The 60,948-nt window shown below is 40.3% G+C and overlaps 2 protein-coding genes across 2 annotated transcripts in view; one reads left to right on the top strand and one right to left on the bottom strand.

The window, feature by feature from the left end:
• Positions 1-5,372: 5,372 nt before the first annotated feature.
• On the bottom strand, positions 5,373-54,923 carry itprid2 (ITPR interacting domain containing 2). The gene is made up of 22 exons (XM_015965952.3): positions 54,795-54,923; positions 39,202-39,298; positions 38,803-38,964; positions 38,111-38,153; positions 32,881-32,930; positions 32,677-32,730; positions 26,103-26,142; positions 25,886-25,981; positions 22,985-23,132; positions 22,387-22,447; positions 15,971-16,078; positions 13,816-14,170; positions 13,337-13,529; positions 12,946-12,997; positions 12,370-12,452; positions 9,536-11,116; positions 9,260-9,316; positions 7,046-7,170; positions 6,853-6,967; positions 6,670-6,735; positions 6,265-6,579; positions 5,373-5,644 (listed from the first exon to the last, which is right to left on the bottom strand). Exons 2-22 carry the CDS (start codon positions 39,242-39,244, stop codon positions 5,537-5,539), a joined length of 3,855 nt encoding a protein of 1,284 aa, XP_015821438.1. The 5' UTR covers positions 39,245-39,298; positions 54,795-54,923; the 3' UTR covers positions 5,373-5,536.
• Positions 54,924-58,972: 4,049 nt separating this feature from the next.
• Positions 58,973-60,948, top strand: part of neurod1 (neuronal differentiation 1) — a 4,057-nt gene continuing 2,081 nt past the window's right edge. The window contains exons 1-2 of the mRNA XM_015965953.3: positions 58,973-59,150; positions 60,419-60,690. Of these exons, the coding sequence (XP_015821439.1) occupies positions 59,004-59,150; positions 60,419-60,690 (419 nt within the window). The 5' untranslated portion in view covers positions 58,973-59,003. The remainder of the gene's footprint in view (positions 59,151-60,418; positions 60,691-60,948) is intronic.

Raw genomic sequence — 60,948 nt, 5'->3', positions numbered from 1 at the left:
TCCTTTAACTTTAACAAAATGCTGGAAAAGCTAAGATTTTTCATTTGGTGTTTTCTTAATCTGCCAACTTGGTGAGTTTTGAACAAACTGTGAGACTCCAGTAGGGAGGCGAGCTGCAGCTCCTTAACAGGGACATTTTATTGGAAAATTAACCCTTTAGGCGCCATAGTTTTTTCAGTAAAATATGAATTTTTTACATCACTATTTAAAGAGCTTGTAGCTTAAATCTGGTTAGAGATAGAGGAAAATCTTCAGTATAGAGCTCCGGACCCCACGTGACTCTCAGTTAGTAGATGCCATATTGGCAGGTAACAGAAGCTAAACAAACACAGATCTTAACCATGAACGTGAACGGGATCGGCTTGGATTTTACTTCGTCTGAGTTTACTTCACACTCTCGGGAGACCGATGTTTTCCACCCGGTTCTCCCCTCCCCGCAGCTCGGCGCATCTCTGTCTGATTGCGGCTTCTGTCTTCTGCGCGGGCTGCCGGCTTGTGGAGCTCGGGGATGGAAACCTTTCCACCCGGTTCTCCCCAGCGGCAGCTCTGCGCATCTCAGACCGCAGCAGCGCTTGTCTGCTGTGCGGCTTCCAGCTTGTGGAGGTCTCGGAGACCTCTGTGTTCCACCCGGTTTTACCCAGCGGTCAGCCCGGCGTATCTCTGACTCAGAAGCTCTGGTGTTGTGCAAAGTTAAATCCGGTTGTGGCTAGGTTGCTACCTCCATTAGCTTAGCTCCCACCTCCGCGTTCGCTTTGGGTTAGCCAGGGTTAGCTTCAGATTAGCTTGTAGCTAGTTCGACCGGGTGTCGTCAGTTGATCCCAGCCTTACAGCCCCACCCTCAGCTCCTCCTCTCTTCCCTTTTATGGAATTGTCTGGGCTTGACGGAACCTGTGACACGGTCAAAATGGCGGTGGTGGCCACTTCCCATTTGGCCTCAAAAAGTGATATTGGAGCCTATGGAAACCCACTGTCCATATATTAATGTCGATGGTTCACACGTACCCGGATAAATACGTTGTTAAGGACATGCCAGACCTGTAGGCGGCAGTACTTCCCCCGTTCTTAACCTCGTCCTTCGTCTGTGGTCTTCCGCAATGAGCAGTAATTCCGCTTGCAAAAACAAACAAGCAAAAAGCGAGCGCAGCTCTGAGGGCATCCATGCTGTCGGCTGGTGTAAACACAGGTCGCACACATGATGTCAGCATTTTTTTGTCGCGGTAAGCGACGTTGCGGACCTTAAAACTCCGGTTTTGTCTGTCCACACGCAGACACCCAAAACTGAGAAAACGCCGATCTTCACTTTGGCCGGAGTTTTTAAAAAGATCAGTTTTCATGTGAAAAAACTCCATTTTCATGTGGATGGCAGGCCAAAACGTAGAAAATATCTACGTTTTGGCAGATCCCCCGGCTACGTGTGGACAGGGCCTTACTTTTTCACCTCATCAGTTACTTTTGAGCAGATCAAAGGGATCTCCTGACCGCAAAGCAGTGAGCGTGGTTCGATGCTGCGTCAGTGAGGTGAAATCACCGCAGCACAGGTGATGAGCTCCGCAGTAGCAGAGTGCTTCAGGCACAAATAAGACAGAAAGTAGAGAACATGTGTGGACATGAACGATCGTGTGTTATAGTTTTTGGTTGCGCCACTTTGAGAATGGACCGTGCGCTGGACACAGCAACCTGGAGTGCTGAACACCAACGATCATCGCTCTGCCGCTCTCTGCTCAAAAGAGTCCATGAACGATGTAATATAGGTAGAAAACGTTTTTCCGTCTCCCCTGGATGTGTAGGATATCCAGCTCCCCCATAATTCGATCCCTGCTCCTAGATGAAAAACCGGACATTTTCATCAAGAACCTCCAGTCTGGACGCCCCGGACAGTGAAAAGCGGACATGTCCGGGGAAAAGAGGACATATGGTCACCCTAGTTTAATATAAAGCGGGAGATTACAGATACAGCATTTTGCTCGTGCCCTTGCTGCCCTGGGCCCTTTAGAGTTCGTGGGCCCCTGGGCAATTGCCCAGTTGCCCTTATGATTAATCCAGCCTTCGGTGAGAGCCAGGCGTTTCCCGTCATCTCCTAGGTTTAGCAGCCGAGGGAGAGCAACTGCAGCGCCTTGCTTTAAAATCTGCGGCCGCCTTGTTCTCACAAGGTTATCGTTGCCTACGTAGGCATGACGTCAGAGCAAGTCGGCGTCAAGTCGGACACAAATCTAACCGGCAAGCACTACTCGCTGATCACCGCTGGTCTAATCTGCGCAGAACTGGCTCAACTCGAACACAGCCATAGTCGTTGTGAGCCTGTGTGTGTATTTGTTAGCGGCTTCGCCCTCTCTGTCTGCTAGGCAACAGCATTTGTTGCATTTTTCAAACAGGAAGTGGGAGTTGAGTAAGAATCTGGTAGAGGGCGAGTTGCTCTTTAAAGAGCAAGTCACCCCCAAATCAACTTTTTTTTTGCTGATAAATTACATAAATGCGTGTCTAATTGTGCTCCAGACATGTGTGGTCAATAATTTGGTACTTCAGTGCATCTTAGTTAAAATTTAAATATTCTGCCTAAAACTGTCAGTGTCCGCCGTAGTCAGGTAAAACCTCTGCACTGCATTTGAATTTAAATCTGCCATTGCTATTGGCTAAGAGGTATGCTATGATGTAAACTGGTCCTTATGTCACAATGTCGTTGTGAGCCTGTGTGTGTGTGTGTATTGGTTTGCGGCTCCGCCCTCTCGGTCTGCAAGGCAACAGCATTTGTTGCATTTTTCAAACATGAAGAGGGAGTTGAGTAAGAATCTGGCAGGAGTTGACTTGCTCTTTAAAGAGCAAGTCACCCTAAAAATAAACTTTTTTTTTGTTGATAAACTATATAAATGAGTGTCTAGTTGTTCTGTAGACAAATGTAGTCAATAATTTGGCACTTTAGTAAATCTTAGTTAAAATTTAAATAATCTGCCTTAATCTGTCAGCGATGAACCGTTGTCAGGCAAAAACTTAGCACTGCATTTGAATTTAAATCTGCCATCGCTATTGGCTGAGGTACACTATGATGTTAGATGGTACATTATGATGTCACAATGTCGTGAGTATGTGTATTTGTTAGTGGCTCTGCCCTCTTGGTCTGCTAAGCAAAAGCATCTGTTGCATTTTTCAAACAGGAAGTGGGAGTTGAGTAAGAATCTGGCAGGGGGTGACTTGCTCTTTAAGCTACATTATTTCTACCAATATTCTTTATTCTACATATTTCAGGTTTTTCCATAATTATAATAAAACAATTATATCATTATTGTCCATTTCCACAGAATACGAGTTATCCTGTGATGTTTTAATGAATAAAGTACTTAAACTTACAGCTCCATATATGGGAGGTGTTTTTGAAGTTTTTAGAGAAAACCTGAATCTTTTTACAGCATTTAAATTTCTCTCAATTTTTAGTCAAAATATAAACATGGGATATTATTCAGTATATAAATTAATAATGGTTAAATAATAAAAGTGGACTTATCAGCTCAGTGTTTAACACAAACACACACTCGCCACTACTGAAAATAAATATATCTTTATTATTCTCATCTCTAAAGTGACCCCTCCCCACATCTGACTTCAGACCCATCAGTACAAAATACACATTATTATTATTAGACAGAAACAGACAACCACCAACATTCAGACAGGAGAGTGGAATTAGTAGAGCATTCCTGATCTACGAAAAGAAAACAAATCAGTGAGTATTCATCAGGGAGAGTGGTAATAACAATCCGTCAACACGATAAAGAGACTGAGCTCTAAAGTTTTTAAGATTACATTTAGGTCTTAAAGCTCCATTTTGTATTAGTGAGTCAAAATTTGAGCTTCAGCTAAAAGTTTATCAACATTCTCTCACACACACACACACACACACACACGCACACGCATGCACGCTCCCAACAAACAATTTAATTTTAACAAGAGTTTGTGCTACAGAAGAATCCCAAAAGAACAATAAAAAAAAAATAAAAAACGAAGTCATAGGGAAGCTTTGACTCACACGTCTCTCAGCTAATCACATTCAACCTACACGTTTACAGTTCGGTCACTGATGACTGATAAAACAAATAAACTACAATCAAGTTTTAATGATTATAAAGAGTAACAGGAAGCAATTAGGGAAAGTAAATATCTTGCTGGCTGATGCAATAAAAGCCTCAGAGTTTCCTGTGTCAGAAGTTCATCACAATGTTAGCAGTGAGCGATTAACGATCTCTATCACATGATCCATTTGTGTTCACAGTATTGCACACAGATTAATCGCTAATTAAACTGAAGCTAACATGCCAACACAGCTGAAGCTCACCAAGCTCCTCTGTCCAACCGCTTGACATGTCACCATCCTCATCACAGTCGCTATGACAACTTACTGAAACCTCATTCAGGTCTCAGCCCCACATGAGATCACGGCTCTCTACACTTCTGACACGACGCAACCTTTGTCAGATATTTTTAGGAGTTTATAAACTACGCGTTGTGTAACGTGGCTTTTTATTTGCTTAAGATACAGATATATAAATAAAAACAGCACGCTTCGAGGAAGATGCTTCCAGAATTTAGATCTCAGATACTTGCTCCAGGAACTTTTGCCTCAAGAGGATTAACTTTATGAATTTAAATTTGGATTGCTTCCTAAAGTGCTCAACAGGAAGTGAAAGGAACAGAAGCATGATGATGAGGATGATGAAGCTGATGGTGCATCGCAATCACACACATAAATATATTTGTTTGTAATAAAACTCTCTTTAGACATTCTAGAGTGAGGTGAAATGTGCATGAAAAGAATAAAAATAAATGCTGATGTCCACCAAGTAGGCCAAGGTGATTAAGGCATTTCAGCTGTACAGAACAGAGATGATCAGACATGGAAAAGGCCAGGTCCACGCCTGACAAAAACAAAGTTCTCATGATTTGGCTGGGATGTTTTTGAAGATATTTCTTGGCCTGATTTCTGCCTCATCAGCTTCCAAAACATTAAAACCAGTTAGTTGAGCTCACAGCTTTAACCAGCGAAATCATATCAAATAGCAATTGAAGGCAAAAGGGGAAATTACATTTTCCAGCTATTTCTTGTAAAACAATACATTTTTTTCCTGTTGCTGATGGGAGCAAAAATGCGAGTCGGGTCTAAAAGTCCCAAAGCAACAGCAGAATAACATTACTGTGTTCTGTGAATGGCTTTATTGCCAAAAATTTAAATTCTGGCTAAATCAACATAGTCATTTTTGTAAATTGATATTGTCCTAATTAGAATGAACTAACTTCTTGTATGAAAGCAGGACGCTGTCAGCAGCGGTTATACTAGTCGTAGTCGAAACATTTGGGCGGTGGGAGTGGGTGGAGCCACAGGTGTAGTGGGCAGGGTTTATCACATGTAGATGATGGCTCATCAACAGTGCCTGCAGACATACAGTGTTATAAAAGCACATGGTGTTCCACAGTGTTGCTCATACAGTGTTTAAGACAGACAGTGGTTTGTTCAGGCTGTGGTTTACGAAAAGCTCTGCTGTTGTCATGGTTACTGAGGGTGTCGCCTGGTGGGTAAGGGTGAGCGCTGTGGTGATGCAGCTGCCAGCAGCTCCTGATAGATCTCCCGTCGGACCTCTTGTGCAACACTATTTCGAATCTGGAAAAAGAAAATAAGGAGAGGAATGGGCTAAGTAGTGAGAAGAACAAAGACCAATATTAAAACTTTTGAGTACAATTATATTGCCCCATTTTAGGGTAAAGTCTGAGGTCTTTATGTTCTGATTTTTTGTGCCATCAAACCTGAAAATCTAGGAATTGAGAGCAAAATAACCTTCCAACTGCATTCATTTCTAAATATGGCAGAAGATGGACAATTATCTCCATCTGTAAGTAATTTTTATTTCACTTTATAGTGTTTTGGAACATTTCCGCCATTCCAGTTGAGCCTGTTAGGCAAGGAGTGCAGGAGAATGGCTGCGCAAGAAGCTGGGATGCATACGAGTTGTAAAGCAGCTTGAAGGGAAGATGAGAGAGGAGGAAAACAGTTCAAAGGTCGACTCTTCTGTCAGATCTGATGGTAAATTTAACTACATTTAGAAGAAAAGTGAAAGACAGTTTGGCACAAATGTAAAGCCATCATCTTTTGCTGACTGGATGGTCCAAATGAAAGATTCTTTAGATTTGCAACCTGTGTCTGATGAAGACCTGTCTTCATACAGCTCAGGAAAATTCTGCATGAAAAACAAATCCACCAGTTCCAGTTTCTATAAAAACTACCTCTCTAATGAGATGTTGAAGGTTGTCAGCTCCGATTAATCCTGCTGCACCTTCCGTCTCTGATGCTTCTTCCTGTCCTTCCTCGTTTTCTCCCTCTGCTTCTTCACCATGTCTCTGTCCTTCCTCCTGCTGCCCAGTGGGTGCGTTGGGTCGAGGAGGAGGAGCAGGGGTTATGCTGACCGATGCCCGATACACTTCTTGCCTCTGCCTGCCATCGTCCCTTCTGGCTGGACTCGGTGAGCGGCTGGAGGGGCCGTGGCCGTCGTAACCAAGCTCTGATTGGAGGAAGAACTGCTCTCTGAGGAGGTCCGACACCTGGAAGTTGACAGAAAAAAGGAATTCAGATAGGATCTTATGATTTTTGGACAAACTGCTTAGAGTGCGTGCGTGAGTGTGTGTGCTGACCGGCTCCATAGCTCTCAGTGCTGATGCAGTGGACAGGTTCTCAACACTAGTGTCTCTATGAACATCCTGAGGAAACACCAGGACTGATTACTGCCCGCCCACATATTTATTTGTAGTTTTACAGCAAAAACATCCAGACTGTCTGTCTGTCATTTAGTTGCAGATGCAGCCATGTGTTCTTACAGCATGATGTGAGTAAGGAGTCAGATCCAAGAGTCGGTCTTCCAGCTGTTGTTCCAGCTCCCGGAGTTCCTCTCGGACCGCTGACCTTAGAGCCCGAAGTTGTTCCACCTCCAGTCTGCAAGAAAAAAAAAACACGTTTACTTTACTTCAGATTGCTGCAGGGCATAAGCCTGTTTGGTGTTCTGTGTATCACCTGTCGGCGGGACTCAGGTGTCTGTAGAAGAGAGCCTGCTGTTGCATGATTGACAGCTCCAGGTCTGTCATCTGACTGCGGAAGATGTTCAGGCTCCGCCTCCTCTGCTGATACTCTGCCAAAGACTGAAAATAGAGATGTAAACTTTATTGATAAAAGTAGCAATAACAATCAACCCTGGACTCAATTCAATTCAATTCAAAGATACTTTATTAATTCCAGAGTGAAATTAGAAATCAGAGTTAGGATATCGACAATACATAATTTATTTTTTATTTTGAATGATCATTTAAATTTTTGGAAAAAATCAATTTATCATTATACCATCAACTGTAATTCTTTACTTTTCCCTTTTCCTATTTTAAAGCGTGTTTCTGAGTAAAAGTTCCTTCAGCACTGATCAGTTAAAGGTTGGTCTGATTGCAGCCACCACCAAAGCACATAACTGATATTTTCCTTTTTTTTTTCCATTTCCATTTATTTGATAGAGCACATTTAAAAACAGCATGTGAGCTGAACAAAGTGCTGTACAGGGATAATAACATACAAGGTTTCATATAAAAAAATAAAACAGCTAGAGCATAGCACAAAGAACCAAACAAGAGAAGTCAATAAAATAGGTAAAAGAATAGAGTAAATAAACCTAGATAAAATAGCTAGGCAGTAAAAAAAAGCAAGGGAATAAAAGACTTAAAAACCCCAATGGAGGGGGAGAGTCTGATATCCAACGGGAGATCATTCCAGAGTTTAGGAGCGCAGACAGAGAAAGCTCGTTCACCACGGGTTTTGCAGCGTAGACGGGGAATCTGTAGTAGGTGTAGGTCACCTGAATGGAGAGTCCTACCCGGCATATAAGGAGTGAGTAACTCGGCTATGTAAGGTGGTGCTAAACCATTCAAGGCCTTAAAAACAAACAATAAAATTTTAAAACGTTTGCGATAGTGCACAGGAAGCCAGTGAAGTCTTGCTAAAATTGGAGTGATGTGTTGCCCACGGCCCGTATTAGTCAGAAATCTTGCGGTCACATTCTGTATCAGCTGAAAGCGGGATAATGCGGCTTTTGACATACCAAACAGAATTGCATTGGAGTAATCCAACCTTGAGGTTATGAAAGCGTGAATGGTTGTCTCGAGGTGGCACCGATTCAGAATGGGTTTTAGTTTGGAAAGACGTCTCAGCTGATAAAAACATGATTTAACCACGTGATTAACGTGAGGGTCCATTTTTAGAGCTGCATCCATTTTAATTCCAAGATTAACAATTGTTTGACTAATTTTAAAAGGAAGAGCAGAAAAATCAGGAGCGGAGGAAGACGAGCCATTAGGAGTAAAAACAATAAACTCGGTCTTAAAATCATTCAGCAGCAGAAAAGTTCAGCCAGCCAGTCTTTAACCTCACTCGGGCAATCAAGGAGCAGCTGGATGGAGGTAAAAGTCTTCAAGGGAACATAAATCTGGCAGTCGTCCACATAAAGATGAAAGTTAATGTTGAACTTCCTAAAGATCAGTCCCAGTGGAAGAATATAAATGCTAAATAAAAAGGGGGCCGAGAATAGACCCCTGTGGCACACCCCAAGGAAGAGCAGCAGAGGGAGATGAACAATCGTCCATCCTAACTCTTATAGACCTGTTGTAGAAATAGGAGCGGAACCAGTCAAGTGCAGATCCCTTAATGCCGACCAAATTCTCAAGGCGAGACAATAAAATGTCATGGTCAGCCGTGTCCAATGCAGCTGAGAGGTCCAACATCACCAAGGCAACATGGGAACCGGAATCAGTGGCTAAAATAATATAATTAAAAACCCTGAAGTGAGCAGATTCTGTGCTGTGATATTGTCTAAAACCAGACTGAAATTTATCCAAGACACCAAAATTGTTCAGATGGGGCATAATGGGCCTTTTCCAACACTTTTGACAAGAAGGGAGCTTTGAAATTGGGAGAAAGTTCCCGAGGACAGTTGGGTCTAGGCCAGATTTTTTCAGTAGTGGTTGAAGCACAGCATGTTTTAAAAAGGAGGGTATAATTCCTGAAACAAGGCTAGAGTTAATAATGTTGAGCACATAAGGGGCTACCACTGGAAGAACCTCCCTGATATCTTAAACTTTCTTACAAAAGATATCTTGAAAATGTTTCGAACATCTCCCAGTCTGAAGGACAAAATGCTGCTGGATTTGTATTGTTTTTATGAAGAAAAGAAAATGTTTTTAGATGTACCTGCTGACTAGAAGCAGCTCTGAGCTCACCGTATGGATCCGGAGAGTTGGCTCGAGTCTAGAGGATAAAAAAAATGTTGCAAGAAGAACAGAGAAACGAGAGCCGTCATGGAGGAAAACAAGAGAAACATCTACAGCTAGAACAGACACTGCTGACTTGGACAACAGTTTCACAACTTCTTTAAAATATAAGAAAAGTGATAAAAACTAAATCAGAATCATCTTAAAGGCATAAATCTAACATAGGTTTAAAATCTAAACCAAAAGAAGGACCGACCTGATTCAGACTCTGGACTGTTCCCCTGATGTCATGCAGGACCTTCCTCAGCTGCATCTCTGTACTGGATGGGCTGCGTCCCGGTGCCAAGCCTGGGGGAGCAGAATAAGCGAGTCCTGGGTGAAGGTGGGGGTTCAAACTATACCCTGGAGGGGTGTAGTACGGTGAGGCATACTGGGAGCCATGTAGTGTAGGGTAGGGTAACTGGTGAGGGTACGGAGGGTTGTAGATCTGATGGTGCATTGGAGGAGTTCCAGGACCCAACCCGAATGGGTGAGGAACTGTGGAAGTTGGAGGTTGATGCAAGTTGGTGAGGCTGCCATGAGGGGGCCCTGGGGAGGTGAAAGGTTGGTGGAGGTTGGTTAGACTGAAGTAGTGATTTAAGGGAGGGTTGTGCTGATTGTGGAGGTAAGGAGAGTTAGCGTAGGGGTGCACAGAGAAGGGAAAAGGGCTGGTGTTAGATCCAGGACTGGGATGGGAGTTGGGATCAGAGAACACCACTGAAGGGCTTTGAGTAGGAAACATCAACTGCCCTGAAGTCCAGCTCTGCTGGTTGTGACTGGTGCCCATGCTCTGCTGGAATGGCTGATGATGACTGGAAGTGAGATCAGGAACGCTCTGTGTGCTCCAAGAGTGTGGGTGGCATACTGGTGACCAGTTAGGGGGAGGGCTGGCACTATGTGGAGAACCGTGTGAGCCTCGCAGGTAGGGAGGGATGGGCTTAGGGGGAACGGCAGCAGTTCTTTCTTGAACACCAGGGTTGATAATCAGAGTAGACAGACAGTTGCTTTGCTCCTTCTCCTCCTCTTCCAGCACCTCCTCTTCTCCATTATCCTCTCCATCTTCTGCAGTGTATTTAAAGGAGTACCTAGGTGGCGTGCAGGATGTCTGGCCCTGTCTAAACTGGATTTTGACTGAGGACACAACTCTGGGGGGTGAGACAAGGCAGGACGGCAGGGAGGAGGACCTCTGCATGGGAATGAACCCACGCCTTCTTCCTTCTTTTGGGGTTTGGGACAGATCGTCACCCTGGATGCTGTTGTGCTGACCTAACCGACACTGATGTTTCCGTTTGGCTCGATTTAGTGCACTGAGAACTGAAAATGATGAAGCAGAATCATCGCGGGGCGTCGCCTCCACTTGGGCATCAGCTCCTTCTGAGGGAGTATCTGCTGTTGTCTCTGTCGGCTGCTCAGCGTGTTGTGGTTCTATTTCTGAATCAGACCGACTCTGGGTTTGCTCCAGTTCTGGTTCTTGCTCAGACTGGTTCTGCGAGGGTTGTGGTTCTGTATCGTGATCAGTTCTGGCTCTGCCTTCGACTTGCTCTTCTTTAGGTCTGCTCCTGGGAAGAGAATGAACCGTGTACTGTAGAAACTGCTCTGAACTCAGATTGTGTGCATCTTCTTCACTGGAGTAGCTTCTCCCATCAGCCTGAAGTGCATCACCAGGCCCCGCCTCTTCCGTTTTGCCGTCTGGCAGGTCAAATGCTGGTTGGTCCAGTGCATGGGGAGTGGCTATATCTTGTGAAGGATGCGAAGTCACAGTGGTCTCGCTGTCACAGCTGTCACTACTCTCCTGCACCTACAAACCAGCACAGAGAAAAATATTTCATTTAATACATGAAGTTCAATAAAGAGGGAAAAATACAAAGTTACCATTTTAATTAATGCAATTGTTGTTTGATAATCTCTCAAATGAACGAGACATTTAGAAAACTGCAAAAACGTCTGCATTAATTTCATCACTATTGAAAATTTTGCATTCAAACAATATGAACAAAACTTCAAAACGCTTGTACAATACAGTATAAAAGTGAAATTTTCTATATTTGTAGCATCAGATGTACAATATTTACACATTTTCATAAGCAAGACCTTTTGTATTTATATTGTCTTTTTGTGGTCTCGTTATGATTTCTGTCTCTAATCTGGAGTTGAATTCACCTTCTAATCTCGTTATTCGTTTAAAAAAAGTGACCATGACATTAAAGAGCAAGTCAACCCCTACCAGAGTATTACTCCACTCCCACTTCCTGTTTGAAAAATGCAACAAATGCTGTTGCCTAGCAGACCGAGAGGGCGGAGCCGCTAACAAATGCACACACAGGCTCACAACGACATTGTGACATCATATGTATCAGCTAACGTTCTATGGTACCTCTTAGCCAATAGCGATGGCGGATGAAATTTAACTGCAGTGCAGAGTTTTTACCTGACAACGACACAACACTAACAGTTTTAGGCAGAAAATTTAAATTTGAACTAAAATGCACTAAAGTGCAAAATTATTGACGACACGTGTCTGCAGCACGATTAGACACGCATTTATATAGTTTATCAGAAGAAAAAAAGTGATTTGGGGGTGACTTACTCTTCAAAGGTCGATTGATCAATCTCCACAAACCACATATGAAACAGCTTGTTTACTTGGTAAACAAAAGGAAACACATTTTCTTCCTGTTTGCAGTGTATTCATAAACTGTAAATAAATAGATAAATGGGTCACAGCCGAACACAGCTAACTCCAGGTGAGATCACGTGTTGGTCACATACTAAACAAGTTGCCCAGTGCCTGAAGGTGTATAAAATAACCTAAGTCAGAGGTCACTTGGGGTCATTTAACAGCTACTAAAAGAGTATTGTGGAAAAAGTTTGTTTTTTGTCACAGATTTATCAAAGTGAAATTCATATTATATAGATCAACATTGACAACATATTCCAGAAAATCTGGCTCTGATCTGGCGCTACCTTAAACTGGCAACGTTTAGTTTCCACTGAGGCTTGCAGTAGCTCCTGATCTACTTCTATCACTATTCCTGAAGTCCAACCACCAACCTTGAGGTTGCTGTTGGAGTAAACAGAAGGTTCCTCAGCAAAACCGCTGCTGTCTGACTGCTGACTCACAGTCCTGGACAAGTCTGACGGAGAGAAGAGAACATATATTTATGTAGAACTCCATCTGCCCTGCAGGTGGCAGTGCAGACTCTTTTCTGTGATGAAGACAAACTTCATTGAGGACTCCTCCTCTTCTCTTCCAAAGTAGTAAATTAATAAAGAAATGAGGAAATAAAACTATAAATAAATGCTGAAATACATACAAAACATGTTTTATATATAAATATATTTAATAATTTATTTCCTCCTTCATTCATAATTTTTTTTATTAATTGTCTTAATTTGCCAGGAAGACGCCTCCTCTGACTATGTATGGATGGCTGAGTTAGTGGCCAATTTAAGCATTTTTTTCTTTATCAGAACCTCTCCAGCCATGAAAGGATGGATGCTGAGAAAGTACATTCACCCTTCAAAAACAGGGAGTATTAATAAAGATTAATAGGAGTTCAGAGACCAAAAACAAATATGACTAATATGGGAATCATATGATCACAAATCAATTAAATCAGATCTCACCTGTGGCTCTGGAAGTTCTGCACGGCAGAGCCTCATCTTCATTAGTTTGAATCTAACAATTAAAAGCAGAAAAGTTTACAGACTACACAGAACTGGATGATTTTACTTTATTCGCAGTACTGTTGCCTCTCTGCAGCTGAGCAGTGACTCTGTGTGGGTCATTACCATGTCACTTCTGGTATATTAGGTAAGACGATGACTCTGCCTTTATTTGCATTAATTTGACTGACAGAGTGGCTTTGCAGGCTGTGTCTACGACCGCAGGAAGAGCAGATGGAAATAAACAGCGTGCGTGTTAATGTGAGCTGGTTTGGTGAAAAGCATCCGTGATTTCTCTGAAACACCTGCACGAGGAAAAGGTCACAAGAGAACGAAAACCAGTATGAGGTACCTCCTCCATATCAAAGGAGTCCGTGTTTTCCTTGCAAAGCTGAGCTAGCTTCAGTGGACTGAGGGTGGAGGCCGCTCTCTCTGGGGTGGAGGTAATTATCGTGTCCTCTTTGGTCAAATGAGCTCCTTCTTCTTCTGGCTGGAGGTCTGCTGACTCTGGTCGAAGCTCTGGTCCAGAGATGCTCTGTTCAGGACTGAGGAGAAGAAGAGTGATTAAAACTCATTATGATTATAGTCTTTAAAATGTGTTTTGATTCAAGTTTCTGTAGCCTTTTTTGACACAATGCGTGAACCAGACTTGGTTTTTGTCACTTTCTATGACCGAGTCATCGCACACCCACTTATTGTTTTGTGACCTTTAAGAGGAAACTTGACCTTTATGCAGAAAACCAAACAGCTTTTGTCGCACCCAGCAGTAAATTAACGGAACAGACACAAGACTGCTCAGAGAAACTAAATATAGAAATAAATGTTAAATACCTGCTGTTTAGTAGCAGATCCATCTGTTCACCTCTGCTGGTTTCCTCGGTTACCGTCTCTAAAGAAGACCGCTCTTTCCTCCCATTTGGTTTGAGGGTGACAGTCTGTGCCAGGTGGTCAGCGTTGGACCTGTCCTGCTCTGGACCAGCGTGGCCGTTGATGCGAGCGTGATCAGGTGTGGCTACGTTCGGCTCCTCCTGGATAGGGGAGTTCTCTTCAGGCAACTCGGAGGCAGAGCTGAGCAGGTTGCGTTTGCTTATGCTTGTCTTTAGACGTTTAGCAAAATTCAGAACAGAGTTATTCCTCTTTAGATTAGGAACATGACTGTCACCATCTTCTCCATCTCCTCCTCCTCCTGGGGGACAAAAACACCATCAACCTGCAGGTGATTTATGTCAGCTGATTTCAACCTTGAATAAACTACAGAAGTGATTTAATTTTTGACACATTTATTTAAATTTTTACATTCAGAGCTTAATAAACAGGATCTCTTTAAGCAGTCATTTTCTTTTTTTATTATTTTTTTTGTGTCCTGTCTGTGAAGCAAACAGAATTGATGTCTGGATGCTGGTGACAAGCCTTACAGATTTACTCTCAGGCGGAGCATCATATCGTCTGCTTTTAATGTCACGCCTGATACTTAAAACTTTATTGTTATTGTTTTTGAATGCTTTGTAATTCTGACCAGACACAGAGACAGAGGTGAAAGAGAAAGGAAGAGACAAAAGATGGGGGGGGGGGTCCACAAAAATAAACAATAATGAACAAGAGTCTGCTTCTAGACCTGCAGAAAGAGAGAAGAAAAAAAGGGACACAACAACAATACAACAAGATCAAGCTATCACTGCGTCAACTTGATGAATATATAATCAACATTGTTTCACTGAACAATCACACAATAATAAATCACAGTGCATTAAGTGCCCACCATAGTCTTAAGGCCTGTGTTTAACGTGCCCAAGTCCATGCTTATGAGAGCACCCTGTGAGCACCTGTGTGTGTACACGCGCTTGTTTATGTAAGGTTTCTCTAGAGGAGCGTCCAATAGAGAATGTGAGGGACCACAGATCCGCCCCCCAAAGATGTGTAGGAGACAGAGGGAGCTCCAAGTCCCCGAGATCCAGGAGCTGCCCCAGAGCACAGGAACTCCAGGGAGACTGCAACCAGAAAAGCCCCCGCTCCCCTCGAGAGGCACAGAGGATCGCCCCGGGGGGCCACAACCAGCAGCCGGCAGAGTCCCGGGAGATATCGGCGGCAAGCCCACAGGCCCGCCTGCAGCCTCCCACCCCCTAGCCGGCCGAGCCCGGGACCGAGCGACCCTGGACCCAGGGGCGACCACCCCCGCCGGGGACCCAGCAGAGCCCAGGGACCCAGATCCCACCAGACAGCCACCGGGATTGATCAGGCAGATGCCAAAAATCTTAAACCCCCAGACCCGGGAGCCACAACCTAGGCAGACCAAGGCACCACACTCCCCACCAGGTGTGGCAGGGGGAGGGGGGACAGAGATCTATATCATCAAAAGAAGTCCCAGGAGAAGAGAGGAGTCAAAGGCCCCACCTGACATATACAGTCATACACAAACACAGTCACACACTCCCTCCCTCATGCTCACACATACACATACAACCAAAGACTTACAAAAATGCACGCCGGACATCCACTCATGCTCCCCATACACACCCTATTCACTCTGGTCCCGGTACTGCTGCACATGGGGTACAACCATTACCGGTTACCAGAGTTTGACCCTTTCTGCTGGGGTGCTGATGAGCAGGCTCCCCCGCCCAAAGCTGAGCACAGCAACCCGCCACCCCAAACCCCAACCAGACGGCCAGATCCCCCTCCTAGCCTCCAGCCCCAGGAAGCCAAGCAACAACAGAGGTGTGCTAAGACCCCTAGTCTCCCTCCACCTGCACGCAATAATGTGTTGTGTGTTAATGAGGTGTATTCCATGGCTGTGGCGAGCGGGCAGTGTGGGCATTGTCTGACCTATGCCAGCTGATGCCACCGCACCACCCCACTTGCACCCACAGCCCAGAGCAGTCATTTTCAAACATTTTTAAGATCAGATTTCCTAAACATCACTCATCTTCTACAGATGGAGACTCCTGAACTATATTACATGGTCCTTATGTGTGGTTGCCATGGTTACCTTGCTCCTTGACGTTGATTTGCTGGACTTGCTGTCCTGAGATGTTACTGTAGAGCTGAAAGAACTCGTTAGCGACCGTTGTTAGGACCTCCATCTGACGGAAACGACCTGAGAAAGGGTGTCAAAGGGCTTCAATAAAATACAATCTAAAAAGGTTGAGCTCATTTAAAACATCTGGATTCACAACAGCACTGTAGCAAGACCAGAAACTTAAAAGGGCGTTCTGAGTAAAGTGAAATTCTTTAAATATTTCATCAAAATGGTCAATCTGGCTCTGGGTCAATGACAGAAACCTAGACCATGACAAATGACAACTCCAGCAAAGAACAATAAAAATTCATCTTGTGTTGTTAAAATGTGTTTTTTGCTTGTAACAATAAATAAAGTGTGTGTATGTGTGTGAGCCTCTTTTCCTGCCTAAGGGGATTTTTCACACACCTTTTATGTGTAAATAACAAAAAGATCTTCAGTTCTTCCTGTTTTTAGCCCAGATTTAAGGTAGTGTACATTTTTAACATTTCTCTTGGATATCAGCGGCCATCAGAAAAAACCTAAACTCTTCAGCAAAAAAAGAAGAGACCGATTTCAGACTAAACTAAAATGGAGAAATTACATTTTTTCTATGGAAGTGGATAATCATGATGTAAACCCGAGTCCCTTCATGGGTTTATTTTTACACTTGACTAAACAACGAGTGTAGGATTTATTGGCGTTAGGACTGAACCCAGACGTCAGCGCCGCTCCGCCCTCCCTCACCTCTGTTTGTGTAAAATGTGCAGACGGTGTCTTCTCTGACAGGATAATGACTTTCATGCTTTCCTGCCTTCCTCCTCTCCTCCCTTCATACCTCACTGTTTTAAATACATGTCAGCCACTTATGAAACACAGACGTCGGTCTTCAGTAAACCCTGCATGACCGCTCTTCATGTCCTGGCTGAGAAACAGCACCGCGGTGCTCTCGTATATCTAGGCCCTCTGACCTCAACCTTTATTGACAACCTTTGATCAATTTAATAAACGAACATCTGAAACACCAGAAAAAACACAAAGTATTTGTGATCAAACATTTATTAAAAGCTCATGTCAGTTTAATCATTCAACATGTTTGTGGTATCCTTATTTTATACATTTGTACAGTAATTGTAGTAGAAAGCTGTGTAGTGTATCATTTTAATGGTGCAATAATTTAAAGAATAAAAAAGGTTGAATTAAACTCAGATTTGAAAGTGGCTAGTTTTATTTATGTTGCTCTAAATACTTCAGTTCAACCACTTTTATTCAGCCATCAGCTGTAAAGTGTTTTAATTGGAGCTCAATCCAGAGTTAAAAACATGTTTTTACAAGATTTCAAAGGCAAGAGAAAAGTAACTCCAATTAGATTTATTTTTTTTGTCAAAATTGATCAATGAAGTAGACACTTTTACTTTCTTCCCTGCTTGCTAATTCCTCGTTATTCCATGCAACTGCAGAACACTGTGTGTGTGTGTGTGTGTGTGTGTGTGTGTGTGTGTGTGTGTGTGTGTGTGTGTGTGTGTGTGTGTGTGTGTGTGTGTGTGTGTGTGAGTTCCATAAGGACTGCTGACTCCACATTAATGCTCGTTCTGGGGATCATATAACAGGAAATGAGGAATAAGCCACAAAAACTTGTATTGTGGGTCTTTCTCCTAGAAGATATTTTTTCAAATGCAAGAACAGAGCTTACGTAACAAACAACAACACAGATGTGTGTGTGTGTGTGTGTGTGTGTGTGTGTGTGTGTGTGTGTGCGTGCATGCGAGCGTGCGTGAACGCGTGTGAGAGAATCTGGGTTCCAGGGAACCGATGGGACAAGAAAGAGAATGTTCTGGAAAAGAAGAAAGCTTCCTGAAACCACAAATGGATCAGACTCCATTAAGAAGCAGCTCTGTCCCAGCAAACGTTCTTCGAATGAAAACAACCTTTAACAGAACCAGTTGTGAGGGAAAATTGTGTCATTTCTCCAGCTTAAGTGTTAGTATGATGTTCCCTGTTGCCACAAACCCTGTCAGTGTTAGAAATGCGATTAAAACACACAAATCTTTACAGACACGCCATCTCTATTAAACTACATGTCCTTCTCAAAAAAATAGCATATTGTGATAAAGTTCATTATTGTCTGTAATGTACTGATAAACATTAGACTTTCATATATATTAGATTCATTACACACAACTGAAGAAGTTATTGTTTCTAATATTGATGATTTTGGCATACAGCTCATGAAAACCCAAAATTCCTATTTAAAAAAATTTGCATATCATGAAAAGATTTTCTAAACGAGCTATTAACCTAATCATCTGAATCAACTAATTAACTCTAAACACCTGCAAAATATTCCTGAGGCTTTAAAAAACTCCCAGCCTGGGTCATTACTAAAAACCACAATCATGGTAAGACTGCCGACCTGACTGCTGTCCAGAAGGCCATCATTGACACCCTCAAGCAAGAGGGTAAGACACAGAAAGAAATTTTTGAATAAATAGGCTGTTCCCAGAGGGCTGTATCAAGGCACCTCAGTGGGAAGTCTGTGGGAAGGAGAAAGTGTGGCAGAAAACGCTGCACAACCAGAAGAGGTGACCGGACCCTGAGGAAGATTGTGGAGAAGGACTGATTCCAGACCTTGGGGGACCTGCGGAAGCAGTGGACCGAGTCTGGAGTAGAAACATCCAGAGCCACCGTGTACAGGCGTGTGCAGGAAATGGGCTACAGGTGCCGCATTCCCCAGGTCAAGCCACTTTTGAACCAGAAACAGCGGCAGAAGCGCCTGACCTGGGCTACAGAGAAGCAGCACTGGACTGTTGCTCAGTGGTCCAAAGTACTTTTTTCGGATGAAAGCAAACTTTGCATGTCATTCGGAAATCAAGGTGCCAGAGTCTGGAGGAAGACTGGGCAGAGGGAAATGCCAAAATGCATGAAGTCCAGTGTCAAGTACCCACAGTCAGTGATGGTCTAGGGTGCCATGTCAGCTGCTGGTGTTGGTCCACTGTGTTTTATCAAGGGCAGGGTCAATGCAGCTAGCTATCAGGAGATTTTGGAGCACTTCATGCTTCCATTTGCTGAAAAGCTTTATGGAGATGAAGATTTCATTTTTCAGCACGACCTGGCACCTGCTCAAAGTGCCAAAACCACTGGTAAATGGTTTACTGACCATGGTATTACTGTGCTCAATTGGCCTGCCAACTCTCCTGACCTGAACCCCATAGAGAATCTGTGGGATATTGTGAAGAGAAAGTTGAGTGATGGAAGACCCAACACTCTGGATGAGCTTAAGGCCGCTATCGAAGCATCTGGGCCTCCATAACACCTCAGCAGTGCCACAGGCTGATCTCCACACAAACCTTTAAATTTGTTCAGGAACACAGAATCTGAAATCTCTTTAGACTAGGGCTGCAGCTATTGAATATTTTTTGTAATCGAGTACTCTATCGAATCTTTTATCGATTAATCGAGTACTCTAATAAATTACTCTTTTGCGTTTTTAAACCATTATATTAAATAGCATGTTATAAAATATGAAAGACCTCTTGAAATGAGAAAGCAATTGCCAGTTATTCTTCAAGTTTTATTCAAAATTAGTTTTCAAAACTTCAGCACTTCAACTTTACTTCACAGTAAACAAATGCGAGCGGCTGCGGCCCAAACAGCACCAGAACCGCTCACGGCGCATGCGCAAACATGGCTCGCCAGCTGTTTCCCTATTAACACGTTCGTTTTAATTTCTACACTTTTTTTTGTCTCACACTAACAAGGATTGTCGAAAGCATGTTTGCCGTGGTTATGTCAAATTATACTGATGTAGCATTATGAAGTTTATAATGGTCTGCCCTTAACAGCTGCCCCTTCACACAGTACCATCGCCAAGGTCGGACGCTTGGTTCAGTATGTTTACATTCCAGGAGAAGAGACAGAAGAACAGAAGAAGAACGCTCTTCATTGTTTAATCAAAGTACTTTATTTGTGATAAGCTAATCAAAGCATTTGTTGATCATTAATAATCAGGTGAATGATCTGTGAAATAAAGATGTCATGAGTTATGTGTTTAAATGAATAAACAGGGCTGCACCAGACACACTGATATGCATTACCATGGAAACGCATGACACATTGTTTTCAACCAATCAGAACTTTCGTCTGTGGTAGGGCAGAATCTGGTTTGTTTATGAAAGTAGTCCAATCCGGTTTACTAAGATTCTCAAACAACTGGGAGATATAAAAAGAAGGCAACGCCATTTTAAGTCAGTTCCATGTTAAGTTCCACTTTAAGCAGTTACATGTTAAACTCAGCTTAGCCTGATATCTGCAGCTGATGTAAAGCATCCAAATCATTGGAAACCTTTAAAACCAGACTAAAAACACATCTGTTCTCGCTGGCGTTTGGCCATTGAAGTTGGGGGAAGTAGGCCGGATATGGATTGCAAACTTGCACTCAGGTTTTCGTATTGTATTTTACTTGGATTTCTTATTGTATTTCTAATGGATTTCTTATTGTATTTTTAATGGTTATATGTCTGTCCTATTGTGGTGCTTTTTATTGGTTGTACAGCACTTTGTTGGTCCATTTTGGCCATGTGAAAGCGCTTTATAAATAGTTGATTTGATTTGATTTAAGTACCTTCCTCAGTTGAAATGAATGCACTGGGGGCTAATCTATGTAAAATGGCGGTCAGCTATTACGGCATCTCCAATAGACAGCGCCAGTCCACGGGGCATCTACATATTTATGTCTGTGGCGCAAATAACCTGTGAAATAATTAAAGACATCAAGCTAGATTAGCAGCCTGTGATGACACCTGGTTCTGCTCACTATAGGAGCTGCTTCAGATATTAAATAAATATTATAATATGCCGAAAATTAATCGAACCGAGCCCTTCAAAACACTGAACCGAACCGAATACGAGTTCAGCGTACCGTTACACCCCTAATGTCTGCATTACATTGGGTTTTGTTTTCCTTCCTTCCAATCGAGTTACCTTTAATCTGAAATAGCTGTTGTCCTTCTCACCAGTAGTCTACACTCTGTTAGTGGGCTCCTCTCAGGCTGCAAATTCAAACTGTCCTGAAGATGAAGCTTTGTTGAGGTCTCAGACACGCCGATTATAAAAGTGTATTGTCTTAGCATCGCAGAACAAGCACGAAGCATGAGAATGTATCTGAAGCAGAGCCTGATGCCTAATTCACACTGGAAGCATCAGTGGCGCAGAACGTCACTGCTTGAAATAGAATTAATTACAGTCAGTTGGGGTGACTGAAACCAGATGCGATGCGGACATTTTGAGACGCGTTCCAGAAGCTAAAGATAGGACTGGGTTCCATTTCTATGTTTATGTTTATGTTTATGTGCTTAGCAGACGCTTTTACCCAAAGCGACTTACACTTTTTTTTTTTTGGACCTATAGGGCATGTTGTGATCTGTGGGGGAAACCGGAGTACCCGGAGAAAACCCACGCATGCATGGGGAGAACACGCAACTCCACGCAGAAAGGCCGCAGCCGAGTTTCGAACCTGTGACCTTCGTGTTGCGAGGCAACAGTGCTAACCACTACGCCACCATGCAGCCCATTTCTGCAGTGAGCTGCTTCTAGGACGCGTCAATTTTCACAGTTATCATAGGGCTAGACAGGAAATCACACACGGTTTCAATGTAAAGCCTCTGACAATTTTCAAAATAAAAGACTATTGTAAGGACGCAATTTCATATCTGTGTAGATTACGTCAAAACATGTGACCTGCCGGCTTATTTTCTCCCAACATCGTTCCAGAAGTGCAACAGCTCAAATAGCATTCAATGAATGACAGAAACTAGAGATGAAAAACTTTCAACTAATTAGAGACGCGCTTTCACACAATACGAGTCGGCAGCAAAAAAGCTGTTAACCTGTCAAGAACAACAGAATGAGATGTGTGTGTGTATGTGTTCTCAATTAGTGAGCCAGTACCTTCAGGCAGACAAGAACTTTGAAAACAAAAAGAGGCCAGTATGTTAGGAAGACAGGTTTGCGCATGCGTGTGTGCGTGTTTGGAACAAACAGGGCTTTGTTTCAACTGGTGCTGTTGTCCAGGCAGTTGGCAGAACAGCTAAGAAAAAGCTGAAGGACCCCACAGAACACCACAGTAATGGTGGAAACTGGACACAAACACAGTCAATGCACTTCCCTTCCTCTATCTACAGTTTCAGGATGCAACCCTCTGAACCTCTTGCTGCAAACACTCACTGCAGTGTGAACACATACACATGCGCACGCATGCGCACACACACACACACACACACACACACACACACACACACACACACACACACACACACACACACACACACACACACACACACACACACACACACACACACACACACACACACACACACACACCAAAAAAGCAGACAGGATGGGGTACTTACTCGTAAGAGCATAGCTGGGGTTTTCCAGTTCCAGGCGTTGCAGCTGAGCTCCCAGGTAGACCTGCAGGTGAAACAGTCATTAAAACACAAAGTTCACAAAGTGATTTATTTATTTATTTACACACATCATAAAAGTATACTTTTTCCACAATAATTCAGCATAATTTTGTGCCTTTTTCTGTTCAAAATAACCCAACCAGATGAATTAAGCTCCAAGAAAATTATCCCGAGACTTTATTCATAAAGAAGAGGAGGTTTTTGGTGCTGCTCAGACAGAAACCAGCTGAACTCAACATAACCAGCTAAGAAGGAAATCTGATTTACAGTGTAATCCTCTGACATGATAACACATCTCTAAATAGATGGCACATGCACACAAGCGTGTGACTGATCTGCAGGAAAACACGACACACGTGAAAAAAGATAGATACACATATAATCAGTTATAGGAACTTAGATATTTCTATGTTTCCTAAAATCCTGAAATTTAAAAATAGGAGAAGAGATAATACAGGATGTTGAGTATGAGAATGGAACAGCGGGGTGGTGTTCGGAAAGTTTTCATTTCTAGAGGGACGCCACTTATTAATACTGGTACCTTGATGTCAATGCCTCGTGCCGACGAGTTGCCACTGAAGAACCGAGAGGGGATCTTTGAAGACAGGTCAGGTTCTTCTCGACCAAATCCCAGATTTAAGAGGATTTCCTCAGGGTCTTCCTCATACATGTCCAGTAGCTCTGAAACACTTAACAGTCATCACCAAGCATCAGTATGATTTCTGATAGGGTGCTGATGCAAACATATCAGCAGAAGTGCAAAGAAAAAAGTGAACTTGGTTAAGATTAAAGGTTGATAATGGAAAACGAACACCATAGACATCTAGTGTGTGGAGGTTGTAGTTTCAACAATAGAACAAGATTTCCAGCCGTCGGGATCCCAGGTTCGCTGCCGATACGTGAATTTTTTAATTTGAGTCCATTTGTTATAGGCTTCACCTAAACTCTGGTTTTAGATATTTTATGATCGCTCCTCTTTTGAGAAGGATAACATCTTCTGTGCTTAGAAGCAGCTGCTTGACTTGCAGAGTCCGCCATTTTGCACAGGGCCAGCCTCGCTGTTTGGCAACTCGCACTGGTGCTTTTACGAACTAGGATTGGGACAATATTATACTTGTGCCAAGTTTTGTAACTTGTGACATGTTTTGTAGCATGTAATTCACGTTTTGTAACACGTAAGTTTGATTTTGTAACAGGTACATTTGTTTTGTGGCATGTAACTTCGGTACGTAACATGAAAGGTATTTATTAGTAACTTGCAGAAAAAAACCAATGTACAAGTTTCTAATCACAACTTTCAATACACTAATCTCAGTCTACAGTTACAAAACTCAAGTATACAAATACAAAACATTTTGTCCCAATTCTAGCTTGTTTCAAAAACAGGAATTTTCTTGGTAAAGAATCCAAGACTCGTGATTGGCTGGTCTGACAAAGCCTGTCATTGGTTCTTTGGGAAGGAAGCTATAATTGGGACAAGATGTTTTGTACTTGTGTACTTGGAGTTTTGTAACTGTAGACTGCGATGTGTGTTTTGAGAGTAGTGATTTGAAACTTGTACAATGATTGTTTTCTGCAAGTTACAAAATGAAAGTTTCATGTTACGTATCAAATGTTACGTGTTACAAAACAAAAGTTACGCGTTACATAATGAGAATTACAAGTTACAAAATGAAAGTTTCATGTTACGTGTCAAATGTTACGTGTTACAAAACAAAAGTAACGCGTTACAAAACGAGAATTACAAGTTACAAAGTGGAAGTCACGTGTTACAAAACAATTACATGCTATTAAACAAAAGTTACAGTTACAGGTTAAAAAGCTTGGTACAAGTTACATGTAATATTGTCCCAATCCTAGTTCCATATTGCTTTCTATTGGCTGGCAGATGTAAACATGAACCCAGTGTCATGCCAGCCAAAATATTATTATATTTTAAATACAGCTTTTAAAAGAAATACTGTACCTTCGTTCGACACACCTTTAAATGCCCCATGAAGGTATTTTTAAAAACTATAGCTTTTAATTAAATTGTTCCATATTCAACATTTCAGAGTTTTTTTTATTACTGCAGTACTTTTCCTAAAACTTGAACTCAACTGATGCTACAAATATTTCCTTTAAATGAACCATGCATGAAGAGAACACACACTAATACACTTATTTTACATAGTAATCGACTACTTAACAAAAAGAAAAAAGCTCCTTTTAGCTCCTACTCCTAAGATCGTCACATTAAAAAAACAATCTTAAACACAAACATTTGACAAGGAAGAAAAACTTTTCGCAAAGTTAACGTGACCCCAGCCATTGAAAGCATGGTTCAAACCCTCTGGGATTAATAAAGTATCTTTGATTGATTGATTGAAACCCACATGATTTAATTCAATGGTACTAAAGGTGGTTTATATTATTGAACATTGACTCTAATATGGTTTGTGGCATTTCATTAGATTCATTCATCTACATTAGTTAAAGCGGCAGTTCTGAGATCAGTGGAATAAACTTCTTTTTCCTAGAGTTATCCCTGCATTAATGACTTCCAAACAAGACTTAAGATATGTATTGCTTTGGGCTTTTAATTTGTTGAGTGGGTTTAGTAGCATTTTAACAAATTTAGTCATTTAATTTTTTTTAAAGGGGCTGTGTCGCCATTTTTACACCTTCCAGAGCAATGTTGGGCACAATATAACTGGAAAGAAGACACTTTTCAAGCCTCACCTTCCCCAGTGTGAATTTCCTCATAGCACACAGCTGCAGACCCAGAGACTACAGATTCAAGTTGACATGTTCCACCCAGAAATGCAGTTTTTTAAAAACACTTTTTTATATTAATATCCTTTTTCCAAGTTTTCCAGAACAGAACGGCCTCCTTAAATAATGGTACTTCCAGATAGAAGCTAAATAGCAGATCTCCTGTTAAGTACAGCATTTCATCAAAGGTGCAACAAAACAATTACAGCTAAAAGTAGAGGCTATTTTTTTTTCAGTTGACACTGAAAACGCAGCAGAATAGAACCAGGACGAGGAAGGCATGTGAGGAGCAGACGAGCAGCTTCATGTGTGAAGTGTGAGCCAAAGGTAAATAAATGAGTCATCAAAGTACCACTAGACCCACATGACAGGAAGAGCAAATGACAGAGGGAAATTACTGATGTCGTCACACATTGTTTGGTCAAGGATACGAGGCCTGGCCAAACAGCGTTCATCTGGATTGCTGCCGGTTGTTTTTTTCACAACCTAAAACTTTAGCTTTTGCGAGAGAATGTGCGACAGAGTGCTTTATTGACCAAAAACCTCTGGGAAACACACAAAACCTATCTCACTCAAACAAGTTTAGAGTTTATTTGTTATATGTTCTAAATAATTTAGATTTTTAAGTCTTAAAACGTCCTTCCCTTTAATCCTCAGAGCCAAATTTAAGTGTATGATTTGAACTGACCTGGACACGGTGCTGCTCTTCCCTGAACCCGTCGAGTTCATACTTCGGGCTCTCTCTTTGTACTGACTCCTCTTCTGATCCGCGGCAAGACCAAAGCTGAAAACAGAGAAGCATTCGCCGACTCAGAAGATGACGAGTGTAAGAGGAGAGATTGACAAACAACAAGTTTATTTACTGAAATGTGAGAACAGATTATGATTAGGAAAACAGAACTCACGAGGGATCAGCTTTATGGGTGGTTGACTGAAGATGATTGGCTGCAGAAACAAAGAAAATGAACAAGCAGAACCTCCAAAATATAAAGAAAATAAAACTCAAAGCTTGACAATGTTTATTTCCGCGACTTCAGAGGCAAACTAAAAGCCGCTTGAGAGGCTGTCGGGCTGGCGTGACGCGCTCTTTACGAACATCAGCTGCGATTCCAAACTTGCGTTTCCAAAAACTTTACTAAAGTAATAATTAACTATAATTAACAATAATTAACTCAAAACATAACATGCTCAAAATTAGGGGTGGGTGGTTTAAACGGTATACGGTAGAAATGATATTAATTTGGCCAATGGTAGAGATTTTGACTGTATCTGCCTATCGCGGTAGCGCATGTTGATGACGTCATCAAGCGGTGTCTGTTGAGGCTGAAAGCATGGAGCCTGTGCTGGAGGAGGTTCTCGTAAAGAAGACCGGTGCAACATCGGTCATTTGGACTTGGTTTGGCTTTAAGGAGTCGGATGTGGAGCAGAACAATGTAATCTGCAAAAAATGCCGGAAGAAAGTATTAGCGAATAGAGGGAATACATCTCATTTGTTTTACCACCTCAAAACGAAGCACGTTGTGGAATACGAAGAAAGCCAAAAACTGCGTCCTCAACAAACGCCCAGTCAGTCGAGCGGTAAGAAAAAGGTGGTCTTACACACCAGCAGACGGATATTTTACAAGCATTTGCTAAAGGCACTCAGTATGAGAGAAATAATCAACAGTGGATTGATATTACAAATGCCATTACCACGTACCTGTGTAAGGGCATGGTGCAGTTTCTTACAGTGGAGAAAAGCGGCTTTCGGGACATGATTAAGACACTCGATCCACGTTACAAGTGTGTTTATTCTGCTGCTGCAATGTATCTGGTATGTGAGTATGTTTACAAACAGTCATTTTTGACATATGATTCAAAAGAAAGTCATATATCGCAATATATACCGTTACCGCACATTTTTCAAATTATATCGCAATATAGATTTTAGGCTATATCGCCCACCCCTACTCAAAATCAAACAGTACACTTATCACAGCGATCAAATGACGGTCAACAAAAAAATAAGGCAACACGCTCACCCACTCCTCCTTTTCCCATATTATCTGAGCAGGTGCTGGAGATGATGTTAAATCCCCACCCATGATCACCTGACCTGACATTGATCTCCGTTTACAAAAAAAATAAACCCACCAAAAACACATCAATAAACATGTATATGTCTCCTATAATGTTTTTGTTTTTATCAATAATGCAGATTCATTTAAAAACTAAAACACGGCACAGCTAAGAGAAGGAATTTGGGAGTTTTCTTCAAGATATTTAGTTATTAAAACATCAGCAGTAAAGTGAATAAAAATCATATGGGATGACTAAATAATAACATCTTGATGAACATGATTCATAAGAACAGCATTGAGATTAAAGGTTCTCAGAGCAGTCGAGTTTGGAGTACATCTTAGTTGGCCTTCATTCAATCATTCTGGGAATAAGGAACTGCATCAAGGAGAGGAGGAAATGGCTTTTGGGTCTTGTACATGAGTCTCCATAAAGTAGAGCGAGGGTATGAGAGGTGGGTGCTGCACAGGTGCTCCGACTCTGACCTGCAGCAGTGAGCTTTAATGGCTGACAGCATGAGACTGCAAAAATAAGCAGCCGGTAAATAGCATGCTGATTACCATGATTGTGTAACCACCATAGCACATTTGCATCCTGCGCTGTGTCACTGCTTTAAAACAACTCTCTAGGCTTATATTTACTGTATCTTATCAGCCGCTCTGAAACAATAAGTTACACACAACAAGCAATACAGACACGCTCAAAAAGACTGAATTAACAACACAAGGACAAACCTGCACACAGCCAGCTGACAGGCTGCTTATCTGTCCCTGACTGACCAGAGCGAAAGCAGAAAAATTGTTTGAACAGCAGGAGAGAGACCTTCCTTTAACAGGACAGTTATTAGGGACGTTAAACCCCAACAGCACTAGTTACTTACCAGTTTGGACATAGAACATAAAGTAACATTTTTAGTTAAGCATTCTTTTGTGCCATTTGCGTAGGTCACGTTATTGTTGCTTTTCTTCTCGTTTCGCTTTCCCCAAATGGCTTTATTTTTGACATGGCTCCTTCTAAAGTCAAAGAACCCCTCAAAGCGCTTTACAACACGATCAGTGATTCACCCAATCACACACACATTCATAGCCTAGTGAACTAGACCAAATTCTTGCTTTGCAAAGAATGGTCTAGGCATGCTCCATTGGAACCTCAGCAGCTCCTACCAGGACTCTGGCTAGCCAATCACAGCTCTCTAGAGGGGTTTCAAACACATAAAGAGCTGTGATTGGTCCATAATGGTGGGCCAATCATAGTGCTCTATCTGCTTAGTGAACAAATCACAGAGCTTTATCCGCTTTGTGGGCCAATCAGGGCACTCTATATGCCTGGTGGGTGGGATGATGCAACAGAGTGAAACAAGAGTATGTCACATTCATTGTCCATCGGAATGCGGAGATCATTTGAAAGACTACGGTAAAACCCACCCCACAACCGAGAGCCGTCAATGGAGCATGGCCAGACTAAATAATACATTCATTTAGTCTGGCTTGCCAGGCTAACACATTCACACACTGGTGGTGATGAGCTAAAAAGTAGCCACAGCTGCCCTGGGGCGCACTGACAGAAGTCACCGGTCCCTCCAACCACCAGCATGCCTTTTCTCCATCTCTCTTTTCTTTTTTATGTCATTTGTATCGCCACCGCTACAATCAGTCGCCCTACCCAGATGTTCTTGTGCCGTAATTTAAATACGGTAGTTAACTACACAACAGGAAGAGGATCTAGGACTCATCCTGATGTTGAGTAAATCTGCTCTAATTAAGTCATCCACCATTTTGACCATCAAAACAGAACTGTTTGGCTGGGAAAAGGGAAAATCAGACTTAAATACTATTCATTTTAAAACAGATGAAACTCTGATTTGTAGTTAAAACTCTGCAAATAAGAAGGAAAATACTGCAAATAAGAAGGAAAAAAATACTGTCATGAATCAGCTAATTCACACTACTTAAAATTAAACACAAAAGAAATGAATGATAACCATTCAAACTTACAGAGTCTCTAATTAACCACGTATGCGTGTTTTGGTCTGTGGGAGGAAACCAGTCCTACAAATGCAGAGAGAGAACATGCAAATTGATCCCATCTAGGCAGGGATCTAACCAACAAGCCTCTTGCTACGAGGCTACAGCACTAACCAGCTGAACCTTCCTGCAGCCATGACAGAGTCAAACATGTTCCCACGTGTCTGTCATCCCAAAAAATATCAGAGAAAGAAAATATTCCTTTAAAGTTAGGATGGCAATTTAGGAAAATTCACTTAAAACACCTTTTCATGCCTTTTAACATTCTAACAGCTATAAATATGTTGTGAAGATATATAAAAAAAGAAAATAACAAAGTGGATCTCTCGCATTTGTCTAAAAACCTCCTAATAACACGTTTCAGACCGAAAGCAACTACTGGACCATCCTGTTGTTGGTCTGGCCAAACCACTGCACTTCCCTGCATCCTCAATTCATTATGCACTCATGTATACAGCAGCAGAACCCCTCTGGTGCATTGAGGATCTCCGCTCAGTAATATCGGAGAAGGAGAAAAAGCAGTCTGCAACCACTTAAACTTTAGGACAAACTACCAGAGTCCCCAAAAGAAAATCACCATTTAAAGTCATGGAAAACAAAAGACACATGGACCTTAAAAACAGTCGGTGTTAAGCATCATCTGGTTTCCTCTTGAAATGCAGGTGTCCGGTTCCAGCAGAAGCATCTCAGGGAAGATGTCCGAGGGGAGGGCTGAGTGTTCCGTTGCAGGTACCACATCTGCTCGGGTTGCCAGATCGGCTCGGGTACTGCACTTTCCAAATTCTATGGCAAATCCACTCGGTCAAAATACAATGCATCTCTTTTTTGACATCCTTTCGCATATATTTGCTTTGGGGAAGATTTTAGCAGTTTCTTTAAATGAAATTCATGATTCTTACTGCCTAAATGTATTCTTTATAACCGTAATTTTTTTAATAAAACACCATACTGTCTTAGCTTTGTAAAGAATATGAAACTACGTGAAAACAACATCAGAATGGCAAACAGTTCTTATATGTGAACATTTTTGAATGTATTTACATATTTAACAGCATTTTCCATTTGTATTAATGTGGAATTATTCTGTAGATTTGCTTAGTTCTTCCGTAAATAAACCCATTCATTCATTTATTCAAATGTGGTAAACTTGCCTTTTGTTCAGTAAAGTTCTTTAATTTTTTATTTCATTTTTTAATCATCAAAATCAGAGCTGCTGAGGGTCTCCATTTATCAATTGATCATTTCACTTGTTTTGTACATTTCATTTGGCAATACAAACATTTTTTCCTGAACTTTTTTTGGACTACAACCGCAAATTTGTTTGAAACAACCAAAATCTAAAGTTGTCAACGCGCTAAAGTAACTTTTACAAACGTGGTAACGTAACTTCCATAAGTCCTACGTTCAGCCAATCATCTTGAGTGACGACATTGGCAGGCGCAGGCAGCCCGAGCAGATCTGGTACCTACACCATGAACTTGTTTGCATTCAAAACCTATATAAAACCTATATAAACACAGCTTCACTAATTCACCTAATTGGAAGAAGGGCAACTGAACTGAAAGTCCTCACCCTGTGCTACGACTGATGTCTTCTTTTATAAAGGAGCATGTTGGGACCTGTTACCCTGCAACCGTGTGTGTTTGTTTCTTTCCCCACCTAATTTCTGGTGAAACCAGCATTATTATTCTTCGACAGACAGCTGGATTAAGAGAGCTTTATTTGGAACAGTACTTTTTCTTTTCCATCTTCACCTTTAATTTACTCTGAATGTTAAATTTACAAGTTCACTTCCATCCCATTTTACATTTAATCCTTTAATCTTTCCCTACCCTGTGTCTTCATAATGTTTGACATCATTGTGGTCAATCTGTTCATACACGGCACGACCCAAGATGAGGACATCAGCCACCTCTGTCAAATATCCTTCTCAGCACAATCAAGGCACTTAAAACTTAACTCAAAGTGCAGTGAGACGGTCACAAAAGAGCACCAGTTTGCTTAAGTAATGAGTAAATACACCATATGAGTTTTAAAAACCTGTCCCATTAACTTGTCATGCCACTGTCGAGTCTGTTTGAACATGCAAACACTTTACTTGTTTGTGCACGTTGGCTGATATTGAACGGAAGATTTGATTTTTCCAACAAGTAGTTCAAATTTCTGAACAATGTCTATTTTAAGAAAAGGCAGTTTAATGTTAGTTTTGTCCATTTTAACAAAACTACCATGGCATTAGAAATCTGTAAAAATACTTTCTACAATTTAAATTTCATCTAGAAAGTCACTAATAACACAAACTTTCCTTTTTTAGATTCAATGTCCCCAAACAAAAAGACAATTTATAAAAACAACATGAAAAGTTGTTAAACGCTATAAGATAAACTTGTTTTGTCTCAGGACTGCAGTGTCTGTCAAGGATGTTTCAGAATAAATCTACATGAAACATCTACTAAATTAGCATCTTTTGAGCTTCAAAGTGCACCAGCTGACCTGTGAGAACAAACAGAGCCGGGTTATTGCTGGCTACTGTTATCTCAGAGATCTGAACACCTCCTTCCCATCAGAGCTGCACACACTAATGTTTTCACAGCAGATCACAAGAACGATGGAAGCGTGTGCACACACGGTCTTAGAGGAAGGTAGTCACGCATGCAGTGTCTTTCCACACGTCTGCAACTGTTGATTTTTCCCTCACGAGGAAAAAAAAAGACTCGGGAATGAAGCGCGATGGTGCAAGACGCTCTGTTGCAGTTGACTCTGAGATCTGAAAATGTGACTCACTGATATGCATAGGTACAGTGTGGGGACACAAAATTCATATGAACACCTGCTGATTTTGTAACTTTCATTTTAATGGTTTGGTTTATTGTAGAAGCAAAAAATGAAATTAAACATAATCCAGAACATTGAGTTCTGGTATAAACCTCATCGAAGCAGGTACTGAAAATGGAAACAGCTTGAAACCGTGCCAAACCGATCTGAGTTGTTCAGAGTTATTACTCATGGAAAACCCCTAGAAGCATCAGAACTTGAGGGTCATGCAAACAGGACCAGAACTCATCAGAAAACAAATGCCAAGGTCACACAAAATCACTTTGATTGGCATTTTCTAAAAAACATCCCCATAAAGTTGTTTAAAAAGGGTTTTATATCACTTTAATCACACCAGGCCTGCAATTGTTGCTGTAACAGTTCCATTAAAATACAACAAGAAACCAGGTGTGATTTTGAAAGGAAAAAACATTCAAACTAAAATCCTGTAGTATTTCATTGCTGTTTTTGGTTCCGGAGATAAAAACCCGAGAATCTTAAGAAAAACCAACTTAGAGGAAACTATCACAATCAGCAGAAATGGCCGCTTAAATGTGTTTGGTAAGATTTGCTGTAAACTGACCTTCAGCTCCCAATGAAAGGTCATCTTCAAAGCTGCAGCCGTTCTTCAGCGCTCCTGTTCACACGCACAAACAGAGTACACACACTGAATTAGGGTTGTGTTGACACAGTGGCACTCAACCTAATTTCACTTTAAACAAGTTGGTTTTAGCTGACGTTCAAAGAATAAATGTGATGCGAAAAATAAACAGAAGACACGGATTACCTCTGCAAAGGGAAGCACTCTGATCATCTATAGAGCCTCTGTTAGGAGTGCTGGACAAGAGACACACATATCATCAGAGTTAAACATTAACTTAAAACCATAAACTCATTCTAAACAAAAAAATATTCCACAAAAAGTCCTGTTAAAGCATTCATTGCAGGACAGTTCCTGCAAACACTTCCTTTAGAACAAAACCAGATTAACTTTTTTATGGGATCCCTGATTTGTTGATTTTTTGCACGGAATGTAATTGGCAGCAAGTGTCCACGTCTCTCATGCTTATCTACTCGTATCTTTAAATGAGCCAGGTAACCTGCTAACTCACCACCCAACATGACTCATGAGACTTTGTGCAATGCTCATTAGTTTATGTAAAGCCAGTGACACTCAGTGGTGTTGGCATGGCTGGTATTGCTACATCTCCACTCAAAATCAACCTCAAGCCAGTTTTATTAGACCCTTCCTTCAACACATAATGCAGTTAAACAACCCAGCAGATTTTTATGAAGTGCTTGAAGAGAGTCAATGGTGGGCATGGCACGAGAGCTGCAACGGAGAAAAACTACAAAGATGGCGTCAGCTCAAGAACGGCGTATGTTTCAAATGGTTTGTACGATTTGCACTTGGGCTTTTCATTGATATGAGCAGACAGGATCCTTCCTTTTCTTCTACACCGGGTATGGTGAAAGGGTCACATGCTTTTTTATTATTATTAAAAGAAAGCTTATTTCTAAATCTTGGGATATTTAAATTTTTTTTGTCTTACTTTAAAAGATGAAAAAGAACGAGTGACAAGTCAAAAATCCTCATTTCCATTTAGTTACGAAATACTTTTGCACAATAGTTGAATAATTTTGCAAACATACAGTCCCGATCAAAAGTTTAAGACCACTTGGAAAAAGGGATAAATAGCATATTTTGCATGGTTGGATCCAAAGATTCAAATTCTCTTTATGAAACAGTCAGATTTTAGGTTTTACTGGCAATAACTACAACTGGCTGAAAGTAGCTGTGGATTAGCTGGTCTGAACTGCCTCCAACAGCTGGTTGCTAGAAATACCAGCTAGAGTTCTTATCAAAAGGGACAAACTTCAGATCACTTACCACAACACCAGTGGTTGTGCAACTTGTGCAATTATGTGCAGCTGCAGTACTTCTTGTCTTCCCACTTTGCACAAGCAGTTCTGTTGCCCTCATGCCCCAGCCCTGCAGCTGTTGCTGTAGCAACAGGGGAATCTCAGATTGCTGTATATTGCAACTGCAGCCACAACGTAGTGTGTATGTCAGGGTTTTGAGTGACGGTGGTTGAAATTGTATGTGTGTGATAATCATGTTGACTCAGTAGAAGGAACCCCTCCTCTGTTTACTCTTCCTTCCTTTTCTGCCACACTTTCTGTCTTCTGTCTTCCTCCTTTCCTTCTCTGCCTCAGACTTTGCCTTGACAGCTCTATGGGCCCTATCGATGGGTGTAGGCTCACATTTGTTTGTGTGAATGTGTATGCCAGCACTCTGAAGTCTGGTGTGTTTTATGACTAGGTGTGGGTTGAGTGTCAAACCAACAATAACCACAGAAAAAAACCCTTTTAAACGCAGATACCTCAAGATTTCACCATAAAATTCATTTTGTTTATTGACCCTTTGCATATGGCATCATGCTACTAATGGGTATGCCTCTTTTGTCATGGTGGACATCAAAGGAACCATTTATGTCCATTAAAACCCAGTTAAGCTAGTCCAAAACAAGTTAGTTTGCAGTTTTATTTTGTTTTCACAGTAAAATGGTAATAGTTTGCTGCACGGTTAGCTGCACTAACAGACAAGGGTGTTAACTCAACTTATCTAATAACTTTGATGGAGACAGAAGACAGGGATGGATGGCAGTGGTAAATTTGACAGACTAGCAACCCTCAAGTATTTTCATATCTGAGGTAAACACTTTTTACCAGATGAGATTAGCATTCATATATTTCATGAGCAAGAGAAGGACTGACTGTGACAGAGCTGAAATGATAAATGTAAAGTGATTTTATTACTTCTTTAGTATTGATAATCCTATTTTTCTCTATGGAGGACGTGTTATTTTACACTATAGTGAATTACTAGAAACTAACGACATTGTCTCAATGTAGGATTGCGTAATTTATTTTGCATGATGAGCTTCGCTGTTATCGATATCTCGTCTCCCCGGCGTGAGAGTAGCAGCTGGTCATGATGACCCTGCCAGCAACAAAAACTGGTTGAGATCCGGACTTTTTTATTTATTTTTTAATCATCTCCGGTGTAAAGTGAAGCATTGTTAATCAAATAATGTCATAAATCCAGCGGGGTAAATTCCAGCAAAGTCGGCAACGTGTTTATATCTGAACAGCAGCAAAGAAAACGTAAGCTAATGTTTGTAAGCTAGCTAACTCTTAACTTTTGTAAATACTGCTCTCTATGAGCCCTACCTAGGTGTGCTAAGTCTACCTACAAGTGAACTGGGCCTGAACTTGGAGAAACCAGGCCAAACTGGCAAAAATAACCAACCTCACTGTCCACTTTTGCCCTCCATCCAATACTCAAAACAGGTCCCTGAGGTCCAGTGACCAAAGGCAAGGCAAGGCAGCTTTATTTATGGAGCACATTTCAAACACAGAGGCTATTCAATGCGCTTTACAATTATCAGGACATGATATAAAAACACATAAAAACATAAATTAAAATACACACAAGTGGAATTACAGTTTAGAGCTAAAGGAGAAGCCAAATTGCAGCGCAGATTACAGTGGAGATGACGCATGAGAAAGAAACAGTTCATTTAAAGGCTGATGAGTACATTATGGTTTTTAGTTTGGTTTTAAACAACACTACGGTTGGGGCAGATCGGAGGTCATGGGGAAGCTGATTCCATATGTGAGCAGAATAGTAGCTAAATGCATCTCCACCATGTTTTGTTCTGATCCAAGGTTCTACCAGCTGATTGTTACCTAAGGATCTCAGAGCGCTATTGGGTGCGTATACAGGAATGAGATTGGACAAGTATATTGGCCCCATGCCATTGAGTAATTTATAAAATAATAGGAACACTTTGAAATCTATCCTGTAGTTTATTGGCGACCAGGATAGGGATCTAAGAACAGGAGTGATGTGCTCCGTTCTCTTAGTTCTTGTTAAGGCTCCAGCAGCAGCATTCTGAACAAGCTGCAGTTGCTTCACAGCTTAAAAAAGACCAGTTAGGAGACCATTGCAGTAGTCCAGCTGACTAGAAATAAAAGCATGAATTAGGGTTGTCACGGTAACCGGTGTAGCGGTAAACCCCAGTAAAAAAGTTGACAATAATAATAACCGTCTTGTTTTTAAAAAAATATATTATCTTGGTGGGATTACCGTGGCTGCGATGTAGGCGCGGTGACCCTTACTAGCCACCGTATCATCTGCTGAAGTTGCTGGCGGCACATGCGCGCTTTGTTGTTTACAACAAAAACTTTCTTGAAGCTAAAGCTGAAATAATGGTCAAAGGAGGAGACAGCAGCGCTCAGGAAGACATTTTTATCCCTCAAAGAAGACAAAGTGGGAAGTACGGGCATCTTTTGGATATTTGAAGAATGCCGAGGGACAGTTTATAGAAGACGGCTATCCTGTTTGCAGCACATGCAGAAAAAGTGTCTGTGAAAGGCAGCAACGCTTCAAATCTCATGACACATCTGCGTGACCATCATCCACAACTCTACAGTCAACACAAGGTAAGCTAACGTTAGCGTTTTAGCTAAAATGCGTGATCCGAGGATTTGGGTTGAGGGAGAAAGCAACGAGTCGCTATATAAAGCAGCCGCAGCGCCGCTACCTGCATATAAACCGTGTCGCGGACACCCCCATGTTGAAATGATGCTATGCATTACGGGGCTCCCAGGGGCAGATAAGAGTTGGTCTCTCTCCGAGAATAATTATGAATTTAACAATGATTACTGCCTGATGACATTTTCCCACATCTGCAAAGCTCACTGGAAGGACACAAACCGAGGACAATATTTTCCTAATATAGGGTTTATTACTCAAGGGTAAAAAAGTATCCGATTAGAAGGCTACTTGAGTACTGAGTATCATCTTATCTAATTTTTCTAAAATGATGACATCAAACAGACAAAAAATAAGAAGTTGTGGGAAAATATTGGTATTTTAAAAACAAAAAGGGAAAAAATGTAAACAAATAAACAACATAATTACAAAATAGCACATTTTAGGCAAAATTTTGACACAAACTGAGGACAATATTTCCTGACATACAGGGTTTATTTAATTGTGTGAAAATGTAGCACGTTTAAAAAAAATACCGCGATAATACCAAAAACCGTGGTAATTTTGGTCACAATAACCGTGAGGTTCAATTTTCACACCGTGATAACCCTAGCATGAATACGTTTCTCCAAGTCTGGTCTGGACATGAGACCTCTGACTCTTGATATTTGATGAAGATGATAAAACGCTGATTTAGTTATAGTCTTAATATGTCCAGAGAAGCTCAGGTCGGAGTCAATGATAACACCAAGATTTCTAACCTGGGTCTTTGTCTTTATTCCCCTGGATCTAGCGTACTGGTTGTGCAGCACCAGGCTAAAGACCAAAGGTGACAGATAATTTGCTGCTGTGGTCCCCAGACTCTGGAACTCTCTCCCCCAGAGCCTGAGATCAGTGGACTCAGTGGTCTCCTTTAACAAGCAGCTGAAGACTCGCCTTTTTAAGCTGGCTTTGGTGTGACCTTTGGTTGATTCTTCATCCCTACCTACTCATCATTCTGCTCTTTCTACGAATTCTGCCTTTCTCAGGATCCACTGATTGCCTTTTTCTAACTCATTTTCCCTTTCCACACATTTTTTTAAATCACAATTTTTACTTTTTCCGTTTTAATAATATAGTTTTAATCATTTTTAATCCTTTTTTTCATTTATGAAGCACCTCGTGATTTTTATCTTGAGATGTGTTTATAAAAGATTGTTTCTTCTTCTACTACTTCTGTAATTCACCGTTTATGACCAACATGTTGGATCCATGTGATCAGGTGACGTATACACGAAGGGTCAATACCCAATCCCTGTGATATGTGAATTATCCATTAGAATTTTTTTTTTGATTAATTCAATGAAATTCCAAAACGATCAACGGAAATTTCTAACTCACAGAAAGCTGTTCTTAATTATTTAATTTTAAATAAAGTGAACATTTTACCCACAAAGGTGGTGAATGGATACTGTACCTGCAATCCAAGAGCCAGCTTACTATCTTGTTTGGATCTTGACCTGATGGAAAATACAAATATTAAAGTGATAAGTCAGCATATGTTTGATAGGGATTACTATATATTATAACTGCAACACGCCAGACTTCACAATGTCTCAACTTCTCAGGTGAGCACAATTCAGTATCCTACCTGCAGCTGACAGAACTCAAGAGAATTATCAGTTTGGAGAACTTGGAAGATACGTTTAATTATTTTTCAACAGCAAATTACATTGTAGACATAAGACTTGTGAATTACCTTTTTTAATGGAGTACTTTTATTGGACCCTTGTGAGTGTAAAAATATAATTTTTCATGAATCTGGCAACGATTAGAGGATTCAAATGGTGGGTTAGGCATTTTGGATGCCTCTATTGTTGATTGGAATGAATCATTGGAATTCCAAGAATCCTAGCTTTCTTATGATGTACATATGTACATAGAAAGGGTTGCTAAAGACGCTGATTTGACCTGGAAGTGTGTCCCATCCATTAGACTACCCCGGAGGTCAATAAATTCTTCTAATCAAGGTCAAAACTGAAGTGGCACAGATCAGAAATAGAGTCTAGTTCAGGTATTTTTTTTTACTAAAATGTTGATTTTATTAAAATTTTGGGTAAAACATTCTGAAAAATGAGCAATGTCTTTGACACTTGAACTCATCCCAACCTGTTCCTTCAGAGTGTGCCTGGGTGTCCCCGTTACTTTGGCTTTGCTGGGTGTCAGGGGGGTCACTGGACTTTGGGTTGGACCCTTGTATTTGGGACTCTCTGCTCTTGGCAAATACTTGACGCCGCACACAAGCCATGTAGACAGGCTCTTTGTTGGAATCTGAGGATCAATCAAAGAGAGACGGCGTAGATGCCGTCAGTCAGGTCTGACAATTCTTCAGCTAACAGACTAAAAACAAACTGGGTGAGTTTAAACACGCATAACCTCAGGGGTCAACTCGACTTGTGATAACAAGAGGCTAGGACTGAGTAAACTTTTATCACATAGTGCAAAGGTTTCTCCCCATTCTCAGCAAACACTTAAGCAATTTACATTTGTGAAAGGAAAATAACCTACTTGCAGCAGTGTCTGTTTTTATTTCCACAGGTCCACTCTTCATTCCCCCTTATCGTTGAGATCAGTAAGAAGACCATCAGCTGGAATGAAAACATACCTGCAGAAAGACAGAATCTATTTAAACATCAGGCATTAACACACAAGTGACTAGAAGTCATTAAATCAAACAACAAGAAGTATTCAAGAGTGGTTATTTTGATAGTGGAGTTTTATTAACAAACAAGAATATTGTTGCTTTGTGTTTGAGTGAATGTAAAAAGAGGCTTCAGGCTCAGTGGTTAAAACGGTTATCTAGATTAGCACCACAGGAGGGAGGAGAAAGTGAGATGAGCCACGTAGTCACCAGCAGATACACGCTGCTGAAATACCAGCAGCAGGAGCTTTCAGCTTGGACTGGGATCCATCCATCTTTACAAGGCTCTTACAAACCTGGATAATACCATTTATGGGTTAAATGTCTACGATTTTTATATTATCTTGCTTTGCTTGTTTCATGTTTCAAAACAATGTTGGTTTTCAACCATTTCAGGCTGTTTTCTTTTCATTTGAGGACATCAAGGTCCGGACAGACGTGACCCAAGGGACGTCTCTGTCCCTCTGGGTGGATTTAGCTCATATGCGAAGACAAAAGCATGGAAAGCTCATGGAAGTCAGAACATGATAACTTGTTCTGAACTGGTTTTAAGATGGGAAACTTAACCAAACTAAAAACAATCATTTGAAAGAGTTTGATGAAAACATTAGTGAATCAAGTGCAGCATACAAATCTCACAATGCTCCATGCTTGCTTGTTGGTTCTGGTGTAAATTAGTTCAAAGTGGTTCCAACACTCCTTTGCCTTTTTTAGACACGTTTTGGCATCGTCTTATCTAGCCTTTCTATTCTGAACGCTTTGTGTTGAACCTTTTGTATTTATTCTTGTGAGGTATTTCCTTTAATGGTAGAGTCAACTTTCTTCACTTGCTTGTGCATGTTCCAGGTCACCAGAGGGCTCTTTGATGGTTTCCTTTGATGGATTTGCTGTTTTAAGGATGCCTTGTTTTGCCTGCACTCAGAGCTGACCACATGTTTTCCACCTCCCGACATCAGCTTCCATGCAAATGCTACAAGTGGACTGATCACCAGGTCTATAAACGTCATACCGGATGTAAAAATATGTTGGAAGTGCCTAAACAAGGTGGAAGGAGGTCAGAGTTAACTCATGTCCTGAAACGTCTGAAAAGCATCAACTAGTCATTTACAAGCTAACTTTAGACGGGGATCTTGCATAAATTCTCAAATTTTAGTCCTTTAATTTAGACTGAGGACATGTACATATAAAAATTTCATTTCCTGTAAAAAGGTGCAATGAAACTTCCATGATGCCCATGTAAAATGATCTATGTAAAAGCTCCTGTGTCAGTGAAAAAAAAGAATAAAACTTTAATGAGAAAGTCCCAATTTCCCAGTTGGTTCACATTGCAGCCCTCATCTTAAAGTGATTAAAGGGGAACTAGGCAGTTTTGGCAAGCTTTTAGCACCCCCTAGTGTCTGTTTGCGGAGCCAAAAGCAAAACCCATCTCCTCACTGTGAGTTTGTCTTTTTAACACCTTAATCTAACAACCGAAATGTCTCCCAGACATTCTTAGTGTATTATTCTTCACCAAGTTAAACAAATCAGCTGTGTTCGTGATCTAAAGCATGCAGGAAACGTGCTGGAAGCAGCCTGCAGCGGAAGTGGAATATTCTGGCCACAGGGGGGTGATAGGCACTGGGTGGCTGTTCCTTAACCCTGAAGGGTCATTTTAGCGCATACTGGCTAAAGAAAATTATTTCAAAACATGAAAAAGTTGCTAAGTATCCCTTCAAAATAAACTTCCTCTGTAGGGCAAGGAGATCCGCCATCCAAGGAGAGCCTGGAGTAGAACCGCTCCTCCTCCTCCTCCTCAAAAACAGTCTGAGGTGGTGGATGGATGGATTTTCTCTCCAATCAAGAGACTATTAGTTTGTGTAAAACGTATTTTCTTAAACGTCTTACCCTTTTCATTCCCACTGATAAATTTAGTGATGTTGAAGTCATTAATTAGTCACCTATATATTTATTTCTGTCTTGTGCCTGTTTATTTCATTCAGAGTGTTAAATATTGTGGATGACCCTGATGAATGCTAGAAGTTGAAACTTTTTTTAACATTGCTTTTCAATCTAATATAAAGCAAGTAGGTGTCAAAGAACTTTATCTCTTTTCCCTCTGAAACTGCATGGCTTGGTTTAAATAGTAAAAACTAAAAATCTCTGACGGGAAAGTGCAAAAGTAATTTGATTAGAACTAGTTAAAAGTCCAACATTCATTTTATTTAATAAACTATTATTAGATAAAGATTTATTGCATTCTGCTGATCTGTCCTCAGAATTAAATCGCAGCACTGTTCTGCAGCACAACAGTTTCACTGTGCGAGAAACAGAAAACTAAAGTGTGCAAATGTGCATCTGTTCATTTACCTACCTGGGCATGAAACAGACTTGTGCTCCCATCACAAACCACTGAGGGAACACGTGAAATGCAAACTACAGATTAAGACAGCTGAAGGAGCGTGCAGCAGCTCTAAACGAGAACGTGTGAAACAGGAAGCAAATGTTTAGAGTGAAGAACAAGACAACTTCCTGTCCGACAGAAAGAGAGAGCAGAGCGATTATGAGAGTCGTGTTTATTTTTAGAACTCTTGCAAATACTAAACAAACTGGAAAGACTGAAAACAACAAAAACAGCTTTCCGGAGCTGAACTAGGGTCAGGGAAACCTCAACACCAGTGTGTTTAATGTTTAAATGAACATTTAGCACAAATAAAACCATCACAGGGCTAAAACACAATTCACTTGTTACCATTTCCCACTCAATGTTGCTGTCCACATTTATTACCGTTTTAAACTCTAAAACATGGCCACTCTATCAGGTTAATGACTAAATCAAAGAACATTTATATTTACACATCAAAAGTAGAATGTTTGATAAAATAACTACCTGAAATAGTTTATAAAAGAACAAACTACTGCTGTGGTTTCTACACTCAAAAACATCTCTAAAACAAACACGTTTTAGCTGACAGCAGCAATTGAAAGCCTGCGCCAAAACAGTTATGCTAAAGTTGCTTGTGACTACCATGATCAACCACATGCACAAATCTGAAAATAGACATTTCCAGTAACAGTCTGTCTCTTCAACTTCTAAGAATTAATTTCTTCCACAACGTCAAACCATTCAACCTGGAGTGAAGACGAACTGGTCCACATAATGGCACAACCACTGCCGTACTTTAAGGGTGGAACAGGTTGATGTCTGGATTGTCCAAAGGACTTTTAGAGAACTACAAAACACAGATTTGCAGAGATGAGGACAAAGTGGAGTTTGGTGTCTTGTCCAAAGATCATCTGATACCCGAGGGAGCTAGAATCAAACCAGCAACCTCAGTTTGACAAACTATTAAACTCCTGAAAAGCATTCGCCTCACCTCACGGATTAGCTCTACTCTTCAAGTGTTCTGAAAGATATTTGTGGACTAACCACTCCTAGGCTGTTGTGTTTGAGTAACTGGAAAAGGGCGAAGTCAAAATTCTTTAAATTTCTTCTTAATGTGCCACAAAGGCTTAGAAAAACACTTTAGTTTGAGTCCTTTTAACGGCCTAACACCACGCGTTGTTCTTGCGAAGCATTCATTTTCTAAAATAAACCCTTTCGTCTTCAAGAAAAAAAACAGAAAGAACAATGTTTGGCAAATATTACATATATCTTTATCTTTACAAATGTTTTTTGTGATTCTGCTCCACTGTCATCCGCAATTAAATAGACACTTGAGGCAGAAGCCATAAAGCAAGGCAGCTTCAGAACTGCGGACAAACACGACAGCCATAAATGTTAATTCTACAACCGATAACATAATGTCCCACATGTATGTAACTGTAATTCTACATGTAACATGAAATGCTCTGCTGTCTGTTTTATTTTACTATAAACTGGATGTCACTGAGAAGTGGAGGATGACCCACTGGCTGCAGGAATATCCTGCCTCGTTACGATAAGATGCCAGTTCTGACAGGAGCCAGACTCCAGAGTTTAGTCCATGTCACGGTTAAAGCAGGACAACAATCAAAACGCTCTACTTCTTCTTTGAATCATTATCTGTCAAGGACAAGCTTTTCTTCAGTTTCAAACACAGACTAGATCTTTTTAAATAACCGAGCCATGAAACTAAACAAAATAATCCAATAAGTTTTGCAAGAACAGGACGCCAGGATGAACAAATCCATTTTCAAGTAGAGAACCACTCGTGTATTAAGCAATAACACATTCATTTTATCACCCGAGTGTTTTTATCCGTCTGTTAGCTCCACAGAGCCAATACAATGAAGGCAACAACTCAACTTCACAGAAATTGAGCTAAAATGTGGACATCAAAGGCATCATCTGAGGGAGAGCTTGCAACCTTGCGTGAGATTGTTCAGAACTTATTGTCAAGATTTGACCCAAAAGACAATATTGTCAAAATTTCTCTTCATAAAATGGTCTTACTTTAAAATGGACAGAAAGGAGACATTTAATAGAGTCACATCTTGGGCCTCTCTCCTGCAGGTGTGGCCCTCAACACCGACTGCAGGGTCTCAAGGGCACTAATCTAGAGACGTATTTGGATGCTATAATACATTGGCGTTAGGTACACTTTGAATTTCTTAATCTCATTATGACAAATAAAAATGTAGACCTAAAATAATTGTATGGTTGCATAAATAATAACTATTGTAATTTAACTATAGTATAAATTAAGAAATATGCATAAAAAATCTTTTTTTTTGTTTGTTTTATTGGTTGTGTCAGAAAACTAAATAGTAGAAAGTAGGGCTGGGCGATATTCTATTTTTGCCATATCACGATTTTTCCAATATTTTATCGCGATTTCGATTTTATCACGATTTTTTTTATCCATGAATAGCATAACTTCAATTGCGTATTAAAGAAGAGAAACATTGAATAAATAAACATTTATTCATATTAGGGATAATCAGCACAGTGCTAACACACTTATATTTTAAACTCACACCAGAGATGATAAAAGCCCTGAGAGAAACAATTACAAAAATCAGTTTTTCTCGTTTTTCAAGTAACTTAACATAAATTAAAATCGTAAACATATTTAAAGTGCAAACATGTCAATTGCAAACGTATTGTGCAAACATTAACTTGTTCAAAATACTATATAGCTCCCAATTGCTCATGTAGTGGATAGTTAAGCTCAAATACGGCTCTGATGTGCGGCTGGACCAGAGATCTCTTGTGGTAGCAAAAAACTGCGCATTCTGAATATTTTCTGCAACAAGTCTCTAAATAAAGTAAAATTTTCCAGTGCAGATTGGAGACAACCCATAGAAGCACTGATTTGATCTCATTTCAGAGAAAAATAGAACAGGTTAGATGCACCTAATAAATAAAATTACTAACAAACTCAGGAATCCGTTTCTTTGCTTCACTGTTCTGGTGCTGAAAATATCACTAATGCGGATCAAAGGAGATACACAGATGAATGCACCTCTTATTATTTGGAAACTACATTTACTGCAGCTGGCAGAGGCAGAGATTGTTTCTATTGATACACGGAGTTTACATAATCATTTTAAATTGTAAAAGGGGAAGACTGCAGGAGGGAGCGGTAAATTACAGGGGGTCCCAGCAAAAACAAGAAACTACGAGTCTGATGAAACCCGCTGGTTTTCCATCAGGCAGTCACGGGGCAGCTCCAACGACCCAGTGACCGAGCTCAGTCCGGTACCGACACCGGCTCGGCAGAGGGTGAACGAGCCGAGGCGGCGTCGTGCTCTGCTTAAGAAGCGGTGTTATTTTCCTGCTTCAGAAGAAGCGTCCAACGTGTTTTTACGCTTTCTCCGAGACATGTCACGTCGCTAAGTTGTTAGCGCCGCGCGCTAAGGAAACCCTGCGTTACTCTTCGGAACGAAAACCTCGTTGTCGCTCAGCCGCGGCGAAGCCATGTTTGTTCACACACAGGTGAAAACAAGCGGGGCACTAATATATTACTATGACTCACTCTGATTGGTTAAGGGTCAAACAAAGGCGTGTCATTCGTCTGAGGTAAGTTCCCTTTTCATTCAGAGGCAGAAATTCAACAGCAGAGCTGTGAATCGTGATAAAACGGTCTCTCAAAAATGACAGATCGTCAGATGTGTAGATCGTAAAACGGTCTAAAATCGTCATATCGCCCAGCCCTAGTAGAAAGTGATCATCACCTTTACCTGCATTTCACAGGACTTTAATTAAGAAAAATGTGCTAATAAAAAATGCATGTCTTTGCACAGATGGTAATATCAAAAAGTTAGCTCTTTTTTTTCTCTAGGTTTGTGACATCACGTTTCCTATTTTGTTCTATTTGTGTTTTTTCCCACAAAAATGTTTAACGGGAATTTTTATTTCCTCTTTGTCAGCAGACAAAAAGCAAAGAAACTTAAATGACGTGTGTTAATCTACTAGAGAAACATGAAAGTCAATGTATCATCAATAATTCACAACAATGTTCCTAACCAGGGCTTTTGGCATGAAAATATCAACGTAACTGTAACGGAATGAAATGACTGTTTTCCACCAAAAGTCATTTCCCCCCTCTCCTCTGACACAGAACTAGTCTGCATGCGATATGGCCTCGGGGTCTCATGCATTTGCTATAAACTGCTTCTTTCTAGCTCAAGAGAAGAATGAAGAATGGACTCTCTCCTTTTAATAAATCAAAGAACTCCATTTTAATAAAGCTAATCAAACAAAGGGTTAGTAAATAAATAAGATGTGACCAATCTGTGAAATCAAAATATTAATTACTTTGTTATAATCCTATAGAATATAATAAGTAATATGACTTTAAATATTTCCACTAGGACTGATCTCACGTAGCGTTAAGAGACGACACATTGCTTTTACTGAACCAATCAGAATCTGCCAGATCTGACGGAGGCGTGGTTTTGGTGGTGCTTGGTAAATCTGTCATCTTTTCATTCGACCATAAAACAAAACATCCAAAGTATAAAACTATGCCCAAGTCATCTTTAACGCCAGTTCAAAGCGTTCTAGAGAAGTGTCGGAGTGGCCAATCCGTAACTTTACTCTTCAGCCAAAAGAACCGACAAACTGGATAAAATCTGTTGCTGTTCCAACTGCTGCAACGGTTCCTTTCAGAATAAAAGCTGAACCATCACGACCCAGGTTTGGGTCTCACTAGATGCCAACAAAACCGTCGTGGCCCAGAAGTATCTCAAAAACTGGTCTGGTCGGCAACCGCTGCTTTTCCTACCGGCTTTGGTTCCAGAGAGGGTCCAGCTGGACCTCGACATTCCTGATCTGACGGGGACTTCCACAAGGGTATGTGGGCCGACGGAATGGCATCGAATGTGTTTATGAATCTCCTAACCAAAGCTTAACGTGAAGACATCACCTTCATTTCTCATGCATTGTTCCACAAATGTGGAATGACCTTCCAAGCACTACCAGAACAGGAGCTTCCTTTTCAATTTTCAAGAAACTCATGAAGACCCTGCTCTTCAGAGAGCATCTTCTTAACTAGCACCCTCCCTACACCCGTCCCCCCCCCCCCCCCTCTCTACTGTCCACTCCTTGTTCCCTACTCTCCATGGCTGATGTCAAGTTGTTGTTGTTATTGTTGTTGTTAGCCTCAAGGTCAATATGCCGATTATCACTTGTAAGTCGCTTTGGACTAAAGCGTCTGCTAAATACATAAACATAAACATTCATTTCCCATCAGAACTAATTGCTTCTTCGGATTTGCTGGTTCTGAGCAACATTCCACATTACACCATTCTCCGTCTCATTCACCATAGTTACACCATACATTTGGTGTTAAAGTTAGTCTAGTTTAATTTGTTTAGTAATAAATCTTTAAACTTTTAAACTTGACTCTCTCTCTTCTGTTGTCTCTGAATTAATACGAGGTTGTTATCTAATCCCTGCAATAAAAAGTTCCAATCTTCTGGTTAAAATAACCCAACAGATCCATAAGGTTGATTTCATATTTCCTATGGAATCCTACGTCTTATGGCTTATTAAATGACACAATTTAAATCATTACATCAGGTTACATTTACCCTTTAATTTTAAACATGTTTTTCTTTCTATACAATGTGTTGGTCAATCAAATCAAATATCATAGTTTAGATAACATGTAATTTAAATCATTACATAATTTTGTACAATACAAGCAAAGTTTAATAGTTTTTCTTTACACCTAAAATATTTTTAACTTTAGCTTGAGGCTAGAAAATGTTTTGCTGTTTATTATTTTTTTAGATTTCAGAAAATAAACTGTTTTTTGCAAGTATAATAAAGTGCACAATAAGTCCACGCATTACATTTAATAAGCATTAACTCAAGTATCCTCACAGTACTAATTTTTTTAACTAACTGTATTCTTTATAATTTTTTTTATTTTTTACCCCATTTTTGCCATTTACCAATGTTTACGTTAATTAAAATTCCTTCCCACCCTAACATCAGTTTAACACATTTTATGTGTATTTTCTAACACAAACAGCAGCAGTACCGGTTTACCTTTTCTGTATTTAGTTGAAACATTTTTATGATACAGTTTGTTCCTGCAAACACAATTTGAGCTGCAGGTGTTAAACACATTTAGGAGTTCAGGGAAAAACGTGTGTCTGTGAAATACACTCAACAAAAATATAAACACAACACCTGAGATGGACTTAAAGATCTAAAATTCATTCCAGATACACAATATTACCATTTCTCTCAAACATTGTTCACAAATCAGTCTAAATGTGTGATAGTGAGCACTTCTGCTTTGCTGAGATAATCCATCCCACCTCACAGGTGTGCCACATCAAGATGCTGATCTGACATCATGAGTAGTGCACAGGTGTACCTTATACTGCCCACAATAAAAGGCCACCCTGGAATGTGCAGTTTTTTGCTTTATTGGGGGTCTGGGGACTCCGAACCGGTCAGTATCTAGTGTGACCACCATTTGCCTCATGCAGTGCAATACATCTTCTTCGCATAGTTTATCAGATTGTCAATTGTGGCCTGTGGAATGTTGGTCCACTCCTCTTCAATGGCTGTGCGAATTTGTTGGATATTAGTGGGAACTGGTACACGCTGTCGTATACGCCGGTCAAGCACATCCCAAACATGCTCAACGGGTGACATGTCCGGTGAGTATGCTGGCCATACAAGAACTGGGACATTTTCAGCTTCCAAGAATTGTGTACAGATCCTTGCAACATGGGGCCGTGCATTACCTTGCTGAAACATGAGATGATGTTCATGGATGTGCAGCACAACAATGGGCCTCAGGTTCTCATCACAGTATCTCTGTGCATTCAAAATGCCATCAATAAAATGCACCTGTATTCTTCGTCCATAACAGATGCCTGCTCATACCATAACCTCACCACCACCATGAGCCACACGATCCACAACATTGACATCAACAAAGCTCTCACCCACACGACGCCACACACGCTGTCTGCCATCTACCCTGAACAATGTAAACCGAGATTCATCCGTGAAGAGAACACCTCTCCAACATGCCAGATGCCGTCGAGTGTGAGCATTTGCCCACTCAAGTCTGTTGTGGCGACGAACTGGAGTCAGGTCAAGACCCCGATGAGGACGACGAACATGCAGTTGAGCTTCCCTGAGACGGTTTCTGACAGTTTGTACAGAAATTGTTTGGCTATGCAAACCAATTGTTTCAGCAGAATGTCCGAGTGGCTGGTCTCAAGACGATCTTGGAGGTGAACCTACTGGATGTGGAGGTCCTGGACTGGTATGGTTACACGTCGTCTGCGGTTGTGAGGCTGGTTGGATGTACTGCCATATTCTCTGAAACGCCTTTGGAGACGGCTTATGGTGGAGAAATGAACATTCAATGCATGAGCAACAGATCTGGTTGGCATTCCTGTGGGCAGCATGCCAATTGCACGCTCACTCAATGCTTGTGGCATCTGTGGCATTTTGTTGTGAGACAAAACTGCACATTCCAGGGTGGCCTTTTATTGTGGGCAGTATAAGGTACACCTGTGCACTACTCATGATGTCAGATCAGCATCTTGATCTGACATCTTGATCTTGACACACCTGTGAGGTGGGATGGATTATCTCAGCAAAGCAGAAGTGCTCACTATCACACATTTAGACTGATTTGTGAACAACGTTTGAGAGAAATGGTAATATTGTGTATCTGGAATGAATTTTAGATCTTTAAGTCCATCTCATGAAAAATCGGAGCAGAAACAAAGGTGCTGTGTTTATATTTTTGTTGAGTGTATGTTTCCATTGGAGGGGAAAAAAAGTTTGTATTGTTTTCGATTAGAAAATTTTCCAAAGATAAAATTCTGTCTCAAAAGGCTTGATTCATTGAACGTCACATCCACTGACATGAGCTCTTATTTCAGAGGAAGATGAGCGCTCCTGGATTGGCTCTACTGTAAAATATTTCCTTGTTTGTCTCCACAAACATTTCTGGCAGCTGCAGCTACTATTCAGCAAATGAGGCTTTAATCACCCGTAATGAAAAATAACCCTGTTTTCCTACTGGGGAAAGAAATGGAACGATTTCCTCATTCTAGTCAGAAACATGCATGCTTCCTGCATATTAATGCAACATGGAAACTAAAAGGCTTACTTCAGACTCATTACATCACCCCTTCTAACTACCCGGAAGAAGTAGAGCCTACATCTTACATTTTGACCCCTGGATGAACAGGCAGTTCTCCATTTTTCTGCTGCTGGTGATATTAGAGGCCAACCGATAGTTTTTTTTTAAGGCTGATGCAGATTATTAAAGAATTGTTTTGCAGATGGACGATATCTAAAGCAGTTTATAAAGGCCGATATATATCCGTTTTAGCAGATTGTGAAAGACGACTGAACACTCACTGTGTGCAATATAAATTAAATAAGTCAATAAATTGCTTTATATTCATTGAACTTCAAATTTAAAACAAACTCAAAACATTAATAAATATGGTGTGTTGGGGTCCTTCGGGTCCTTTCTTCAGTCTAGTGGTGGCGGCAGTTGGCCTGATTTTTTAATTTTTTATTGGCCTTTGAAAATAATTTTGGGCAATGACCGATATAGAAACAAATTGAACATGTCGACTCGATATATCAGCCGGCTGATATATTGGTCGGCCTCTAATATTTATGCAACATAAACCCCACAGAATTTTGTCTAATGTAAAATTCACAATTAGCAGCAGAAATGATAAACATGCACAAAATAAAGAGTTGAGTATTAATTTGACCATTCCACATAAAGGCAGATGATTTGCATCTTTGGGTGATGTTTGCTTGTTTAAAGTGTGGCTTTCGAACTGCTACACAAAAAACATTCCCGGTATAGATTTTGGTTGGGATAACCAAATCCTGCTAAAAAAAAAAAGCTGTGTACTGGCTATCGGCTAGATGAGAAAACAAAAACGAAAGCACCTGAAAGCATCACCACTTACATCCTCTGATCTCAGGCTTTAAAGTTTATTTTAATATAAAATTACTAATAAAATAGGTACATTCAATGTTTGTAACAGTTATTTCAACAATTATGGTTGAGCTGATGGTTATTTTGATAACCATCTTTAACAGAATAGATATCCATCTTCAAAGCTCCTAGAATTTTGTGCAATTTCCACTCAGACACATACAGCTCAAATTTTTAACCAAACTTGGTCATTTTCTGCTTTTTAAAAAGAGCGGGAATCTCCAGTTTAGTTGATATATACCGAAAGATAGATGTCTAGATAGATGTCCAGACAGACAGACAGACAGAGACAGACATAGGGTGTGTACGAATCCACAGGAAGGATGCTTGTAAGAGTGCATTTTGAGGTCGATGACGTCACAGTGCAGCGAAGAGTACTGTCCGAATTCCAAGAATACTCATTCTCGCGTCCTCGCTCCGCCCACATTTCAAGGACGGGTCTGTTGTATCCTCACAGAACAAGGCTATCCCAGCATGCTTTACGCACCAGCTGTGGATTTTCAACAGGAAGAGAAAATGGGGAGAGCTACGAAGTTTTAAACGTAAGTTTGTTAAAAACTAGCCGTAGAAACATAAAAAGCTTAAAGCGGTTCAGTTTATAGGCATTTTCTGTTTGTATATTTGTTTTTTTAAATTACATTTTAGGCAGAAATCAGCCAGAACGTGCTTGTTTCACGGGTCCGTTATTCCTGTGTGTGTGTGTGTGTGTGTGTGTGTGTGTGTGTGTGTGTGTGTGTGTAGCAAATTAAACTTGTCATTTGCTTTAAGGACAACGGAGCAAAGAAGCGTTTTTATTAAGCTTAGAGATGAAGAGTGAAGCTGTTTACACACGCAACCACAGAAGTTCTTCTGTGTTCTGCTGTGAAAAGTAGTTTTACATTCAGGGATTTACACAGCTGAAACGTTTTAATGAAGTAAAAATTGTTTGTGTGAAGAATATAATTTTTATCTTCTCATGTGGATAAATGTAAAAATGTGTTTATTGCCTTTTTGTCACCTGTGGTCTCTGATTTTCTCTGTAGGACTGCAGGTGTCCAGGGTCAGGAGAGGCTTTACCTGTTGGTCCTCCTGGGAGAGAGGCCTTCTACTGTCACCATGTTAATGTTATTTAGCTGTTTGATATTTGAACACATTTATTAAAACAAATACTAACTGATAACTCTTTCTGGTCATTGATTTTATCACCGGTTTTATTATTACAGATGTTTTTTGAACATGTTACATGAACAGAAAATGAAAAGATGGTAAGGAGACAAGATTTATAATAAGTTACACTCATTTACAGATCAAAACCAGTATGGACCAGTTATGCACAGTTAAAGCAGGATTAATCTGAGTGACTCTTCCTGGATCATTTATTTAAACTGAGTGAGCAGGAAGTCTTTAACAGTGCAGCTGGATCTGCTGCAGGAGGATCCAGACGTGGATGGAGGGCTGGAGCAGACCCGTGGCTGGACGTTTCTGTTCAGAGGAACATCATACAGGACGGTCTGCAGAGAGCTTTGGGACGCTTCCTCTCACTGTCCACTCCATCGTCCATCTACAGGGCCTGCTGGGCTGGCTCAGACGACGACGGCTGTTACATCTCTAAGATGTATTCAGAAATATGAAATAAGGAGATGGTTTATGGATCCACTGGTATAACAATTGTGACTCTTCAGCAAATAAAACCACAGTGTTGTTTTTAATAGAGGTTCCTACATAAATGACTTGCCTGTTAACAGTAGTGGTGGTTTGCTGGTACCTCCTGCAGGACAGAGCACCACTGACCTCCTCCACACACATCTTCCTCAGGCTCATCCTCCAGACCCACAACTTCACCAGCACAGTGCATGCTAACCTGTAATGGATTTAAAAAAGAGGTTGTTTTTAATAGAAAAATGTAAAACAAACCTATAACCTGCAGTACACTGGTTCTGTTCAGTTTAAAGAAAAGCAGCAGGGAATAGTTAAATAAAAACTACAAAGAATTTACATTTTAAGACAGATCTAATCATTATTAGGCTTAAGTTGAATAAACAAACGCACATTGAAAAAACTTCAATGCTATTTTATTAAAAAGCCTGTTTTTTTTTTTAAAACGTTTTACCCCCGTTTGATGCAAATAAGAAGTTTTAAGGTCCAATTTACATTAGAAAACATCCTACTGAATTCAACATTTATAATGCATTTGGTTTATATTAATTACCTACATGACAATACTCTGTAGAAATGCGTTGTGTATGTTTAACAAGTTCATTCTGTAGCTTAAAACATACATGAAGCCATCTAAAGTTAGCATGTAAGTCCTGAAATCTTCTAGAATAAACAAAATTACTTTACCTGAAAACGGTTGTGAACAAACGCTGCTGATGGGAGTGAAGCTGCTGTAGCTCCTTAATATTCGTGCTCGATTTTCGCTAGCTTTAGCATTTTTCCTTTTGCATGTAGCTGCAGGTGTTGTGCCATAAATCGACTCGCTGCCAAAAAATGATAAGCTTCGTTTTTTCCAGTTCGGAAGTTGTTTTAAGTGTTGCTATTTGTCTTAAACGTTCACAATGAGGATATATTAATCCTTTTTGCAATATTTGCGATTGAAAGATGGTTTGTGGTAAGAACTGGCTTTCTTTATGTTACAGCCTTGATACTAAAAAATAAATAAAAAATGTAAAATGGCGCCCTGTATTGAATGTAAACGTTGTATAAATGTAAATAAACAATTCTCCAGCGATTTGATTTTTTCCCCCTTCCTTTCTTTAGTGGCTAGTAATCATTTTTTGGCAGCGAGTCGATTTATGGCACAACACCGGCACGGCTGTGACGGGACCTACGGGCCACCGTAGAGGTGAAGGCTGGACTGTCTGAATTCAGAGCCGCTGGGTTCCGGTCCTTGCTAGACTGGCGAGGACCCGTACTCATAAGCATCCTACCCGTGGATTGATTGATTGAGATTGTCAGACAGACAGACTCACAGACAGAGACAGACAGACTCACAGACAGAGACAGACAGACTCACAGACAGAGACAGACAGACAGATGAAAAACTCCATAGTATAACTTGATTTACTGACATTTTATGAAGTTGGTGACTTTAAATATTAATTTGTGTTTACATTAAAATCAATTCCTAGATTAAAAGAACTGATCTATACTACATAAAACAAAGTTGCTTGAGATGAAAACTTGGACAAATAGCAAACCTGAATAAAGCCACCAAGCAAAACAAGCAAACTATGTGTGCACGTTTTAGCAGCACATTGATTATGAAAGACGATTGACTCACTGTGTGCAATATCAATGAAATAAGTCAATAAATTGTTTTATATTTATTGAACTTCAAATTTAAAGCAAACTTAAAACATAAAAAAAAACGGTGTGTTGGGGTCCTTTGGGTCCTTTCTTCAGTCTAGTACTGATAAACAAGCAAAACAGGCAAAGGTTCATCTTCAAGGGTGTTATCTTAAAATGAAGGCCGATTTTTGAATTACTAGTACTACTACTAATAATAATAATAACAACAGTGAGTTAAAACTTGGCTTTTCTAACAGAAAAAAAACAGGTTTCAGGTGACCTCCTCTGCTTGGTCTCACTATTAAAGAACAGTTATTAAATATTTATAGCAAAATTAAAGCCTTCAAATTGTCCATGTGGGAATTAAGTAAATATTCAAGTAAATTAACAGTTTTTAAAGTACTTTTAAAAAAAGTAGGGATTCATTTCTCATAATTAGCAGCGGACGTTTTCTTCTCTGAAAAACACTCGCTTCCATCCATATGACAATTGTGCAACCTAATTGAGTCAACAGCAACAGGAAGAGTCCCACGCGTATGCACAAAGTTGTGTTGACGACCAAACTTTCCGAGCCACAAACACTCCAAGTCATGAAGACATTTGGAGTCAGTTTAACCTAAAACATGAGTTTAAAGCAGCCCAGTCCACTACTGGAGCCCGCTGTGAAGTTCAGCTGGACTAGAAGTTTCCCACTGACAGCAACTTACAGATAAATAAATAAAAACCTCTCCACTGACTCGCGAACAGCAGCAACACAACCGGCCGCTCCGGTCACTCACCGACATCTTCCTCCACCGTGTTTGTCTCTTTTCTCAAACGGTCCAAACTTTTCTAAAAACACTCCAACATTCCTTCTTCCGCTTCCTGACTGAAGGCAGGCAGCAGCATAAAACAGCAGCAGCGTGGAGGAGGAGTGGGAGGAGAAGGAGGCAGGAAGAAAAGGAGGCGGGTCTTTGAAATGCTGCAGTGGAGAAACAGCGCCTCCTTCTGGAGGAACGCGAATACTTGCACTCAAAACCAGGTGTAAAAAAAAAACATTTTGCTGCCGATTTTTTTTAAATCTTACTAGAGCAGATTGTAATTTACAAACAATTAAACTTTACATACACTGAACAAAAATATAACCCCAACACATTTGTTTTTGCTCCCATCATGTTCCCTGAGCCCATGAAGATTAGGAGTGAAACGTCTGACAATCAGCTGTGTGCGTGCGTCATGACGCAGAGTAGTGAGCAGCTCAGATTTCATTCATTAGGTGAAAAAAGACAGCTGGTAAACGAATCGCAAGCCTTTCGATTTTATTGCAGCTAAAATCACGATTACGTATCATGTTATTAATAAAATACATCATTTAATTCTGTTATTGTATCTTCAGATTCAATTAGGGTTTTATTTCTCTCTGATTTAGAATCTCCATCTCAAATATTATAATAATAAATCAGATAAACAAATAATGAAAACACCAGACTGCTAAAGGCAAAAAGAAAATAACTAGCTGTTCTATTTTTAGATTTTCCATTCAAGCAGACCTATAATCTGTAGGAAGACTTTTTGTGTTGACCGTTTATTGTAAATAAACCCCATTGCATAATGATCATCTCAAAGTTAATCAGTTTTTATATAGAACGTGCTGATTATATTAAGTGCATTGGTGACATCAAGAAGAAAACAAATTTTAAAATGCAGTACCTGTATTTTGCCGCTAGATAGAGACCAAACCCCTCAAAACTTCTCAGTATCGCTGACGCCACTTGGTCACAATCAAGCAGGTTTAAAATTGTAACGAATGTGAAACTTAATGTTCTGCCTTCAAGAACGAAAATTAACTACAAAATAAAAAAATAATAAAGAACTAATTACTTCCTAATGCATGCGAACAAATTAGAAGTTGACCGACGCTGTTTTTTTATTGCCAATACATATGCCGATGCGTAGGGGGTCATTGCTGGTACGGCTGGTTTTTATGGGTCGATTCTTTCCACATCATGTTAATGCTAAAATGTCACTAATAACATCAGCTGAATCTGAATCAGTTTTTGATCAAACACATTTAAACAAAATTCTGAAACAGCATTGGGCTGCCCGAGGATATGCCCAACTTTAAATCGGCTTTATTAAGGACAAATACTGGCCAATGTATAAAAAACTATAAATATGAAAGTTTAGCTCAAACACGCATAATAGAGCATGTATTCACTTAATTGTTGTTGGATTTAGTGTGTGTGTGTGTGTGTGTGTGTGTGTGTGTGTGTGTGTGTGTGTGTGTGTGTGTGTGTGTGTGTGTGTGCGTGCGTGCGTGTGCGTGTGCGTGTGTGTGTGTGTCTGTGTGTGTGTGTGTGTGTGTGTGTGTGTGTGTGTGTTTTTTCTCTATGAATAGGAAAATCTAACCTACACTTTGGGAGAGAGAGAGAGAGAGAGAGAGAGAGAGAGAGAGAGAGAGAGAGCAGTATAGCATAACAATTCTTATTCAACAGCAAGTTGCTAAGAAACTTGTTCACTTTGATTTGCTAAAAGAAATGTATGCTCTTGTTTCACCTGCTGATTTTTTTTATTTTGCTTTAATCAGTAGAAATAATGTCAGTGTGACTGGTAACTCCTGAAGTTTCATCAGCCCGAGCAGCAGAGTAAGATACATTGATTTTAGGTTAAACATTAGCAGTCTGAGAATTCACATGGATGGACAGACACACACATCCTGCAGAGTCTCCTGGTAACCGCCTAGCAACCAGTTTGTCATCACTTAAATGACCTCTTTACAGCAGACTGGCCTGCTCCAAAGTCCACATCTTCTAGACTGCAGAGCTGACTGAGTAAATCAGATTGACTAATTAGGAGTCACTCAAGTTAAGCCCTGGCTCGTTTATTTATAAATAAACCACATACACATTTTAACTAGCAGATTGCTTTTGGTTTTGCATTTTGTTTTGTGAAAATATCCAAACAAATCTGCCTCTATGAGTAAGAAAAGGCTATTTCATTTAGGTTTAAATAACATGTATTTAGTCTGGCTTGCCAGAGTAGTAATTACCTGTAGAAGTAAGAAATCACTTCGAGTTTGAAATAATATGGAAACCTGTAATAAAATTATTTAGTTCTAAACTGAAGGTTTATTTTTATTTGTTTGTTTTGTTCTCTCTCTCTCTCTCTCTCTCTCTCTCTCTCTCTCTCTCTCTCTCTCTCTCTTCTCTCTCTCTCTCTCTCTACCTCCAATGTACTATTTATTTATAGTTATTGAAATTACTACTAATTACATTGATGACTTTGCTTTAATATATGGGTACTTGTATGCTGCCACCAAGTGGTCTGAATGAATGACATTCAAGCATATTATATTTGGATTTAGTTTGCATTAATTTGTAAGAAAATGAAAAGAATATTTTTCCCCTTTTGTGTCATTTGTTATGTTGTTTGATAAGTTAAAGGTTAAATAAAAGAGACAGGTGTGTTATGGGAGGGTTTCAAGGCCCAAACCTCAGTGGCACAAGAACCTGTTTCACGTTTGTTAAAAAGTGTGTGTGTGTGTGTGTGTGTGTGTGTGTGTGTGTGTGTGTGTGTGTGTGTGTGTGTGTGTGTGTGTGTGTGTGTGTGTGTGTGTGTGTGTGTGTGTGTGTGTGTGTGTCACATCTGGAGTTAAACTAACATTAAAACATCAACCAAACATGGAGGTGGCAGTGTGATGGGCTGGGGCTGCTTTAGTTGTGGGTGATGGAAACAGGAATTCTGCTCTCTATAGAAGATCCTAAAGTGAATATGTCTCACCTTTGACCCTAAGCAGGCCTTACATTCTTGAAAACCCACCAGTCTGGCTGAATTAAATCATCTGTAAAGAAGCTAGAGAGAATTCCTCCACTGAGATGTGAGGGAGAGACTTGTTGCCTGTTATCTAGGAAGTAAGTGATCGGGGTATTTAGTTTACAAACTGGAAATCAGATTTTAAAATGTTTTTGCTGATCTGAAACAGACAAAAAACAAAGAAACAAAAAAAAATCTTTGAGGAACTTCGAACAGCTGAGCTGCTGCCATATTAATGACAGCCGCCAGAGATCAACACCATTGTGAAAAGTGGGTCAACAATCTGATAAAAAACATTGAACCATGCCATCATGATGTTTCTCTGAGATATTTTTTGGCAATAAATATAATATGTATGAAGTCAAAACTGAGGGAAACCCTCTTTTAATATAGAGGCATAACTGGTGCAATATCACATTAGTTTCATGAACATTGTTTGTTTTTTGCAGTTTTGGATTTTATTCTGTTTGTTTTAGTAATTTAGTCATTCTAAAGTTAATGCGGCTTACTTTTTCAGAGCTGAAATGAAACACTAATACTGACCATTACAGATGCAGCGTGCCTGTCTCGTCCTGCAAGCGGAAGTCGCTTGAGAACTGTTTTTTTTATCACCGGTGATTCCTTCTACCTTTGTGCTTGTTTTCTGTCTGTCTTCCAGACAACCTGGCTCAAAAAGAGAGAAAGTGGTGTTAACAAGGGTTGCATTCCTCTCCAGCAGCTGTGGTTGTTGTGTGAGACTGCCAGAGAGAGTTCAACTATTATCCCCTAATGACTCACATCATTTAAAAATTCTGCTTCACTCAATATTATAGTCATCAAAATGTTTGCCCCAAAGTTTAAAATACTTTTTGTTGCTGATGTCGACAGAAAAAAGGCGTAAGATGAATATCAGCAGAATTGGTGTGATAATCACTGAGTCATTTTAGATTTACTCATCATCCCAAATTTCCTTAATGAAAGCATCAGCCTGCAACTTCAGGTGGATTTTTGTGTGTTTGTGTTGACAGATGGTCAACTTTTCTCAGAGACACAGCGACTGAGGCTGATACGAATGAAGGTTTGTCACGTGACCCCTGGGGCCGTTTTAATGACGTAAGCACCATATGGCGCGTGCCGGGAGGGTGGAGCCTTGATATGCTAATCAGCCACAGCCTCTAGTGCGTATGTGCGCGCGAGCGCGTGTGTGTGTCTGAGGGATGCGGAGTATAAAACCCAGCAGCATCCCCCCCACCCACACACACACACCTCAGAAAGCTCCCATCAGATCACGCACAGTCACGCACGGACACAGACAGAGCGCACGGGATGCCTGCGATCTGACGGACAGCGTCTCAATACAACAGGTAGGTTTTTCATCAGTTATCAGTGTGCGCTCCTGAAATGAGAGAGTGAATACACCAAAACAATAATAAATAAATAAATAGAATTTCACGCAGTTGCTGAAAATTGTTGGATGAGGAAAAGCTCTGACGGCGTTTCTTGCATTGTCTTATCTATTATGCATACATTTTAATGTTTTTTTTTTCTTAAACGAACGTTTAACTTCTCGGGTTTGTTTACTTGCTTGATATTTTATCTTATTCTGATTAATAAGTAGTCTAATCAGGCTGTTTCAGCGCTCCAAATGATCTTCTGTTTATTTTATCATCATCAACATTAATTTTATTGTAATATATAGCTAAATTATTATTATTAGTATATTTTAACCATTCTGAACGGCCTTCCGTCCACCTGCAGACTTTCTGTCGGATTGTTCAACAGGACAACGGGACGGGATGAGGCGGACTTTGTCAGCACATATTATTATTATTTATTATTATTATTATTATTATTATTATTATTATTATTATTATTATTATTATTATTATTATTATATTTTGTATATTGTTATTATTAGTATTATTGTCAGTACATTTTAAATATAAGAAATATCTCAATGGTCTTTCTTTCTTTTGTTTCATAAATCTTTTTCCAATTCTGAATATATCTAAATATGTTATCCATAAAGGTACAATTTATTAAATCAGACACTTGGTAAATCTTTAGAAAAAGTGAAGCTTTTTGGTGTGACAGTTGTAGGATATTTATAATTTGTAGGCTAATTAATTCTGACAGGCGGTGGTTGCGTAAACTGTAAAGTTATTCATGCTAAATAAGTAAAGGTAGCCTCATGAGCCTGTTAAATGTGAGGCCAAATGTTTGATGCACGAAATGAACATTTATTAGTTTGATTTTCCTCAAAGTAACTTTCTAACTTTTATTTTAATTGTTATGTAAAAGATTTATATTGTTAATCCTGAAATCTCACATGTTAAAATAATCAAAACCAACTTTATCAGAGATCCATCATTAAATATCATTAAATTATTCTTTCAAACAAATTAATCACACATTCAAAATATACAGATCTGAACAACATAATAAATTATTTAACATAAGACATGTGTCAATGGTTTTCATATTTTACTTCAAGTTAAAAAAGAAACAGTTAGGTAAAAAAAATATTTACAGTGTTAAAGACTTTTCTGCATATCCGTATTATAACTGAGACAAAGACAGAAGCATTGAATTAAGATGTCCAGTCATTTTCAATTGTTTTTATTCTGACCAGAGGAAAAGCACCATGACGAGGTCTATAAGGGAGGAACACGTCTCAGCGGAGTCCGAGGAGCAGCAGGAGCTCTGCAGCCCTGCAGGAAAAGACATAGAGAGGGGAGGGGGAATAGGGGAGGAGGAGGAGGAGGAGGAGGACCGATTTCACCATCTGGAGGAGGACGATGAGGAGGAGGATGAAGAAGAAGAGGAGGAAGAAGACGATGGGGAGAACAAACCCAAGAGGCGGGGGCCAAAGAAGAAAAAAATGACAAAGGCTCGTCTGCAGAGGTATGGCTTAAATTCTGAAGATCTGGACAAATATTTAGATAATTGTTGTTTTTATTCAAAGTGTTGAGAACTCTGATGTCATAACATCCATATGAAGTTCAACTGGTTTTTGCATCTATACAACCTCCAATCTTAGAGGATTTAGGTCTCGGGCAAACAAAAATCAAAAGGGTTTACTGTTAATAACATTTTTATAAAACGTTTTTAGAACAACATTTTTTGAAGCTCAAAGATCCTGACCCAAAAGCAGTTCATGGT

Source organism: Nothobranchius furzeri, chromosome 14 (genome assembly GCF_043380555.1).
Source record: "Nothobranchius furzeri strain GRZ-AD chromosome 14, NfurGRZ-RIMD1, whole genome shotgun sequence".
Classification (NCBI taxonomy): domain Eukaryota; kingdom Metazoa; phylum Chordata; class Actinopteri; order Cyprinodontiformes; family Nothobranchiidae; genus Nothobranchius; species Nothobranchius furzeri.
Note: the sequence above shows the minus strand (reverse complement) of the source record. Positions and strands in the feature narration are given on the sequence as shown.

What these genes read in the sequence shown, in the direction of transcription:
- itprid2 (XM_015965952.3), bottom strand. Translation starts at nt 39,244, where the DNA reads ATGAAGAGTGGACCTGTGGAAATAAAAACAGACACTGCTGCAA. An exon ending in CAGTCCAGAGTCTGAATCAG is followed by an intron (nt 9,317 to 9,535) that starts GTCGGTCCTTCT and finishes TTTATCCTCTAG; the next exon opens with ACTCGAGCCAACTCTCCGGA. An exon ending in CACCTGAGTCCCGCCGACAG is followed by an intron (nt 6,968 to 7,045) that starts GTGATACACAGA and finishes TTTTTCTTGCAG; the next exon opens with ACTGGAGGTGGAACAACTTC.